At 31.4% G+C, this 72,089-nt stretch overlaps 2 protein-coding genes across 2 annotated transcripts in view; one reads left to right on the top strand and one right to left on the bottom strand.

Moving 5' to 3' along the window:
* Positions 1–4,324, bottom strand: part of LOC119828341 (prolactin-releasing peptide receptor-like) — a 55,498-nt gene extending 51,174 nt beyond the window's left edge. Inside the window, exon 1 of the mRNA XM_038350467.1 lies at positions 4,052–4,324. The gene's annotated coding sequence lies outside the window, so the exon portion shown is untranslated. The remainder of the gene's footprint in view (positions 1–4,051) is intronic.
* A 13,414-nt stretch (positions 4,325–17,738) lies between these two features.
* On the top strand, positions 17,739–64,604 carry LOC119828331 (prolactin-releasing peptide receptor-like). The gene is made up of 3 exons (XM_038350452.1): positions 17,739–17,934; positions 58,022–59,565; positions 64,223–64,604. The coding sequence occupies exon 2, from the start codon at positions 58,252–58,254 to the stop codon at positions 59,557–59,559; it is 1,308 nt and encodes a 435-aa protein (XP_038206380.1). The 5' UTR covers positions 17,739–17,934; positions 58,022–58,251; the 3' UTR covers positions 59,560–59,565; positions 64,223–64,604.
* The last annotated feature ends 7,485 nt before the right edge of the window (positions 64,605–72,089 follow it).

The following is a 72,089-nucleotide window of genomic DNA, read 5'->3' as shown; positions in this document are numbered from 1 at the left end:
ATTACAGTAACAATTAAATTAGCTTATATAATTTGTCCACGTTTCGTGTTTGCGAATAAATTGCGAAACTTCGTGATAAATGCACGAATATATTACGCAATTGTGTAATTACTTTAAAATGTACTTGTATACAATTTCTGTGTTTAACTATACATTTGTAAATAACCGATATTGTTTTATCATCATCAGCTCATAAATGTTTCCTAAAGACACATGGCTCCTATGAAGTTTTAGACCAAAATTCACTCTCTGGCCAAATGCGAGTTGGTATATGTCACATGTAGTCGAACTTTTGATTCTTCGATATGCCGGTTTTTCACGATGAGTCCTCAGTTATTTGATCGTTTCGAGCAGCGATGATCGAGGTCGAGATGTGAATACTGTGTCTATACATGGTAAAATCAATGTATTTCTTACACGGCCGCCCGGTTCGATCTATCGACTTTATGCGTTGACTCTGGTCTTGAGTTCCGCCACTGAGCTGTGACTGCTTCAACTTAATATTGATTATTTTTGGTTAATTATGATTCACATTTTATATAGTATTAGATAAAGTAATGCACTACTATTTACGGCAATTTTTCGTACTGATTTCATTATCAATTATAAGAAGAAGCACTTCTTATAGAGATCCAGATTTCACGTAAAGATATAATAAGTAAAAACGAATTAATAACGGTCTAGTCATTTTGGATAGACAACCGTACAGCCTGCTTTTTCTTCTTAATATAAAACGTGTATTGTGTTTACTTTTGATGTAACAAAAGAAACATTTGGAAGTAAGAGTAAGAGTGATGTACAAAGAGACATGATTTATAGGAGTGTTTTGATTTTCTGTTTCACATTTTGTCGTCGTTATATCATGTTTATTATTATTGCTTTACATTTTGTTTAACTTGCTAATGTAATATAGCGCTCAGTTATAAGAATTTACAATTTTTTTTGTCATAGCGGGCAACTGAGCTGGTGGTTCGCCTGATGGTAAAGGATCACCAACGCCCATGAACATTGGCAAAGGTAGAGCCTCTGCGAATGTGCTGCCCGCTTTTACAGGGTAAGGGAAAAGGATATGGATTAAGAACTGGAAAGAATGAATGGACTGGTATGGGTGAGGAAAAGGAAACGGGCCTCCGGCTCTCCCACTCATAGTGGCATGCCACTATTTCACGCCGCTTTTTTGGGGGTGTGGTACTTCCCCAGTGCGAGCTGACCCAATTCGTGCCGAAGCGTGCTCGACTCCCACAATAAAATGTAAAAACCACACTATATTGTTCAATTTGCATTTTTTTTGTATATAAATTCAGTTACATCCCTTTCAGTAGTCATAATTCAAAGAGTTAATTCAACTGAAGCTGAAAGCATTTGTAATTATGTATTTGTTATATGTACCTATTCTATATATTTGTACCTACAGGTGTAAAAACACAAATCTTTAGGGAAGAGTTAAAATGTATATTTATTCAATTAAGTCGGCACATTATCCCATTATCAGAATTTCAATTAAACTGCTGATACGCAATTTTCGACCATAAGTACTAGCTATTTTATCGTATACTCATATTAAAGGTAAAAAAGTGGATACAAAGAGAGTTTTGCGTAAATGTTTCCTTTGTTTTCAATTATTACTGCTTTACACGCTTTAATTAGCTTGTAAATATTTCAAAGACATTTATATCACCCGCATATGTCAATAACAAAAGAAAACTGTATACAATTTCTTGTGTTGTTTAATTACTTAATGAAGAAAAAACCGGACTCCAGCAACCAAACAATTCACTTGGCCTTTCGATGGTTTTATTCTTAATATACTAAAGCTATCATTATTCTAAAAGGTATTGATAATACTGAATCATGTTTATTTTAATAATAATTGAGGAAGCCCTTAGGGCGCGATCTTATTTAGCCAAGTGTTGTTTGTTTATGTTATTTTGGTATTATTATAACCTTATTAACTTTGTTATTTGAGAAGCCTCAAGTACGAAATAATTAAAAAGTAGCTCAGTAGATACCATAGCCACTTTTATATTATTATTCTTATTTAGTTAACTTACCCAAAAAATATTTTAGCCTCTCTAGAAATGTGATAGTTGCATAAATTCTGTAAAAAATTCCAATTTCCCGCGCTATTTTCTTTTTACGTCTCAAACTGAAAAGCCGCGTAGTGAAATAATATTTACCGACGTTTCGCAAACTAATTTGTTGTTATGTGTTTATTGCATGTGTGTTCACAACACAATATCAACGTTATGCAGTGACCTATAGAATACATATAATATTTTATAGATAAGAGTCACATACAAAGTACATACATACATATGCGCCATAACATCTCATACAAGTTGTAAATTGTCGACAGCTTAACTCTGGTAGACTTTCTCAAGTCTTATGCTTATCTAGCTGTTAAAGTGACATTAAAATATTATCCCTGGATGGTTAGAAGATAATAAATTTCATGATGTCCAAGAAACGGTGTTATCACAAAATACGGTTGAGGAATTGCGCAGTATTAGAGAGGAATATCAAATAGGTAAGTGTAAGAAAATAAATAGCAGGATATCAAGAGAGATTCATAGTTTGTAAGTTTTAAAAAATATAGCACATAATTAATCGATCTCGGTATTTTCTTGGATTTGTATTTTGAACCTTAGAACAAAGTTCGTGTGAACTTAATTGGCTTAATAATTTAGAAATTAAGGACCTTTAAGCGGATTTTAAACGCGATTTATTCATTATATTATTAACCCGACATTTCGAACACTTTACAGTGAGCGTGGTCACGGGGAGACTTATAAATCACGTTTAAATCCGTTTAAAAGTCTTTCATTTCTAAATGTATAATACTCGCGTAAAATCAAACACAAGAAAATGCTATGGCTGAATAATTTTACGAAAAATTTTGATTGGGAATTTCAACATTTTCTATTGCGAATTTGCTTATTGTATACTAATATAATAGAGGGAAAAATCTCGTGTGCTTGTTTGCTATACAACTAAAAACTGCTGCATTTAGTTTATAAGTACTGTTAACCATTGGAAAGCTATGTCTTTACCGAATAACATAGTATATTATTTGTCCTCGATTAGCCTGGGAAATGTCAGATCAAGAAGGGGATTATATATTTTTTTCCGTAAATCTATTTCCTACTGTTCTAAGTTAGTGAGGATGGATGGATGGTACTTACACATTCAACTGAATGCAATGAAACAGCTCATCAGGATTTGTATAAAATTGAATACAGGGTACATTGTAATTTGGATTGCCCCATAGCCTACCTATTAACTTAGCCTATTATTAGCAAGTGAAGCTGAGGGCCACATCTAGTCGAAAATATCGTCTCATATTGTTTTCATTTTCATGTCAAGAAAATCCATGGTCGCAGTAGGCTCATAAATACAAATAGTAACAAAATTACCTTTGTTATTCAAATCTCATACATATGTATTGTGCTTGTATGTTTATGTAGATATTTACATATGTATGTATTTTTATTGCTGATAACTTTTATGGTTCGTCGCAAATTATTTCCAGATACTACTTAATGATAAATGTATATGTAAAGATTATTTACAATTAATTACCTTAAATTTGTAATAAGAAGAGGAAAGTTTTGTTTTTTTATGTAACAAATAAACTCACAAATCAGTCAAGCGTGCGTCCGACACGGGAAGCTAAGGGCATTACAAATAAACTAAAGCATAATATGCAAAAAAATGTTCTCTCATCCAATCTATGACCGTACCAACTGTCGCTTTACCTCGTTTTAATTAAGTGTTTCAGTGGCATCCGAAATACATCATAAGCATAAAGATTTTTTTTCTAAAGAACTGTAATAAAAGTGCTCATAAAATAATAAAAAATATAATTGAATTGTAATTAGTATAAGAAATCAAATCGATTAGTTAGTACGACAATGTTTCAAAGATTTCAAAACAAGAGAAATCCGACAATATACAATACAATATTACTTATATTTTAACTGCATGATATGTTACTTACATACAATATTCATAAATTTCGGACACGACTATAATTTTTTTCTGCTCTACTTACCTCTAATAAACCAAAATGTCAGCTGATCTTTCAAAGTTGGCTGCAGAAACTCTAACAATCTATTCAATTTTGTACTTCACTTCCACTTTACATTATATTAAAGTTCACTGAAGCAACTGAAAAAGTTAGTTTCAAATTTGTAAACTTAAAAAATTTCAATTCCCGCCAAAAGAATTGTCAGTTTTTTTTTTTGGAAAATCGTCGGTTGGCAGCCAGTATCAAACAGCCAAGTACGATCGCGGCATTCAAGTTTGGAGTGGCGGAGTGACGTGCTCTCCGTATGGTATCTGAAATCGAACTGAAGTGTTGTACTGTTAACTCTCTTCAGTATCCGACGCCATGATTGACGCCAGATTACTTACAATAATGAAGTCGTTTTAACTTTGAACTCATAATTGAGACACACACTCCCTATGGTTCTTGTGGACTTGGCGGTGACTTGGCGGTTTTAAAAACTCATAACAGAAGACTAGTGCCAAAGCAAATTCTAAAAACGTTTCTCCATGAGTTATTTATTATTCATGATTTATTAAAAAACTTTCGAAATGGAATACATTTTTATTACTTATTAATTTTATAGCAGTCCACGAACTCATACCTTAAAATTAATTTAAGTTGCCTGAGATCAAATAATGGAAGATAGTCTAAATCTGAAAATAAAAAGAAAATTTAAAGATATTAGGCAGGGCAATAAAATTGATTAATAACAGTATGCTTTGTCACAAGACTGATAAAGGTTACTTACCTAATAATAGCTACAATATACGATACTTTTTTTATAAGAACAGAACCTCCTTCAATATGATTCTAGTTCTGAAAATATAGAATAACCGCCTGGGTAGTTGTTAGATTGGTAACGTCAATTGCTTCGATAAAAAAAATCATATTAGTTTTTAAATGAAAAATATATTGTCTATTTAAGCTATACAACATCGAATAGTAGCTCCTTCGCTGGTTAGGCATATATATGTACATATACATATAAATGTGCGTGTTTTGTTTAGTTACAAAAACTTTATAATTATTGACAACCCGAAACTCTATCTAAATCAACAGTGAACGCTTTTATAGCAACAAAAAAGCCGCCCATAGTTCAAAAACATCCTTTGCATATAAAGAGTTGCTGTGACTTCAGAAATTACTTTCCATCGCCTTGAAGTTGCCTAAGTGCTGGCCTTTGTAAGTTCCGATTTGACATTTAGAGCGAGCACAGACTATACTCAATGTGTACAAAGTTGCTTGCAGAACTGTAAGTGCACTGAGGTATTTACGGATGATAGGGTAAATCCAATGATATAAAATTACCACGTTAATAATTTGTTCTAAAAATATGAATGCTATTACACGATACTCCCAATGAAATTATTCACAAATTTCCTAAAATCCACCAATTCGCTTTTTAAGAGAATCTAACCTATATAATGTTTTTTTTTTTAATTTCAATTCCCGTTGAATTCTCTGTTTTTTTTAAATCTTAAAGTGTCAATTGTTTTATAAATTTGCACATACATTTTATTTTTATTCATCATTATTTATTTGCCATCAGCATAATTTATAATTTTACAATAAACTGTTAATTAGTAAAATAATGTGTTTACTTTATTATAACATATTTGAGCACATTGTTCAGAAAGACATGAGAAAAACTTATTTAAGTTATCACCTATATTCACACCAATTTTGGTCGTTTAAAAATGGAAGCTTTAAAAAGTTGACCAATAAACTCAAATGATAAATTTAAAAATAGAGTGTATATACACGTAAATAGAATGAATGGTGTGATAGAATCGTACAAAAAAGAGCTTCCGTTAACATGTTGACGTCTACGCCGATTCATAGCATAAATATTTCAAACAAACTATCGATAAAAATGGCGTATACCTACAGCTTTGTGCTTTTTCTAGATTTTCTGATTTGTATATTTAGACTGCATTTTTATTGGCCATTAATAAGCGAAGAATGTGAATAATAAAGTTTTCAACTAATCAGCAATATATTTGAGTTTATTACGTAAATTTTATATTTTTACTATGATTTATGGTTAGCATTGGATTATTAAATCATTAGGTTATTTATTTTAGTTAACGAAAGTTCCCAATTTATCGAAATGCAATGTCTGTATTTTTCAATCTTATGCAGGATAATTGGAATTGTTGTGTCATGTTGGTAGCGTTTGGATGATAGTTATAGTCATGATTTGTTATGTTGGTTGCGGTGGCTTAATATTGTTTTGAAACAGCAAGTTAAACAAGGATTAAATAAGCACACGTAAGATTATTTATAGCATCATAAAACGGAATGGAAAAAACGGAAACTATTTATATATCATATATTAGACATATTGATTTTACTACGTTACATACGTTGCAAGAACAATCTATCAACCAAACCTTTAATCCTATTTTATATTATACTGTAACTTACTACTTTTTATGGGGTTTCCTTACTCTTAATTCATCTTTAGTATTATATTATATTCAATTTGTACGGGTATCGTCTGTGAAATCGTTTCCTTTATATTTATGTCACTTTCATAACAATTTTGTTTAATACAAAATAATTAACTTGTAAACATTCACTGCGTAATTTCTAAACAAAGAAATCCTCTTTTGTTGGGAAAACAATGGTGTACATAATGTGAAGGTATCTGTTATTAGGAGTTCAGTGACCTTACATAAACGGGTGGTTTCGATGGAAATTGTAAAGCCTCGCCCACAGATTTTGCTTAAAGCAGATTGCGGGAGTTGGCTTGAGGCAAATTTTCTGTAACAAGCTTGATTTTTTTATATAACGTTAAAAGGTTTTGATTAATTTCCTTGTTTATGCTAGAATTAGCGTTTTAATTTTATAAGAACGTGCAGGGTGTAATTTTTTATGATATATATGCTTTAAGCAGTTGATTTTAATTTTATGACGTTTCACACCCAAAATACATTACAAATATATAGATATATCTGCAAATATAATATATTATCTTGTGGATAAGACTTATATGAATCGAAGAGTTATCGGAAAATAGTGAAATAATTATAATTTTTCCTTTCTTATACTTATAAGCAATGATAAATATTTACAGTTTTAAATACTCGTAACTTAAAATTTATTGTAGTCCTACTAATATTATAAATGCGACAGTTTGTAGGGATGTGTGTGTGTTTGTTACTCTTTCACGCAAAAACCACTGAACTGATTGAAATAAAATTTGGTAAATAGATAGCTTGACAACTGGAATAATATATAGGCAACTATTTATCCCGATATTCCTACGGGATAAGGACTAACGCGGGTGAAACCTCAGGGCGCAGCTAGTAAGTAATTAAAGTAAGAAACACGACAAAATACGCTTATAAAATACAGAAATTCTTCAAATCGTTAAGGAGTTTATTAATAGTGCTAAGATGAAAAGCTATGTTAAAAATATTTTAGTAAGGAAATATTGTTGTATAAAAATAATCTAAGAAATATTGTTCTTATAATAGTTTCTTGTGTAATAATAGTAATTATAATAACGATGTTAATAAGTTTAATACCGTTGCTATAATTTTGCGTAATACTTATTTTTAACAAAAAACGAAATCATCTTCAAATGGTCAGAATTAAACCGAATTTAAGCGAGACAACATGGGAGGCAGCAGCTTTCAAACAAAAACAATTCAATCAAATCGGTTTACTTAGGAATAAGTTATGAGGTAACAAACACAAAAGCTACAGTCGAATGAATAACCTACTTTTCAATTGAAAAGCACCTAACAACACAATTTCAAAGTTTTTAAACAGTAATTGTGTTCCATAAAAATGATTTCCGAATTGATCGTGACTATCATAACGAAAAGTATTAAATATGTATTTTAAAATGAAAATAAAGTAAATTTATTTGTTTTATAACAGCGTTATTAATAAATATAGCTACTATACTACAATATACATTGGTAGAGTATCGAAATAGTATTTGAAATTAGGTTTTGTTTAAAGCCACGACTGTAATTTACATGCCTCAGGACAATTCCAACCACTCAGAGTGGTTATCCACAACACTGGTTCACTATATTAGTAGATACCAATGTCATTAATCACCCGTAAAAAGTAAGGATTTAGAATTCACTTTCCAATCAAGACTGATACGCGATATCAGTCTTTCCGCGTTCAAGTATTAGGATCATTTTCCTAATTCTCTGTATAATTTCTTTCAAGTTTTAGTTGAATGCTATCAAATATCGCTCAAAGATCGAACATAGTAATAGTAGAGAGTATACACAGAAGAAAAGCATAAGTAGACTATCAGGTTTATCCACATGTACTAAGTTTTACTGGTGTGGAAATGTTTAGAATGTAGCAAAAATCTAGTCTAGGAAAGGTTCCAAATGCTTAATTTCCTATTCCTTTTCTTCGCCAGAAACATTGAAAGTACAATAGGACAGATTATACTGTACTTATCTTGAAATAACGCAGGTCTATTAACATAGGAATGTTTAGACATCAGCATAATGAGCTGTTTGTATACTAATGGGATATAGTGACGTAAATCACTTCATCCTTGGACACTTCTTACCGTAAGAAAGCTTTTATTACATAGTACGTTAATATACGAACGTATATATATAATATTTCAAGTTAAGGTCCTGTTGTGTGGTTTACTCTTATTTATTCTCCGCTCTCGCTTTCCGTTCAGTTATAATAATCATATCCATAGAATGTTGTCGCTTAAGAACCACCTATGTAGAATTTAAATGGTAAATTGACATGATTATAAAAGATTCTCTGTAAAAATTGCTTTCCGTAACAACATACTATTGACGATGTTGACGATTCAGCTTCTACAAGAAGTCTAATTGAATGATAACATATTTAGTTCAAGGTTTATAATAATATATAGCTGAAGAGTTTGTTTCAACGCCTTAATCTCTGAAACTAGTAGACAAATATTTAATAATTATATCTCTCTTCGATATGTTCGTGATCCCTATACCGCTGGTGAAAGTAATATATTTTTCGTTTATTCAAGTTTATCTTTTTAACCTTTACCTATTTAAATCCAAATCGTGAATATTTTTCACTAGAATTTTTATGAGAATTTAAAGTTTGTATTTAAATATGTACCCTGTACTTTATACGGTACTTGGCTTTTTTAATTGATGGCAAAATAATTTCAACAATTAGAAATTAAAAAACGTTTAGTTTTAAACTGTAAAGTTTTCGAAACGACTGGTTAATAATATGTATAATGAATAAATCGCGTTTAAAATCCGTTAAAAGGTTTAAAAATTTCTAAATGTATAATACTCGCGTAAAATCAAAGGCATGAAAATATATCTATATAATCTACAACGTAGATATTTATGAAACGGGAAAAATGATAACAGAAAATCGTAAAAAAATCAGTAAGTCCTTTAGTATACCATTATAAAACCTCAATCGTAAGCATAATCTGTTATTACGCTCAAAATTTTGCCCCGGAAGCATTTTCTGAAACTCCAAATGGATTTAAGATCACGACCCCAACTCAAATGTTGAATTACAATCCCAACATCATACAACCGGAGTCACGTAACGGGTTTCAATTATAAAATTCGTGCCTCAAGCGTGATAAATGTATTAAAACAATTTTAAAGCACACTGACGTTTGGAACCAAATCGCACTTTGAGCATAGTCGATTTTAATAACCTAAATTTGAGCGCTAGATTTTACCCTATGCGTGTAATAAAATCAGTTTTTTATAATCCTCGACATTATTACGATTTTTTATATCATTAATAAAGAGAATGGCTATAATGCGAGATTAAGGTCTAAATTAGCGGATGAAGTTTATTTGTAATCACGTGTCTCATTAGGAGCGGTGGGCGGTCCGTGCCTAGTCTCATAACGTTAAGCCGAGCGTACTTTCGTGATATGAGACGTTAAAACAATATACAAGCTGTCTTTCATGGCTATGCCCGCTCTTTATAATGGAAATATTATCGAAAGAAAACGAAGCAGTTTTATGGAAACATGTGTTTTCTGTGGTAAGTTTTATTAAAATATTCGTTTAAGTGTATCGTAAGACTTTCTTTTTATTTAAATGCGAATAGTCAAAAATCCTAGTCAGCTGAATTATTGTATACACATTTATGAGAGCGTTGTTATGAAGATCTGAAAAATCGGCATTGACAAGTTATAAAATTCAAAAGGAGGTCACAAAAATGAGTATTACGCACTTGTTCGTCCTGAAATGATTTACAAAAATACCGTTTGCATTTTTCTATAATACTATATTCCTTATAGCGCGATAGGGAAATAGAAAATGCTTATAATGTTTTCGTGCGTTGCTACCTGAAAAGCAATAAAAAGTTGATCTGATAATTTGTATGTATATTAGTATATTACAAAAAGGTACAGTACGTGAAATTGTGAACTTGAGAGTTTGTGACGTTGTAGGATAGTCTCTGTATCTACTGGACTGATATTAATAATTCTTCTACCAATAGAAAGCTAGGTTATATGGCGTATATCTATATTTTTATATCAGGTTAGCCCGGACGAAGCTGGAAAGAGAGTCTGGTATATACATAAAAGTGGATAATGTTTTGTGGCCAGTGTAAAGATACAAAAATGTATGTCGATAAGACAAAGTGCTCCTAACATTTGGTATCATTAACTATGAGCAATTATACCATACGTATGTTAGGCTCGGAACACAGCAAACCGTCTAGACCTTGGTAAAGTACTTAGATACACGGCAATTAAGTACATAGAACTTAATGATTTCAGATTAGTGGTGTTTGAAATATGGGGCAGGCTAATTATTCTGTTTTACTGATGGATCATTTTTTTTATAAACAATATGGTGATCTACTATATCTTGCCAGATTGAGAATTTTTTTACTACCCTCAGTGGAGTTAGAATTTCGTAGTCTTAATACTCGTATAAGCTAGGTTACCAAATATTTACTATTTAATATATACTTGAAATTATAATTGAAATGCCATATACATTAATTTTTATAATATTAATATTCCCATGTTCAATAAACGTTCAGCCTTCTAGATGACAATGTTAATTAAATTAAACTATGATGTTATGATATCTGGGCGAACGGGAATTGTCATTTGCCGTTGTAAATAAATGCCCAGCGAGGTTCGTAAAACTTACACTTCGTTAGTTGTTGGAAATGCAGGGGGCATGAAATTACAAATACCCGGGAAGATAACACACATGTTGAAGAGCTCGTCATAGCAGTGTTTGTTACAGTGTGATTTGACAGTTTCTTAGAAATATTTCCTTGTAGCCCGTTATGGGTACCTATGTATATAGTATGTGAAATATAGTGCACCCCCACGCATTTCACTGAGTTCTAAGTTATGATGCCTGATGATATGTATATGTGCATCTATTATCGTGATTTTTACAGAAGATTATTTAGACAGACATGAATGTCTAGTTTTAATTACCGGTAATTAATTCTATCGTATATTGCGTTTTATGACAGATCCAATAAAAAGCTGTTTTTGCAATCATCTTCAGTATCATAGTAGCTAGGGTACTGTCAAGACAGACACATTAATTATAGTAAATATATTTATATTACCAACATGATGTGACAATTGTACTTTACAAATCATGAATTATTGCTACAAAAAAAATTAAACCGCTTTCAAAGTTCAAATTGTAAGAAGAAGACTAAATTTAATTGAGATTGCATGATATGTAACAGCATTATAAACGAATTATCACAACGGTTCAAAAGTTATGAGGTAACAAACACAAGAAATACAGAAGAATTAGAACCTCCACCTTTTTTTGAAGTTGGTCAAAACCGCGTACTTTGCATGCCAAATACTTTATTATTCTCAGTTCTTTTTAAGACCTGAAGTTCACAATTCAATGACACATAATTATATTACAGAAGCAGGCATTATCTAAAGTTTAATTTACGTAAATGCTGAAACGCTGTGTGGGTGTATCTGTTGTTGCAAATGGTATTTAGGAATCCATCAAGCACTATTATTGTATTCAGAAATAGCACGATTGTTCTTAAATTAATTGTATTGTCTATTATATGTTGTCTACATAAATTATAGAAAATAGACGGTGACGAAAACGATAGTGGCGTAAAGCGTATTTATTTATTTTAAATTTTTTTAAACAAATTACTACAATTACTTAAACAAATTACTTAGTACAGTTAGTTCATATCTTCTTCTCAGCCTTTGTATGTCCACTGCTGAACGTAGGCCTCTCCTATGGCACGCCATTTGGCCCGATTAAAAGTTTCTTGCTGCCTGTTAGTTCATATAACGTACATAAAAGATGGAAAAGTCTTTGCCCTGGAATAGCGGATTATCTACTGTTGCCGCAGTTCGCCCGCGTGGTCAAAATATTTATCTATGGTACAGAATGTCATCTCATATTTACTTCCCTTAGAGGGTGAATTAATCAAAAACCTTTCTTAGCGGATGGGTACATCATAGTGCTATCTGGATTCCAAGTTTCAATCCGATCAGTCGAGCAGTTTGGGCTATGCGTTGATTGAACAGTTAGTCAGTCACATTTGCGTTTTATATATTAAGATTTATAGACATAAGATTTAGCAAATGACTTACAATAACATTACATGCTTTAACAATTACAAGTAAGCGCAATTTTACACATATCGTAGACTATCTGCACCCCGCGGTTTCACCCGCGTAAGTCCGTATCCCGTAGGAATATCGGGATAAAAAGTTACCTATATGTTATTCCAGTTGTCCAGCTTTCTACGTACCAAATTTCATTGCAATCGGTGCAGTAGTTTTTTTCGTAAAAAAGCAACAAACACACACACATCCTTACTAACTTTCGCATTTATAATATTAGTAGGATAAGTAGGACTACCGAAAATGATCTCTGCCCGTCTAAGAGAAGACTTTCACTTACATATATTTGATACCTTATAATTTAACGATTAACGATTTTTTTTTATTCATCGTCCATACTTTCAAGAATATTCAAATAAAATTACAAACGTTATTGGTTTAGTGATATACTGTCTATGTTAATACATAGTAAATTTTTCTCGTAGCGATTTTTATAAGCGACATCTATCTGTGTGATGTGAAAACGACTAAAACTGAAGTAAACAAAAACCTCTACTGTAGTATTTCTGAATTAAGTCCGCGAGGTCGCTGTAAGCAGTGAATTTATGTTACACGAGAATATAATTAATTTACACAACTAATATTAGACTTCCTCGAAGGCGTAAAAGTAGAATTAATTAAAAACATTTTTCGAGTTTTGAGAAAAACTCAATTTAGTGTCTGTTTTGGTGTGTTTTTTTTTTTGTTACATTTCACTAATGTACGACAATATTAGTATCAGATTTTTTTCTGTTCATTGAGTAAGTTTGTACTTATAAAACTTTATGATTAACTGTAAAAAAATAGATTAAATATATAAGAACTTTTCATGTTATGCGCCTAGAGTGGTAAAATCATGGGGAACATAAAGCGTATTTCTTAAGAAACAAAATTATATGATATTTGAAAGATGATCCTGACGTTTCAATTATGAGAGACTTTATCGATTGCACGACTTCAAAAATCAACATTTCAAAATCAAACTTTAACCAAGATTTGGTGTTAAAGATGTTATTTATTTATAGCAGTTAGTCAGGTCAAAACCTTATATCACCTGGTGTCTGCAGACAGAAGCTAGATTATTCAATTCCATTTACCTCAGTTTGAGGTTTAGTAAGATGCACCTGTGATGTATACAGACAGAACAAACGCTATAAATAGTCAGTCTCCTTTGATACAGGTACATACGGCCTTATTTTTTTTTTCTTTTGTTTTAATAGCATTAAGTGCAATTTTATAAATATTTGACACGGTAGGGTTAGGTTGGTATCCCGTTTCATGATGGATTCTTACCAATCTTTATATTTTTCAGGTATTCGATTCCTCATTATTTAACATTTCAGAGTTCACCATTAGGAGAAAGTAATATCGTATTTCGGACGCGGTTCCAGAAGTTTTTACGAAACGTTGAGGTTAAGATATTGATGCTATCCAAACTTCAATCAAACGAAACAAAAACAAGTTAGCAAACTCCATAATCTGGAATTGGACACGCCAACCGATGGACTTCGAAAAGTATTCCATCAAGGTTGCGAAATCGGAGGAAAACGGGAACAAAGTTCGCATTTAACCTTTGTGAAGAAAGATACAGTAAAAAATTAATTTCATTACCTTTTCATGACATTGTAACATCCGACACATGGAGATGAGAAATCACTGCGGTGCCGGGATACACTAAATTGGTTCAACATAATGCAGTGATTGATAAAGGGTCCAGCAACTTTATTATTTCTTAGTACAACGCTATAGACCGCCTCTTTGGTACAGTGGTTAGCGCGTGAGCTTAGAACCGAGGGGTCCTGGGTTCGATTCCCGGTGGGGACGCAAAAAAAAAGTCTCGGTCTGGCAGGACACAGAAGGCTGATCACCTACTTGTCCATAAAGAAAATTGATCAGTGAAACAGATGTATATCATCTGCCCCATACCCCACTAGGGGACACGGGACTTCACTACTACAACGCAATAGACGTGGTATAGATATTGGCAATGGCACAGAAAAACACATATATTGTAATTTCTTTAATTTGGCTTATACAATAACCTTGGTGTATCTTTGTGGTTGCTCAATTCCTATGATCCCGCCAATTTAGCAGGTGGGCCGGAATACAGTGGAGTTTATTCGGTAGGTTACTGTTTCTAGGCGGTGTGAGTCCGACATAACCCAGTTCATTTTCGCGAGAACTTTGAATATGCATAAATATATTTTCTAAAGGTGCCTTGAATATCTGTGTGTTCTAAAAAGATGGTTTATTGAAAGAGTAGCTTCGTTCAGAAAATACATCAGCAAGATGTCTTTTAAAAATAAAGTTAAATCTTTTGGTATCCCATTTAACACATTGTGAAGTTTATTTTCACACACTATTTGGCAATTTAAAGTGACAAACAATTCAACAAAACCTATCCACAAGTGCAACTGGCCATTAATAGTTTTTCATGCTTAATATCATCGCGTCTCTTACAATAATCGCAACAAGATTGAAAAAATACGCTATAGTATTTGATAAATAACACAACTAATTTGATGGGAACTCTCTAAAAATTCTCACGAAAAACAATCAAATAAAAGTTCATTAGATCGTGGAAGTGGAATTGCTTCCACTTCAACAAATTGTTTTTTCATGGGTTTATTTAAATATGCACGAATATTGCTTTATATTGACTTAAAAAACGAGAAGCTTAGTCAATTCTACCGCGTATATTCGTTTATGATTTTTTTTGTTGTTTTTAGTTTTAAGTACACAGCATCCCTCAAACATTCTGTTCCTTTAAAGTGGATCATAATTGAGTCTAAAGAAGTCACTTAATACAAACATACAGGTGAAGCAAACAAATACGCGTGTGTGTGTAAAATTTGACAATTACACTATTCGTTTTTTATTTATGTCGTGTTAAATTAGTTGATAAAGAAGGTGATATTTTCGTTGTTTGATATAACATTTTTCATTTTTTTACAGACATTACGTTTCGTTTCGATTTGAATTTCAAAGTTTGCTCTAAGCTTTAAAGACCCTCATACATTGAAATGTTCCTAAAATCGCTGAATTAAAAGTGGATTAATCTAAACTGCAATGTAGCACAAACTGTAACAGGCAACCTAGTTTGTGTCAACTGTATTAACTGGAAGATAATTAGTGTAAAGTAGTTAACGTAATACATTTCCGAACATTTGCGTCGTAACTGGGATGAACCAGTAACATATATATCTATCACTAGCTGCACCCGGCAAACGCTGTTCTGCCTTACTCTTATCGTTTAGTGGTATGAAAAATAGATGTTAGCCGATTCTCAGACCAACCCAATATGCTTACCAAATTTCAGAGGAATCGGTCAATCCGTTTCGGAGGAGTATAGAGACTAACATTGTGACACGAGAATTTTATATATAAGATTTATTAGATTTCGTAAAGCATAGGTAAGTAATCTTAAAAAAAAGTATCATTACCACGTTGAATAAAATATACTAAATAATAATTATACAATTAATGCTCCGAATCGGTCTTATATGAATACAATAGAGTTATCAGTCTTCATAAAGTTGCCTTATGTTCCTACCTACTATCGCTTAAGCGTAGGTAGTGTAAAGCTCTAAAAAACAATTATTATTATTTAAGCTATTAATTGTACACCTAGCTAACAATGACATGAAAAGAGCTGGTTTGTTTGTCTGGTTTAATGTGCTAATCTCAGGAACTACTGCTTCCAATTGAATTTATTTTTGTGTTGAATAGTTCGTTCATTAAGCAATGCTATGGGCTACATAGTTATCATCTTGCTACGGCGAAAGAGAATCAAACAGCTTAATAAAATATAAAAATTCATCCAATACCAGTATTCGTCGTCAGTTATATAGATTGTTTTTTTATTACTTTTTAATTAATTTCCTATATTTTGCCTACAATTAAATATTTGTACTACGCGTTGCGTAGGTGGATAGTTTATGGTGTCTTAAATAGTTTTCTACGCATTTTGTTTGTTACTGATAATTAAGTGTTTAATTCGGCATTGACTTTGTTTAATGATATTCATTTCCTGTTATTGAGAACCGTTGAAGTAAAAATTAGCGATATTTTTTTCGTTTGGATTTTTTTTATTTTATAGCTGGTGGTTCGCCTCATGGCGAACGCCAATGCCTGTGGATGTGCAACTATGTGTTCAGACAGCACTTGCAAAATATAATAAGGTCTTTAAAAGTTTCGGGCGCTTTATAAAACATTAATTAAAATTGATACTTGGTCTTGAGATCCTTCTATTTACTGTCCTTCTACCTAATATAATAAGCACGAACCTTTGTAAAAATGTATGTTCGTCACTCTTTCACACGCACTGAACGGATTTTTCACATACAAGGCAATACCAAGAAGTGATGTTGATGTAATTTTGAGAAATTTCAGGATAGATATATGGTTTTGTTACACAGCACAGCAAGTATAACATAATTTTAACGGTTGTCACTGAAAACCAGCGTTTCAGAAACTATATCTGTTACTTATACTGATGTGGGGATGGTCGCCTCATAATTATATTTGTATCGAATTGGAATCATGATATTATTATGTTTGTATTTTACGTTACTGTTTAATTATTTCTTTATCGTATTTTTTTGGTTACAAATAAAGAACTTGTCTAAATATATTAATTTAAAAATATATATTTATATATTTGCTTTTCAACCGTCGCTTCGCCTGTGCAGTGCAGATATATAGATATATCCCATAGAAAATAGATGCGTCCCCGCGGTAAACAAATAACCTTACAAAATACTTTTGCCGTTATAATAAAAGTATGAATTGAGTATTAATCTATTAAATAAATAATTATTTTAGTTCTTGGAATAAAATATTTAGATAATTGAAGAAATTTCGTCACGTCTTTTATTAATGATACAGCCCTCGTTTCCGATGTATTCCAATCCCTTAACGATGAACTTGTGATGAACCTTAGAGTGGGTAGTTTTTAAGCAACTAACTCACTTGTTATCACCATTGGACATGCGTTTATATTACACGTTATAAACATTATATTGTATCGTTATATATACAGCATACATATAGTCATTATTATTATGGTCTCTATAAATTATCTCTGGTATCACACGGTATCAGAGCAATATCACCGTTGGACGCGCCGTCAGTCTGATTTAAGAAGTCTTTGCGACCGCATGTAGAGTGACGTACGGATTACGCGCCAAAACAGATTTCAAATTTCGAAGTCTAACAACGGAGTGAAATAAAAAAAAATCTGTTTATTTTTAACCTGTTTTGTAAAAGGACTTTATGTTAATTGTGTTATTGGGTAAGCATTTCAATTTTTTTTTTCTTTAGATGGACGCCATTTTTTTTTTTCAAATAATAGGATCAAAAATCGTATCGTAAATCGTAAAAATCGTTAGCCAGGTGTTTCCATTTTCCTTTATCTGAATAAAAAAATCAAAAAATATTTTTCATTATTTAATTTACTCAACGACTCGATTTATTATAATATAAATTCAGAATATACATAATAATATATAGCATAAATCCAGAAATCAAAATTCAACAATAACAACCTTAAATATGTTTTTTTCTACATGATACGTGATTTAAATTAATACACAGTAGTTGAAACTTTTAAAAGGGAAAAATTTTATATTATATTTATATATTCTGTGGCTATTTCAAGCAGATAAGTTTTTACGTGTATCCTGTAAGTACATATACTCTGAACTTTATTCCGAGTTGATGTATATAATTTATAATTTTAGGATTATATAATATCTAAAAATCTTTCCTATAATTATTTTCATTATTTTTTATAATATTACTAATAATACCATATTTAAAATTATTTAACACAGTCATACACGCAATTAAAGAAAAGGCAACAAGTAACTGAGTCCATATAAAATTTCACAGAGAAAGTTCTAGTTAGATATTTAAACTTTTATGATGAATTGGTTAAACATTTTTATGTTCCTGATTTTTTTTGAGTTTTTGTCTTTAAATTTCCCTATCGTTTTCATTATTTTTTATGTCATAAATTGTACCTCTTAAATAAGATAAGAGTAGTTTTCATTATATTATGTGGCGTTTAGTGTATCTAATATAAGAGTCAAGGTTAATTTAATAAAAAAAAATTAAAAGCCCGTAATCAAATTTACTCCATTACTTAATATTGCGCAATCGACATTAAAGCATTATTATATTGTACCATTAAAAAAATCTTGTCTATACTTTTTGCAAAAACTTGCCAGCTAATAAATTGCTGTCAATTATTTTCAATTTATTACGTGTCCACACTATTTGCGATATTGGTACAATGAGGCTAGAAATTAGAATTGTAAATAGATCGTGATTGCCCATATTTGCTCGGTTTAGAATCAGTATTTATCATCAATCATGATCTAGTATATAGGATGTACTTATATGGATATGAGGAAAAGCGTTCATATATAGTTTGTGTTTTTAAAACCTCAAATATATATGTATGTATGTTTTAAAATAACCGCGAATCGTTTACGTTAAAAACCTATTGATCTATTTGAAAATTGGCTACTGAGATACCCATGAAGAAATAACATAATTAATAAAAATATGTAAAACGGAATATGACATTTTCCAAATTTTACATAATATACGATTTGTTTTTTTTTTTTATTAATACAATGACGACCTAACTCTTGTATTAGATTTACCGTGAAAGTTACATTATTTGTGTCGGAGAGCCAAAACATTGATTGAACACAAAATTGATATTACAGTATTTTTTTGTATGTATGTTACTTGTATTTGTATTGTACTGTATCTATTGTAGATTATACGCTAGATATGACATTTAAAATTTAAAGAGTTTTTAAAGAAATAAATAACGCGATCTTTTCTATCCAGAGATTTCGATAACTTTACAGCTAGACTAATCACGGGCAGCCTCATCGAGTATATCGATATCATGATATGGGAAGGAAGTTTTGATTTACTGAGGATGAAATATCTGTATTTGGTACATTCATAATAATAAAATATACCTATAGTTATAAATATATTAAAAAACACAATTTATTCACAGACAGGCTTTTGCCAGAAGCTTCGCACGCGTTATTTCGAAGTTGTTAGATAGATATTATTATACAAATAAACTTTACTCTTGAATCACTCTATATATTAAATAAATCCCATCAAAATCTGTTCCGTAGTTTTAAAGATTTAAGCATACACAGGGACATAGGGACAGAGAAAGTGACTGTTTTATAATATGTAGTGATTTAACAAAATTATCTCAGCTGCTCTTATATACTGTAAACATAAGGAAATTGTACTGATAGTAAGATAAAATCACAAAATTATTTATAGTCAACGATCCTTAATAACCCTACAAGGTTCGAATTAGATATTAGGTCAAAATTGAGTCTAAAAGAGTCGGTTACATATAAAATTGCAAGTATTAGAAGTGAAGCTAATAAAAGCGTGTTGGAAGTCCAGGGGACACGGGTTTTCACTATAATATTACTTATGAAGCAGACGCTACATACATCTGTTTCACTGTTAAGTTTACCTAACATACAAATAGGTAATTAACCTTCTATGTTCTGCCAGACTAAGACATTTTATCTCAAAAACTATATCATAGAAAGTTCTAATCGATGATACTCTAGACACTATAATATAAGTCGAAACAACTTCATCAATATTCCCAATGTTTATTTATGTCCAAAGTCCATTCACCACTTTATATTTTAACACCTTAATGCTCCGTTGGGATTGAACGCCCACAACCTTTTGGATACGAATATCCATATTATTTATATATCGCCAATAGATTTTTGGACAGACGAAATTTATTTTTGTTATATTGAGATATATTCAAGCCCATTACGTTGTCTTAAAGATTTCTTAATATACTAGTACAAGGATTTATTGTACTTTGTACTCTTATTAAATATCTTTGGACTTCGATACGAATTAAATAATAAATTGAACCAAATTTTATGTATTTGTATTTCAAAGTATTTTCTTTTTGTTTAATTCAATACTTGTAACAAATAATGTCACTTAGTAGATCTTTTAACGACATCGTTATTTGTCATAAAAATGACTCTGCATTTACCATAGATACTCAGGGAAAACTAGCGTTTAATTTTTTTAAACTGTTTTAATATAATTGACCGGAATAATGCTATTCTCTGCTTTTATGTGTTTTTTCCGCACCCATTTTTATAACAAAGTTCGAGATCCGGAATCTTATCAAATAAACTAAGGAAAACACATTCTGTGGGCTGTGATAAACTACGCTAGTTTCTATATGGATTTTTATTTTATATTGTTATTAAAATCTTGTAAGCTTTGATATGATTTATAGTGTCTTAATTTTTTAAAGATAATTTTTTTAATGAAACGCTACTACGAAGTTTCTATTAATTAACGGCTTGTTTCAATATTCGATCTCTATCCAAGAACTTAACATTAGGACTGATACTTACTGTTCACTGTACATCGCTTGTTTGTTAAAGTGTATAAGAAAGGGAAAGCAATCAAAAGTTACCATGCATTCGAAAATCATTTTTAAAGTTTGGTATGATAACATACAATTTTATATGTAACTTGTCTAACTCAACTTATATGAATAATATGAGTAAACGTGACAGATGCACTTTTAGTCACAGATTAATTCTTGGATTTAAATTAAGTATGGTTTTGGAATCAAATTATTACAATTTATCTTTACTAATGTTATAAAGCTGAAGAGTTTGTGTGCTTGGTTGAACGCGCTAATCTCAGGTACTACTGATCCGATTTGAAAAATTATTTCAGTGTTAGATAATCCCATTTATTGAGGAAGGCTTTAGGCTATATAACATCAGTTACTACGTATATGAAACCGCGGGGCACAGCTAATTCTATCCTACAAATATTATAAATGCAAAAGTTTGTAAGGATGTGTGTGTGTTTGTTGCTCTTTCACGCAAAAACTACTGAACCGACTGCAATGAAATTTGGTACGTAGATAGATGGACAACTAGAATGAGATATAGGCTAATTTTTATCCCAATGTTCCTACGGGATACAGTCTTACGCGGGTGAAACCGCGGGGCGCAGCTAGTATTAAATAAAGGGAATCCAGATGTTGCAAACCATAATTATCCATTTTATGATGTTTTTGGTTGCGTCTCCTCAAACTTTAAAGTTGTGCGTGAATTAGAACAAAATACTTCGTAGCTATCAAAATGAAGTAGTTAAAAGCTAATTTACAAACGAAATGTGTGGCGCGAAATTAATTTTATGACATTAATTTCGTGAACAATTTCTTACGTATGACAAAAGGCAGAATAATTTTTTTTTTAATTAGAAAATATGTTCTTACCACACCCATACACCATTTTTTGTGTTGTATATGTTCCAATTTCAGTTAATATTGCGTATTAAAAACAAACCTCTACTCAAAAACTAACCAGTAAACTTGTCTGAACATAATTTCATATAAAAAAAAAAAAACAGAGAAACCTCCACCTTTTCGTTTTTTAAAAGTTGGTCGAAAAATATGATTTTATTTTGCGACTCCCTTTAACGAATTCTAAGTCAAACCGAACATGGGAACCTTATTCCAGTTATTAAATAGTACGTCATTTGAAGCTCAAGTGTAATTTGTAGAATACAAGTTCTTGCTATCGTTATACTTACTAATATTACATATTATAATACATTGTTGTATGTTTTTTGTTAATATATTTTTCTATGTGTTTATCTTGCTTTCTTCGAAACGAAGCAACTCTATGATATGATTCTATCTGACAATGTTAGATGTAGATTAAAAAGAGATAGAATATAACATCTCGTTCCCGTAAGAATTTCCTTTGAGCACGCATGTAAAACCGCGGGTAAATGTGAGTACGAAATAAGGCAATAATTCGACAAGCAGGTAACGCGCGAGGCATTTGAAATACGTAGCATTGACAACAGTGGCTCTGCGCTGAACCCAAATATTTGAGCAATTTATCACGATTACATATAATTGGGTCGGTGGGTAAACAATGACTCATAGATGCGACCTTCGGTGTACTGCCAAGATCTAATGCTATCTTTTAAAACCTTGAAGTGGATTTGAATCTTATGCAAAACTAGCTGCGCCTCTCAGTTTCACCCGCGTAAGTCCGTATCCCGTAAGAATATCGGGATAAAAAGTTGCTTATATGTTATTCCAGTTGTCCAGCTGCTTACGTACCAAATTTCGTTGCAATCGGTTCATTAGTTTTTGCGTAAAAGAGCAACAAACACACACACATCCTTACAAACTTTCGCGTTTATAATATTAAAGTAGAATATTAGACACCCTTGTTCATAATATGTTAGATGTATACGAGTGTTGTAACATGTGATACATGAAGTTCCGCTATTAAGTAAATAATAAATCTAAGAAGAACCGCTATTAGAAGCGATATTTTCCAGGCAACCAATATATATACAAAGGAAAAGTATAAAACAAAACAAACGATTGTAGCATGAGCAATCCAAAACATTGTAAAAGGTGTAAATAATTTTAAAAAACAATATTTGGACATAATTCGTTTTACGGAAAAAAAAAAATCTCTCAAAAGGTTTTCTTTAAGATATGGCAGACGTTTCACAGAGATTCTTGCCGTCTCTTCTGTAGAAACTTTCCGAACCGGTGGTAAATGTTAAAAGTATGTTGTGACGATACAAAAATGCTTCTATAAGATGACTCATTGAAAAAATAAATGTATAAGTTTGAGTTTGACACAAATTTATTTCCATTTGCATTTTTTTACAACAAATTTATTGGTGGGAGATCATAATATTTAATAGACATCATTTAATTACACGATCTGTAACAAAACAATCCCTTGAAAATTAAAACAGGCAATTGCTATTGCTCAGTGTGCTATTTGAATAAATGTTTATGTTGAAGTTTAACAGCTAATTCCAATTATCCTATAGTATATTAGAGATATATCTTTAAAAAAAAAATTAACATTGTATGTAACGCTTAAGCGATAGGTTACCTACAAAAAATTAACCGCAATTATCTCTATCGAATATCTCTAATGAATTATTGCATTATTCATTTGTTCATATTGAAAGCGTAACACCATTTTTGTTCATTCACACTTTTAGACAGATACAGTTCATTTACACAGTTCACTGTAGCACTTATCACACACTACACTAACACTTTTATTGTGTTTAATTATTATCAGCGCCTTTTTTTGTGGGGAAATCTTGCATAGATACCCACGGCCTCCGGTGAAAAAGTCGTGGGTTATGTCGGATTCCTACCGACCAAAACATCACTGTGTTCCGTCGAACCGCTTTAGTGAAGGGGTCACGGGAGCCGGTTATAATTCGTCCGCGTCAGGCTTACTCGTAAAAACTGAAAACAAAACAACAAGAATGATACGTGCACAATATGCTGATAGTTTTTAAGAATTCCTCCATTATACGAATGCCGTAATGAGTCAATCGAGTGTCTATAATCGTATGATGACAGTAGGAAATAGTTTAAAAAATAATAGATAATATAATTATTTTTACTCATTTAAATACAAAAATAATAATCATTCAAACACAAATTTAACCACACTAATTTTAAGTTATCTAACAATATAAATTGAAGCTATGTGTTCTTCTTTTTAAGAAATAAAACAAAAGTGGGAAAAAATATAGCTACCAGCTCTAAGTCATAGCTAAGCTAGTATAGTTATGAAAAAAAAAAAACATTTCACGTGTCAATAAAAAATATTTATTTATATTTAAGTGATTATGAAAAAATTAAAAAAAGGGATATGCAACTGTTCCAATGACGAAACCATCTTCATTAATTAAAAAAAAAACAATTGTTCCTTTAAAAGCACCAGATATTTAAACACTGCTTTCGTAATCCATACAAACTGAAGCTTAGAAACTAACAAACACCCAACATATTATATTTTATATTATTAGCCTCTGGCGCAACGATCAAGGTCAATAACCACTACGTCAAATGTTATAAGTGAATTTAAAATAATTCACTACAAGTTCAATATTTTAGTTATAGCGTTATCAAAGTAATAAAAGTGTCCGATTTTGATCGATACGAGTAATACTTGGATAAGTTTGTTGTGATAATAATGAGTTTTGTATCGCGTCTTATCTGTAATAATATATTTTGTTCCTTATGCGGTGTAAACCCAGTTTATTCACCCATAAATGAAATATTGTTTAATTATTTCTCTTTTGTTTTTATCAGGAGCTATGGCCTTTACAGCGTTTACGGATAGGGAAGAATTATATTATATATACATATAGCACTCAGGAATCATATTAAAATTCAAAGGTGAAAGATTTTATACTATATACCCTACCCCCTTAAGGCATTCGCTTAAATAATTAATAGCGTTCGTAATATAGAAAAGAAATCTAATTAAGAAATGATAATACAAGAAATAAGAAATTTGTAGAAGGGAAAATCTAAATTTTATTCTTTCATTCTGAAAAGTTATACGATATTATGCTATCTTTGTTATTTTTACGTATATTTTAATGGGCTATTTCATAATATCATAGTTTACTTCAGCGTTCTTCAAAATTTCAAAGTTCATACAAGCCTTCTGCCCACAACTTCGCCTGAGTAGCTTAAGACAGACATTCATTTTCAACATCCTAAATCGGTCTATTTATAATGTTAGTAGGAATGTAATAAATATCTTAAAGTTATTAGTATGGTTTTGTGAACTGTTTAAGATTTATTCACCCGCGCTTACGCATCATACAATATAATTAGATCATATTTTTAAACACAATGAACTATGATAAGTATACAAACAAACCGATGACCGTCTATCGGGCAAAGCACTTTTCTCACATCTTTAACTGATACATCATATTAATCGACCCGAGCTCATGATAATTATTAATGAACTCAGTACCTACAATAATAACATAAACAAAACATTACTCTTTGATATCTAGTAAACTATAAGCTATCAAATGAAATCAAATCAAATCCGGAAGTGAGGTTCTATCTATTTATTGATTTATTTAATTTCGAATCCTTCATTGCACTTACAGTTAAACCAAAGCGCACATTAAATGTAATAACAATTTGTAAAAAATGAACGAAGATACATAGAAATGAGTTGATTATTACTATATTGTGGTCCTTGCATCCAAATATCGACTGCAAAGGCCTTCGAAAATATTTGAACCACTAGCAAAGATGTCAATTGCGGCATCCGAAGCCAGCGGACGATTCAGAAAATGTAGATACTATATATACTTTTGACATTTAGGGGTATAAAAACCCTATTCTCAGACCCACCGAATACCTATACTATGCGATTCAACTAGTAGGGAAGTCTATGACCCGCGTGTGTCAATTTCGTCACAAAATGGCGCAGAATCAATCCCATTCTTGGTTGAAACCTACATAGTATAAAATTCGCTCCAGTCGTTTCCCAGGAGTATGGCAACTAACATTAATACAAGAATTTTATATGTAAGAAAATAATAAGAAGAATAAAACATACATTTACAAAAGGAACACTCAACACATATAATTTATACGACATACGATGTTTCAGCGGAATAAATCCTAGACGATTTCCATTTGAATAAATCTAGTTCAATGCCTACAAATACGGTGAAATTGATACGTTTTTTGAAGGTCAGAATACTTAATTCATATATTTTGATTCTTAATTTCAATTCATAAGCAAGCTATTTTTCTTGTCTGTTAAATTGCAACTATGGCACAGTGAAATAATTATAAATAGATCCAGTAGTTTTTGTGTGAAAACATTGACAAACATACTTAGATACAAATCTCTCTTTATAATATTCTTATAATATTAGTATAGATATGAAGCATTCTTCTCTATTACAGCAAAAGTTTACCTTTTCACACACAATATTTATAAAATCCGTGAGTAGTGAGCATTATTCTCCAAAGTCTAAAGTCTAGACATTGCTAAATCTACACTTATCGTGTTGGTTTTTTATGATCTCATTTCTTATCAAGCACTTCATCTCGTGTCCAAGATGATCAATGCATTGATTGAAATGACTCGGAGAATTCGGAAAATGATTGTAGGTAGATATCATGATTATCTAACATATAATTTTGCTGTCATTTTAAAGGCAGGGTGTGGGTAAATATAAATAATTAATTTTGGCTTTATTGTGTATCGGTTTTAATCAAACAGCGTCGATAGAAAAATGTGTATGGAACAAAGAATTGAGTAAAGAAATCTTATAGTTGCTTAGGAGTGTAAAACATTAAACAACTACCAGATTTAGGGCCCTTCTTTTTACCCACTCTTACCAGTCCATTTCTTTATTCCTGTCGTAAATCCTTTCCTTATCCTTTACTCCTTAGCAGCGGGTAACGCATTTGCAGCGGCCCAATCTCTGTTCATGGGCCTGCCTGTTCATGGGCGGTAATCGCTAACCGTTAGGTGAACTACCAGATGATTTGGTCGATGACTTAAAATAACACCTTGAGTACAAATTATGTATTAAACGATAAACCATCATTAAAAAATGTGTTCTCATTGGCCATCTTATTACATTTTGCAGGTGATGTTTTATTTAAAACATAATTTTATATTTTTAAATCATCATAATTCAAGGGGGACATGAAATTACATCTACTATTTTTTTTTTGTTTGATGAAATAAATAAATTCATAATCATTTAAATAACAAAAGCAGCGATAAAATACCAAAATGTCTAATTAATAGTGGTTAAACAGGCTTTTCATGAATATTTAAAGCGAAAGCATCTACTTAAACATTCAAAGCTTTTAAAGTAATCAGAAAATAGAAGGTCGCAGTTTCAATTGGTTCTACAATATTTTGTTTTCGAACAAACTTATAATTCTTCTAACAAAACTAAGAAGTAGAATGGGTAATTAAATTAAATTTCAAAACGAAGTAATATTTTACTTATTATTCTGTGGTTATGCTTCAGAAGCTTCTGTAACAAACAAAAATTTTTTTTCACTCGGATGTATACGTGATATCTGAATGCTGGGTAATTATACACAAGAGAAGACAAGAGAAGCCAGCCAGGACCACATAGTTTACCACGTAGTAGTTACAAATATTACTTTGAACTTACTCCTTTTTTTAAATTCTTGCATAAATAACAAATTTTCAACTTTATTTTGTGTTAAAAATTTTAGCATTACTTCCGATTCCATGAGACCATAGAGCAAATATAAATCGGTTTTAGCGATAAATATATCATTAGATACATTGAAAAAAGCAATGTTTGTCTTGACTGAAGTAATATGAAATCTAAAAGATAATATCGCTCGCTCAAAAGAAGATCATCGCTGTAAAAGTATGGTAATGCAATGGCTATATTCAAATAACAATGAGTATTTTGTCTTTGATATTGAAATACGTCAAACTGTTATTTTATATAAGTATTCAAGGAACTATGGTGCATTACGTTCTGCTAGTGGTCCGCCCCGGCATCGCCCGTAGTATATACATTGCCTATATCACAAAGATCATGTACAGAATCGTGAAATTTAAATAGGTAGTTTATCTAGCGAGATCAATCAAATAAACTATTCAAATAAATTATATTTTGAATTTATAATAATTGAACTTATTATATGTTGGGATACGTTGGGAATTCATTCGTTTTTCAATATGTATAATCAAATAAAATACCATATAATATCGAAATGATACTAAAAATAATTTTCAATAATTATTGTAATCTTCGCTTTCAATTCTCGTATAGTCAATATAAAACATGTAATAAAAACAAAGGATATTCGCGCCAAAATTTTCGCGCCACAGTTTTTAATCAATATACAAAACGAGCTTTCTGATAAATCAATAGATTTTAGTGCTATATCGCGGTTACGGTAAATGAGTTACCCTGAAACGATCCTGTACTAATAAAATGTGCTTTCCCATTCTGATGTATACCAATGGAGCGAGATGAAGTCTGTTAATTAGCTGGTGACTATAGTGACCGCCATTCTTCAGTAAATACTAGGTACGATGGCTATCCACGGCAACTGATCCCCCTCAATTGCTTATTGCGTTTCGCATCCATGATTGAAGTTTTATTGTCTGCAAGATAATGTGTCATTTGGAATTATTTTTATATCCTATTGTAATAAGTACGCTTCTTAAGAAGCTTTAAAGCTTCAAAAAATTAAATGGCATTCCTAAGGGATAGGGAAATACACATGCCATTTAGACGGTTTATTGTGGTTAGATGTATGTTCGCAACTCTATGAATGTCATTTCACTATGGAATTTCGATAAAATATAACGTGATGATTACTCTTTAACGCGAAAGCCAGCGGAGCGGTTGATACTGAGCAGGAATATACCTTATGTACCAGAATAACTCCTAAGCTATAGACATTACATTTGCTTTTGCTTTGGATTTTCTACATCTAATTAAAATGAAAGCATAACATTCATACAAAAATGACGAAAGTAATAATGCATTTTCATCTTAGGTCTCGGGATTTTCCTCGCATAGTTCCCGATCCTGTGGTATATCCGGGATAAAAACCAACCTATGTCCTCTCTGGGATTACAAATTATCTTTGTGCAAAATTTCATTCAGATCTTGGGTGAGGCACGTAGAAGAGACAGACAGAGTTACTTTCGCATTTATAATTTTAGTAGGTATGTAATATATACGTTTAAGTAAGTAATGTTAAAGTGTATCTACATACCAAAAAGTTTTATTCGTATAAAATAATTTTAACATTGTTATAACCCTTTATAAAATCACGAACCCTTTACCACCAATGTGTTTTAAATTAACTCATATAAAATTAAACAGAACTGAATAAAGTTAAATGTAGGATACATTAAAGCTCAATATTTAAAGAACCTCTCAAAACTTTACAATGAACCCCGCGCTTGGGTCAGCGAGGTCATTTAAAAGTATTAAAGACCATGGGATCTCACTCAAATGGATACTTTTCCTTCTCCTAAGTGTCTCTTAAAAATTTATTGTTTATACACTTTTCCCTTTCAAATAAGACTTTCGTCTGATTCGTGTGTATTCGAACTCCGACTTTGTTCGTACAAGGGGTTAGAAATATAAAACTAGCTGCGCCCCGCGGTTTCACCCGCGTAAGCCCGTATCCCGTAGGAATATCGGGATAAAAAGTTGCCTATATGTTATTCCAGTTGTCCAGCTATCTGCTTACCAAATTTCATTGCAATCGGTTCAGTAGTTTTTGCGTGAAAGAGTAACAAACATCCATACATCCATACTTACAAACTTTCGCCTTTATAATAGTAGTAGGATTATGCGAGTTCCATTAGTCGTGAATTATACGTGTATGTTGTGGGAGACCCATTACATATCCACATAGAAATGATATCCCCGTAACATATCTAAGACAAATTGTTTTTTCACATTTTATTGACTAGACTGTTTGTTAAACACTACGATATGACGGCTTTGACTTGTCTTAATGTTCAGTAAACATATTGAGTAAATAAAGAACCTTTCAAGTCAGATATTAATACCCGATGTTATTGGAGGGATATCGGTTTATATTTATTTACTTAAATAAATCAAACGAAGGTTCTATATATTTTGTTTCTATATATAAATCATGCAGAGTCTGACATAATCTTGTCAATCTTATGTATTCAACTACAACCAGAGTTGGGGAGGAGAGATGTGGAAATGGTTATAGAAACTACTTTTTTGTATATGTTGAGTATGGATGTTTAATTTGTTTTTGCAAGAAAATCGAAACGATTTTTTTTTTTATTTTGAGCAATGATTATTTTATTACTCTTTTACGTACAAAGATTATTGTTACTTAGCAAGCATAGTTCAAAATATTGTAGAATTTGTAGGAGGGCAACTCGTGACTTTTCTACAATATGGCTGACCCGTCAAATTTGGTTCACACTTTCGCCATGAGACTTTTTTCGTAGCGAATACTTCAATTACTAGGTATCTACGAAATAATATGTATGTGATGCGCCAAAAATGTTTCCACTTATATTATTTTTGATAACGTATCTAAGTTGTTTAATTTTAATTCAGTAACACTCAGATTATAGGTAAATATGATGTTCATATTTGTTACCGAACAAACATTTTTTTATACATTCGCAGCATAGTTTTCGGGACGTTAATGCTACCTTTTTCTCTCATATTACCTTGGTCTCTATCATTAACAAAGTCTTTGGAGTGTGACGTACGATAAGGAACACGCCCAGTGATATCTATTATACTACATAGCTATAGTTTACGGCCTAAACCTTCGCCTGGTTATGTAGAATATAGATATACAAATATATAGACTGGGCATTTTTCATGATACGTTATAACGTTACGGGAGGAACACTATAACCTATCATACCAATCATACGTTTACAACTATCTCATAATTTTTTATGCAACTTCACTTATCTCTATATCAAAATAAGGTTGATTTTTTCAAAGGATAATATTCAATAGAAAAAATACAACCTTATCACTTAATAATGATCACTTCCTGACATTTGCAAGGACTAAGAATAAATTATAACTGATTAGTATAAATAACATACTAAACATTAAATCATAATAAAACAACAGGCAAAAAACAAAGCAATTTTGACCCCGACGGTTGTTTTAACCTTCCAAAATATTTTAAAAGGTTAAAACTCGATGGAAAAGTTCTCTCAGAATACATATTTTCATTAAAAATTAAAGCCACTGCAAATACAATTAATTCCTATAATGATAACAATGACACGAGAGATAAAGATTCGTGAATAAACTGCGCTGGCTCTCATGCAATTCTTCGTATATTTCCTATTCTAATAATAAAATACTGCTCCCAGTACTCCTGTTTCAGTGCTGTAAAATTTCCTTTGTCGCATTCATTTTTATTTCAAGATATTTTATATCGAGCACAATCGCTAGACTAAAACTGTAATATAATTTAAAAATTTTATTCTTTTATTTTACTTTCATTTATTTTTTCGGTTATTCTTATTCCTAATTGCATTAACAAACTAGTTTAATATCTCGTGGGACTCGTGACACTAAGGGTACCGTTCAAATAAGAATATGATAGACAGCAAAAGAATTAAAAATAAATTACTCACCCATCCACTTTGTGACCGCGCCAACTTTTACTTAACCTCGATTTTTAATATTTTTAATTATAGCGGCTACAGAAATACATTACCTCTGAAATTTTCAACTAACTATGACTAATCATGAGATCCCCGGGTCCCATTTACACATTAGTTATATAAACCTTAAAAATATGTCGTAGAGAAATTTTGTCCTTTATATACTGGTAGGTAGCGGAAGGATATAAATTTCCACACAAACAAATAATTAACCACTCGACGGGGCCTTTCAATTCCACCGAATGCAGGATGTTCGGGTATCAACCACACGATAAGCGAAGGATTTACATAGTTTGTCACACTAAAATAACATCAATGTAATCAATTACCAATAAAGTACTCAGTAACGCGCTATTTTCTATGACTTTTCTGTGATGCAACGATTGATAAAATATTGTTTTGTTTTTCTTAATATCATTGGACTCAAAAACATTTGCAATTTTTGTAAAAAATAATAATCATTATACATATACATTGTTATTACTTTAAACTTCTACATAAATTGTACCTTTTGTAGTCTTTAATTATGGCATTGACAACAACAACTCATTCATTGTTATTACCTTACTAGCGGCTGCTAAGTCCGTATCCCGTAGGAATATCGGGATAAAAAGTTGCCTATATGTTATTCCAGATGTCCGGCTGTCTACGTACCAAATTTCATTGCAATCGGTTCAGTAGGTTTTGCGCGAAAGAGCAACAAACACACATACATCCTTACAAACTTTCACATTTATAATATAAGTAGGATTAGTAGAATAGGATTTTATAACAGGAAGGGTCTTGTGTAGGTCTGCAGATCATATCTTCTTAATTATTGTTTTTTCTATTCTTAAATATTTTACAGTGCTTTGTTATTAATTGATTAAGACAGTAAAATTTTCGTGGAAAATAAGAGATATTATATATTTAAAAAATACAGTCCAATTAAACCTAATATAAATAAAATAACAAGCATTTTCCACTCCATAATTTGAAGCGATTAAGCGAAATTAGTGCAAATGTTATTCCCTTAGAAAATGACTAGTTTAAAGACTAAAAAGGGACCCAGGTGTCTCTAATCTAGCTTTCTCTAATCTGTTTCAACAGCTGTATCTACATTTAATCATGTTTTGAGCTGTATTTATCTCAAAGGTCTATTTTTTGTAAAGTCTTTGAACTACGTAAATCGCTAGAGTCTGTCTTATTTACAACAAGAACAGAGTAATTTATATATATTTTTATGTTGGTTTCATAGGTTTAGCTATAAATTATTACATTTCTGTTAGTCTGTATGGTATATTATATTATATGAGTCCATGCAATTCATTGTAGGTTATCTGAAATAAATAAAATAACAATAAACATCACAGAACAAGCATCAGTACATTAAGAAAATTTTGTTTTTATTATGTACATATTGTGTTACATATATGATCATAATTCAATGTATATTGTCATATTTGTATTTAAGAGTTTCGTAAACATGAACATATTATGGACTCGTAAGATGCGCTTCAACTTCGCTCTTAGAAATTTCTTGTTGTTTGTATCAAAATATGCTTAAACTTGCGAGACATTAGCGAAACTAGAGTGTATAAAACATAACAGGTATTTAAATGAATTTTTATACAGGTATACACACTAAACTTTGCTAGGACATAAATCTTTTTCACGTTCACAAAAGTTCACCGACGTGTCGGGAATGGAGGTACCTACCACTGGATCTAGTACCAGTGCCACCAGTATCACCAAAAGTGATATTTTTATGTCCCTTTCGTAGGTTATAGTTTGAAAATTTACTTCTATTTATTAATAAACTATCTTTCTGCGCCGGCTTCGCTGGTGTTAAATAAAATAGGCTTAAGTGATGAGGAATCATGTATATATCCGACGGTGAAATTATCTTAAATCTGTCGGTTTCTAATAAACCTAGAAACTCTTCTTTTATTTATTATAAGTACAGATTATATATTTCTACAATACACGCGTTTGTTTACAACATTCAATCAAAGTCTATCGCCTTACAGAGCTCATCTATTCCTATTCAATTCTTGATGTTAATGAAACGTCAGAAATATAATGGAAAGTGTGTGGGGAAAGATGATTTCAAATTAATTTTCAACAGCATGTAGAATTGAAGTACCTACATTGCAATCAGCGCTAAATCTTGAGACGTTATTGATAGATTTTGATATAGGTTTCAGCGTATTTGTGTGGTGATCGAGGGATTAAAACATCATTCAGAATACAATACGTTTTATAATCTGTTCATGTTATGACTTCGTCATCTTCTGTGTTGTATTCATCTTTCTTTGCAACAGAGCGATTTTTGTGTCTTGAGATAGTCTGTATATAGATCTCATTCCAATGCGAATTTCAACTAAGACGAATTGAGGGCGGGAAGCTAGTTTCTTAAAAATATGTGTGTGAAATTATATTTCTCATTAAAACCTCAACAATCTCTCAATATCCGGAATGTCACATAAGTCAATTCTCAAAATAGCTACAAATAAATGTCATAATTTGAACATCAGAAATCACTCGAATGGTATGTCGGCTTGTCCTTTGCTGACTGTAGATACTTAAACTCGTAATCTTATATAGTTTTGGAATCCTTTGAAGTAGGAAGTCTCTTATCACTTATGTTTGAAATCACTTTGAGATGAAATAAGGCGCTGTCATTGTAACGATCCAGTATCCTGTATGTTTCGGTGGGTTGGCGATATCTTTGATAAGAATGTTATGATACTTTAAGCGTTTTGATATCTGTATCAGTGTTATGAAATGTTTTGAATTTTATGTCACAAATGATTGAATTATAAAATGTCTATACACCGTAAACTTATGTCGTAGACTTTTGTCCCAATACACAAACTTATTAGTTCATTTTGGTACTATATAAAACAATATAAATAAAAATGATCATCGTATATTATAGCGATACGTGATACGCCTCTTTATTTTATATAATATTATTGATATAACGTATATCTTTATAATATACAATATCTATTCAATCTGATAAAATTATGAAATTTTATACACAACAAGCTGCACCCGGCAAACGCTGTTCTGCCTTACTCTTATCATTTAGGGGTATGAAAAATAGATGTTGGCCGATTCTCATAGATACCGGATAAGCACAAAAAAATTCATCAAAATCGGTCAAGCCGTTTCGGAAGAGTATGGCAACGAAAACTGTGACACGAGAATTTTATATATTAGATTATTCTCATGTGATATGCATGTATATCTCAGGGTATGCATGTATAAATAAATCTAGCAAAGTAATTTAAAAAGTTTCCTATTTTACTAGGCAATGTTTAATTTAAAACCACTTATTTTTCTTTCACCTCGTTCATTTTTAATTATATATTGTAAACAACGATTTACCTCAAAGGAAAATTGAAAGAAACTCCAAACCATTAGGCAGCTGTTAGGAACAGCTGTTTGGTAAAGAAAATCGTTCAGAAAACATTAAAACTAAAACTAATATAGTTGCTCTTTTACTTTCGAATACAATACATCGCCCCGGGCTTCGGCACCTAATTCAACGTTGTGACGTCTTAAAATCAAAAGTTTTATTTCCATTATGAAGTGTGTGCACTTCCATCTGTCTACATTTACATTTTTATCTTAATTGCTACAGCGGTTATATCGTCATAATATAAAAAATATGATCCTGGTGATCTTAATCAGGATAAGAACATTAACTCTTGAAATTATTATATTGTCACCTATCCTCGATAAATGTACAAAGTTTTTAACAATGTTCTGTAAATGCACAATATTATTTACAATCTTTTGAACATTTACAAAGTCTTGTACAAACAATTTACAAATAAATCTGCCCATTCCAAGTGGGTTAAAATCGGGTCTAAAGGAGACAGTAACAAATAAAAAATTCAAGTGAGACTAATAAAAACATGTTAAGGACAAACATGAAACTAATTGTTGTTAATTACTAAATTTTTTAAAATTCTAGACGAAAGGAACAAACGTTGAAAACAAATCAAACATATAAGCATCACATGTGTGTATTTACAAAACTTACCTGAAGCAATAAATTTTGACAACCTAAACTAGTTGTTCAATATACACCAACAATAAATTCAACCTTATTCGCATCAATTGAGATCGACGAACGATCGAAGCATCTCATAATAAATATGCAAGTAAAGACTTAATATTCTAAAATGTCGTAAACCAGATAGAGAACTCTCAAGTATGTTCTACAAATTCCACAAATTCCACAAATTCCATTCCAATTGTAGACGGTTTCTGTCGCATTTCCTTCAAGCTTGTTTCTACATACGTTAGCTGAACAATTTGTCACTCAACAAAACGTTACACAAGCAATTGTTGAATAGATCTGTTAATTTATCCTTGTAATTACTGTTAAGAATAATTATTTTTGATAGCGTTTTGAAGTACATTTTGACGCAAACCGTCAAAGACAAAGGGAAAAATAACCCAATATATTTTACAAGCGGTCCATCCCAGATTCGCCCGTGGTGCATATATAGCCTTCCTCCATAAATGGGATATCTAACACTGAAAGAATTTTTCAAATCGGACCAGTAGCTCTTGAGATTAGTGCGTTGAAACAAGCAAACTCTTCGGCTTTATAATATTAGCATAATTTAAACAGTTCAAGAAATCTATGTCAAATACTTACATTATAGTAAACTTACTCCTTTAATATGTCTAATAAATATACACATAAACATAAACCTCTGACATAGCCGAAAAGGGTCAAATAACGCACGAATTTGACAACAAAATAACACGTGTATCAATACACAAGTTTTATTCATTTATCGAAATCTATTTCATTTCATATCTCAGTTTTCATGCTCTTATAATAACTACAGTCCTAAAAGAGAGAAACGCGACTCAAATACCAATATTATATTTCCTAGAAATGCTAGGTGAATAATTTTCATTTCAAATGTATAGCGTGTTGAAGTAATATTTAATATGATTTGGAGATCTATTTCAATTTGGAATCAATTCAATTTGAACCGAAATTTGATACGTTTCTCATTGAGTATGATGATTCCGTATTTCAATATAATTAATTTATAAAATATTTTACCCATCAAAAGTGTATCGATAGAATTTTGATGTACGGAATGTCTTGACACTACGAATCTATCGCCTCTTCAGCTAACATCCACCATCTGTACACTCCACCGAGCGCACTAAAAACACACAAATTTATGTTCATGTAATAAAAAACGGGCTGAAAATTATCCTGACGATGCACGCGGTTAAAAATGACAAACAATAAAGTTACACTGTGATATAAAATACTTCAGAATTTAATGAACGTCAACCTCATATTACAGTGGAAAAAAATAAAATCGCTCCCATAAGCCCTTTAATAAACTCATAAAAACTGGTTATAAAGACCGCGGGAAAGTAATAATCGTCACCTGTCGCTTTTACAGCATTGACGGCGGGTCCAGGTTCCTCTTTATTGTTTTTAGATTTTACATTCGAAGGGTGAAATAGCTGAATTCAATATGAACATCAATCATAACCACAATTCGAATGCGTTTGAAATTCATATATGGTTCAATGGAATAAAACCGATAAATTTTTATGAATTCCGACATTTCTATGGCCAGAAATTTTTTAATTTACGTTTACAAATGACTGTACTTATGGATACACAGATGTATTCGATGGGATTTTAAGTATCTGTACCTAGAACTAGCTGAAGCCTACAAATTACCCACTTGAAATAATGTTATATCCTTCCTCATTAAATGGACTATTCATCGCATAAATAATATTTCAATACAAACCAGCAGTTCCCGAGGTTAACGCATCTAAGCAAACAATCTCTTCAGCTTTGCTTTTATTGGAATAGATAATATCTTTTTGTATTTTATATTCAGCCGAAGTATGTCACTTTTACTTGCAATAGTACTTTTTTATTAAACTACAATTGATTCGACATTTTCAATACATATATCTACCTAAAAATTTTACCATTTTATTTTTCGTGTGGTGGCTCAGTGGTGAGAACCTCGGACTTCAAAATCGATAAGTCGGGGTTCGAGACCGGGCGAGCGTGCAGGAAATAAATTGATTTTTCAATTTATCTGCGCATGTGGATAACATCACCACTGCTTAAACGGTGAAGGAAAACATCGTGAGGAAACCGGCATGTCCAAGAATTAAAATTTCGACGACATGTGACATCTGCCAACGCGCACTTGGCCAGCGTGCTGGATTATGGCCTGAACCCTCAAAGGAGGCCTGTGTCCCAGCAGTGGGAACATATATGGGCTGATGATGATGATTTTTCGTGTACATTTATCATATTTTGTTACCATTAGTCAGAGATCCTACGATTAGTATTTATATTCAATCCCTTACGTCTTGCAGATGTTCCCGACAGAAAGAATAACAAAAAACTAGAAAAGCTTTTCGAACGAAATTGGGTTTTATGAAATTCATACAATATATTTATATAATATCCTCTAATCACTATCTTATTTTTTGTTGTTATTATTTAACGTATATATTTCCAGTAATTATGCAAAATTAAATAACAGTATAATCCAATAACAAAATTAAAAAATGATAGGTTTCTTATGAAGTTTTTGCGCTATTTATTTTTCAACAAAGTGGGAGTTTAATGGGAAAGATATTTATGGTTTCGGTCAGTTTGGGCGGGAAATAGGCGGCATATTTGAAGGTTAGAGGGTCTGCTATTTTTATGAAATAAATTTGGCGTATCAATTTCTTAATAGAACACTAATTAAGCATAAAATGCAAGTAAGTAATTTCTCGATTTTGTTTGAAATAAACTGTGCAAAATACATTAATAATGATAATTCTGTTCAATATAATTTCAATTCTCATATTGTATAATAAGATAGATCAATATGAGTGGCCTTTATGTATGAATCAGGGTCCCAACCACACTGTTTCGGTGTGGCAGTGATTCAAATATCTAATATATAGTTAATTTCAAATTCAATTAGAAATCTATAACATTGGTTATAGATTTCTTGGTTATAGGTTTACATTGGTTATAGGTTGGTTTGGCGAGAACTAGCGACATTTTCCTACATTGTGTATTCATTAATAGCAATTTCAAGGTAGCGTAAACATCTCTTCATCTTATATCTATACAGAAAACAAATCAGGTTCCCATCAAGCACAAAGGAACAGCAAAAAACCTTGAATCAAAGGAAAGTTGCGGATAATACGCTAGCGATCACTTCGGTTGTACACAAAGGCTTGAGTTTACAGAGATGAAATGAAACTCTGAACGATGCTCTTTTGAGATAAGTTGCTACGATGAGTTAAAGGGCAGTTAGATTGTTTATTGCTTGAGGTGCCAACTGTAGTACAACACAAGCTCGGAGATATCGGGTGGTGTAGTAATCTATATATATAATGAATCTATATAATAAGTGAATCCCTCTTTCCCTTGGTCACGTCATCACGCGTGAACGATTGGACCGATTTCAAATGGTGAAATAATCCATTAGAAAGCTGCAATTACTCTAAGATACATAGGCTTTATACATATATTATAGTGGTACATACCATGAGAAAAACTAGTAGTACTATTATAAAAAAGTTCTGTCAAAACACAGAAGGCTGATCGGTTTGATGTTAATTTTAAAGTCATTTAATTTCTCCTTACACACAATACACACAGGAAGATGTCATAATCCAATAATCCTATTCTATCTAATGTTATAGAACTCGAAGAAACTGTCGTAACATGATAATTTGAATCCATTCAATTTTAAATATATTTTTATTCTGTAATGCACTAACAAGTAAATTTGTTAAACCATAGATACGCTAAGAAATAATAAAATAACCAAAACAAAACGCAAAGGTTAAATGTATTATATATATAATTGCAAAGGGAAAAATAAAATGTTTTACATTTACACGAAACTATTACAAAAAGTTCAAACGCTACAACGGCTCTTTTATTTGTCAATTCTCAAAACCGATTATTAACCGTTGTATTCAACATTCATACATATGTATTAAAACTATAAATACAATATCAGTGTTTCGAATTTACCAAACTTTTCATATACTAGTCATTTTCTGTGTTTGAAATTTAATTCTCTAAGTTCTATTTTCTTTGGAAGACTACATACTATATACATATATTTACTACGAGTATATTACGTTGGACAGATTTAATGTGTGTAATTCAAGACGAATGTGTGCTCTCTCACATTTGTTTGACTTATCTCCTCTTAATATTATATTACTACAACAACATGTAGAGAATACATTTATTTTCATAGTCACTTAGAGAAGCGATGTTGCAACTTGTCATATTGCAATTTACACATTCTTTAGTATAATTCAACTACCAAGTATTTCGTTAAAAGTCTCAAGTCTCTCACTAATAATATAAAAGTAAAATTTTGTGTTTGTTTCACGTGTCTCAAGAACTACGGCACCAATTTTGATAAAATTTGTTATAGTTTTGTGAGTATAGACCACACATCATTTACCATAAATTGCTGTCCATTGACAAGATATTTCATTTTAAATTTGTTAATTAAATAGTATTATTAATTAGTAGTACTTTTTTATAATTTCTATGTATTCAGGCACAAAAGAATCGCAATTTGTAATGTAAGTAATAATAATAATAATAATACACTTTATTTAGCACCAATTTAAAATAAAAATAATGTATAAAAAGGAAAAACAAATGAATAAAGAAACATAAAATAGAGCCAAAAAGGCGGCCTTATCGCTACTAAGCGATTTCTACCAGGCAACCTATGGGTAGGATTTTTCAATATACAAAAGGATAGATATTGGTGGTGGATGGCAGCAATTATAATTTATTTATATTATATTTAAAACTTAATTTTGGTCATATTATAAATACATACATAATAAGCATATTTCACAAATATTTATATATTATATATACATAGTCATACAATTATATACGAAAATACATATACAATACAATTTACAATATGTAAGTATCTTAAAATGAAACTTAAAAAAATTTGATTCGAAAATTTTTGATATAACATACTATTTAAATTACATATATCATAATAAAGCGAATGGCTGAATGGTCCAGAACTCGAGAATATTAGATATAGTTGATTTTCAGACGCCCCCTACAATTATAATTATTTTTTAAAGGTAATAGTCGCTAACCTCTTAAACTTGCCTCAATTCTAAAAAATCACGTCCGACTACATTTAATTTATTATGAACGTTATTTGATAAAGTCGTCCATGCTTTTAAATATAACAATTAAATATAACATAAAACATTATTACTACTTTTAAGACTATAGCACACCAAGGGGCAGTTTCATACCGACTATATGTCTATACTGATATAATTTACTTATGTTCTTTCTGAAACGACTTCAAAAAAGGAGGAGGCAATTAATTCGACTGATCCTTTTGTTGTTTGTTACCTAAAAACTTTTAACTAGGTGGACCGGTTTTTATGATTTTTTTTTTATTCGAAACTTGGTGCCTGCCATGTGGTCCCATTTGAATTTGGTACTGACAATTTTGAGGCGGTTTATTTTTTTATTGAATATAATTACTATTTCACTTGCAGTTTCAAACTTATTTAATTTAAGCTGACAGATAAGCTAATCAGAAGTCGTGAAACGGTTTATAAATGTAAAAGCAGATATGAAACATCTTTCAACAGTGGTAACGTGATCTGGCGTCGTCCTAACTCAGAGCAGTACGTTAATAGCCAACACAAGAATATAACAATTTGCTCGAAATAAATACTGTGTGAACATCATTTGATAAATGCAAGCGTGCAACGTCTGTAGGTTGGTAGACAGTAAAACCACTATGCTTTTGTTAATAATCACACATTCCAAACAAATACACATACGATGGTCGTCAAACCAAATACTACAGACAAGCGCTGTAATTTCTTAATACAATACATTATTTCCACCGATTAATAGTATCTATCTATATAGACTACTATCTGCGCGCCCCGAACAAATATAAATTAACCTATATTTTAAGTTATATCATACTGCACATGGTGTACGAATTTGATTAAATCAATAAGTGTTGTGTAGTTTAGAAGTCCATCGCGGACAAACAACGAGACATGAAATTTATATATATTAAGATTTTTAGTATTTAAACCTAAAACTTTAAACGGACTATTTAACTTAATTTGTAGAGCGTACAACGTATTAATGCCATTATTAAGGTTTAGAGAGCTTCCTTTGTATAAGCAGGCTGAACTTGTGGAAGGAATTGTTTTTAAGTTCAATTAATATCTCAATTACTATGGATATAGACCAACCTAAAACATAACACGTTACATCTAACATTTCATTGTAAATAAGAGCAGATAAAAAGATGTAGATATTTTTTTATCGTCATTTTTTGAAAACCAAAAGTTATAAAATGTAAAATGCTACAGTACATAACTTTCGGATTTCATAGCTTCTAATCTGTTAGAATACTTTTTGGACCGAAGTATGGCTCAAAAAGTTTGAAAAGAAGTGAATTTGAATAAATAAACGTTTGCATTTGATTAAACTTCCAAAATGTACTTTATTTTACGTACAAAAATTTAATATTCACCGCCGCCGATACGAGATCTATCAAAATGAGGGACCCGCGTCAGATATCGATGTCTATAATTCAATTTTAAATGTCCAACCACGTTACTTTCCTTCGAGGGTTAGGGATTAGGGAAGGGAAATTTTATTAAGTTCAATATCGTGTTTCATCGTATTGAAAAGTTTGCAAAATGTTGTGAGGATTATATCAGCTTTGTAAACGATTTTTATTTTTATTATGAAGTCTTATGGGTACGTTTTTATTGACACCCTTGGCCGACATACGCTTTAAACGAGTTTAAGTAAAAGTTGACTTTTATGCTATTTTCCACTCATTCTAAAAATAGGAAAAACCAATTCCACTTGATTATTTCAAAGTTCGGTTACCTCAATATTCAATGTATGCAGATTCATATTTGTTACACACACACAAATATACACATTCACATAGCATTAGAAGTTCAGTTTAAAGTCAAGTCACCGAACAAATGCGTGTTAAAATAAATAATGGTGTTGATAACATCTAGGCACTGACGAAGTAAACAATGACAGCACCCCATCGCGCTGAAATTGGACAAAGGAATATAAATTGTTGTGTAAACTCCAACACGCGGTTGACCAATCCGAGACGACCAGTATAGGCGGAAAGCGGGAAATCATATAAAAACCAATTAGTAGTAAGATAACCCAACTGATAGGCTGAAGGAAGACATTTGTGACGGGGGAAGTCAAAGAAGTGTCTGCGTGTGTGTGCCTCATACACACACACACACACACTGCCATGTGTGCATCTTATTTCTTGTAGATAGGAGACATAACTAGATAAATATATCAGGTATATAGTTCAAACGTCTATTAACACTTTATTTCCTCCTCTCCACTCTATCCCTCGCCTCAGGGATTTCCGGCTTGAGTGTATATTTTATATTATATATTTTACTTTAGCTTCACTTACGTGGTAGGTTTGAGTGAACCCAGTCTCGTAATTCTTAGAATGATGTTAACGCTGAGAAGTGCTACTCATGATATCTAATGATACCATTCTTGGGAATGGGTGCACGTGCGCCTTGCTTTGTTATAATTGGAATATATTAGGGAAAGTGTTATTTTACATATACATTTTGTAGATATACTGAACCATGTATAATTTATCTTAATACATATAAATAACATGTCACATTGTATGTCCGCCATTGTATGGACTTCTAAACTAGTCAAATCAGCACACCATGTGCAGTTTTATCCAACTTAAAAGGTAGGATAGTTTTATTATTTCATTTAAAGCAGGGTGGAGCCGGGGCGTGCAGCTAGTAAACTATATGAAATTTAAAAAGCATACGTTAAATTCAAAACTCTTTACCGGTCATAAATCAAAGTCACAAGTTCGCCAAAAAAATCTGTCATAAACGTTTTTGACTAAGGGTGTCAGTCAGTAAAGTTTTTTATTTATTTCTGCAGTCAAAGTGGTTTTGACCAGTTGATAAGTATTGACTGTAACATACACAAAATATTAAAGTGCATCAAGGATGCCACAAACAGGCAAACACACACACGCATGCACACAACTTATAATCCCGTGGTTTTTGCGACTGGGGTTCATAATATCATATCAGAAATGTTTTTCCATACCTTCTTATGTCAAATGCTTTTTAGTCGCTTTCTTTTACAACTTGGCGCCAATGGTTTTTATATGCCAATACAATCTGATATCGCTCTAGCCCGCGCCGCTAACGCGGGACTTATTGAATCACAATAGCTTCTCTAACATCATCAGGACTTCATAACGACCTCTTTTTTCATGAAAAATGTCTAATTTATAATCAATGTGATTTTGCTTTCTTTCATTACTTGGTGATCTTCATGAAATTTTACATAATATTTTGTGGATTTTGCAATTTTAGGAGTAGTGTTATCTATTTGACTATTTAGCAGAGACTAGTTTTAGAAAAAAGTTTGGCAAATCCAAAGGTGCACGACTCATGCTCATTTGTTCCATAAAAATAAATATGTATTAAACTAGCTGCACCCGGCAAACGCTGTTCTGCCTTACTCTTATCATTTAGGGGTATGAAAAATAGATGTTGGCCGATTCTCATAGATACCGGATAAGCACAAAAAATTTCATCAAAATCGGTCAAGCCGTTTCGGAGGAGTATGGCAACGAAAACTGTGACACGAGAATTTTATATATTTTTAGAAAAAAGTTTGGCAAATCCAAAGGTGCACGACTCATGATGCTCATTTGTTCCATAAAAATAAATATGTATTAAACTAGCTGCACCCGGCAAACGCTGTTCTGCCTTACTCTTATCATTTAGGGGTATGAAAAATAGATGTTGCCCGATTCTCATAAATACCGGATAAGCACAAAAAATTTCATCAAAATCGGTCAAGCCGTTTCGGAGGAGTATGGCAACGAAAACTGTGACACGAGAATTTTATATATTAGATAATCGAGTGTTCCAAAATAGATACACAAGCACTCCTGTGTATTTTTGTCAGATTTAGTTTTTTATTGATAATAATGAAATGGTACAATATATAATCACAATTTTCAATACCCATCACCGGATCGTGGATCTGAAGCTAATAAAAAAAATTATTCAATTGATGCATTTTTACGCAAGTTATCGTGTCCCAAAGAAAAAAAAAGTATTGATTGACGGGAATTTTATTTTGACTATTTCTGTATTTTTTTTTTAGGTTTTATTACATTAAATCCATCTTTTTTTCAGTGAGACAAATATTTTCCATTAAATTAAATTTCTAATGGTGCGCAGGTTGAAGTGATTGCGTGGATAACTGATCGTGTAATTAATGAAATAGTTGCGGAACCGAGGCAAAACGAATATTTCGATAATAGAGCACTCTCTGATGCTTCGCATCATGAGTCATGCGAGAAAAAAATATAGAAGTGCATTGTCAAAATTTATATACCGTGCTTGATTTTCAACAGTTGCATTAAAAAAAAGTCCCAATCATCATCATCAGCCCATATATGTTCCCACTACTGGGACACAGGCCTCCTATGAAGGTCCCAATACTGCGTTATTATTTGCTTTAATTAAATTTTTACAACAAATATTTCTAAAATCTTAAAATTTTCTCACGAAAACAGGTTTTAAATGTGAAAAATATAACATTTTCCACCAGTATAAAACGTGAAAAGGAAATACATTCGCAATCCTCTTTCGAAATAAAATGTCATGCTCGAATTCACCGATGCTTCTCGTAAGCTTCTGGAGAAATCAGATGATTTCAAAATGGGCTGGCTTTATATATCTGAAAAATTCTATTTTATTTGTACAATATAAAATTATGACTTTGATAAACTATAGTACTTACACTAAGTTTCCTAAAAATAATTAAGACATTGTTTTATATTATTATCTGGAACAATTATTAATAAATTATAAAAATAAATTACTGATATCGGTTGTATATGTGGCATTGTATATATTGGGGTAGCGTTTCGTACTGGATGGTATATGGATAGTAAAAAACCTTGATCGACTCCCATTTAATCCCAATAAAATCTTAATATAGTTATTTTCAATGAGACACAAACAATACAAAAAAATTATATTGATCAATAACTTTCTTGTTCTAAAAGTATTTGTATTTTTCAATTATTTCGATTTTTTCTTACTTCCAAGTCTAGGCATATTTTTAATTGATAATATACCTAATAAAAATTTATTCTAGTTTCAACATAAAATTAATGTCACACCAGCTATAAACAAAGATGACATTTTACGGTTTAGCCATTGTGGTCTTCTAATCCTACAAAACAAAGGGACAATATGAGATTCCCGCTGAAAACTATTGTCTTTGCGGTTCGTTAAATTTTGCTAGAATATGTTTTGAACGCATATTAATTTTAAATGTGTGAACGAATGAATAACGTAGTTTTGGTAGGTTATAATTAACTTACGTTATTATACTATTCATATGAAGCTGAATTGTATGTTTAAACACGATTATCTCGGAAATTATTAGAATTGAGAAATAAATTGTGTATTGAATGGGCCGTTTATTGTGGAAGGCAAGGAAGTCCACAGTAAAAGATCATGTGCCGCGTCGATAAAACTGATATGAACAGCTAGTTACTTAAAAAATAAAGAAAAAAATCATCATCATCAGCCCATATATGTTCCCACTGCTGGGACACAGGCCTCCTATGAGGCCATAATCCACCACGCTGGTCAAGTGCGGGTTAGCAGATGTCACATGTCGTCGAATTTTTGATTCTTGGACATGCCGGTTTCCTCATGATGTTTTCTTTCACCTTTTAAAGAAAAAATTAAAAGCGGTCATTTGTTTCTAATGTATAATGTCAAAACGTTCTCACTTATTGTGAAAATTCTATCACGTGAACATAATTTTAGATTTTACTCACAACATACCCGGGCGTAGCTCGTAAGTTCTGAATTAAAAACAAGGGACGCGTAGTTACTTCTTTAATAATAATGTTTTTCTCAAAATGAGAATTATTGTCTCAAAATATATCAATATTCATGGTTATACATTAGGTTTCATTACAACTTTACCAAGAGTATATCGACATTCGACAGGATAATGCTCCAAGGACAATTATTCTATGAATATTTTTCTCTGAAGCCGTTTGATCTTGGTGTCTTGTTACGACAAAATTTGTTTGATCTTAAACTCAATGTGATTCAATATGGGATTAGATATCATGTTATGTTTAGTTACATATTTAATTTGTTTATCTTTCCTTTTATTTATTTATCTAGATAGTCACCCCGGCTCGCCCATGAGGACTATTTTGTGACTTTTTCACATCTCAATGTGGAGATAATTCAACAAACCAAAAATCAATTAATTCCGTTCAGCCATTCTTCCTTACACCTGCATAAACCAAATAAAAGATACAAAAATCTTCCAACTTTTGTTAAATTTAACAGATTTTTCTATGAAATGGTTGCTTCAGCGAGCCAACAACAGAACTATTAAAGTATCAAGCAATACACATTTCTACTTCAAGCCATTAAGAACAATAGTATAAATCACGTACAGCCCATTCGTAGAATGAAACTAAGATTTATATAAGAATAATGTCCAGGCTTCGGCTCCGAATAACCAATTCGGTTTTCGGTTTTTTCATAATGGCGTGCGGCAGTACGAATGACGAATAAATAAATTCAACGTGACACGTAGTTCAATAAACTATTGGATTATTGAAAGTTCGAATAATAGATTTGTAAAAATTTACTGCAAATCAATTGACTCTTCAATTTGATTGAATTGAAACAAAAATTTCAAGTTAATTGTAAATTTTAATTTAACCTGAGGCATAATGTAAACAACCATTATAAAATGCGTTAGTTGACATTTATAAAAATTTTACGGGTGACAATTTTCTAATAATTTATTCGACAAATCCTTTAATCAACTTGACCTCACCTTCACATAAATATACATCGACTAAAAATTATGCAAAAGAGTAGTATAACATTCACTTACATATACGCACCCTAATTCTAATATACACACATAAACTGACACACGCACACGCACGCACACACATTTACACACACATACACACACATATACACACATTCGTACACTTCACAATTTACTATTAATATCTAGTTATAATCGGTTTATTCAAATTTTCACATAGCTAGTTATAATACTTAAGTTAAGGAAGAGCGGGTCCTCCTGACACAGGTTTTTTCTTAAACTTACTAGGAGGTCCCTACTACTCCATATTTTGTAAAGTTGGAAATGAAATAAACTATTTTTTTTTTTTTTTTAACATTGACAATTTTTTTTATCACAATCCATAACATACTATCATTTCGATTGATCAACCGAACTAACCAATGCTGTAACAATATATTGCTATTCCGGTGTTACTTTCATACAATCTGTCTATATTTATGATGGTCTAGTAGCAAGGCCACTACACGGCCTCAATCCATCAATACACAAAGCTTCTACACAACTCGGCCAGTGCTTTGACAGATCAAATCAGCTCAACGTTGCACCATGTTGTAAACGTTTATTAGAACACGCGTGTATTTCACATGGACTAGTGTAGCTTTTAAGAAAATAAAAAACGTATTTGGAAACATACAAAAACAGTCGAATTGATAACCATTTTTGAAGCCGGTTGATAAAACGATACAAAATTTAGTTTTTTAAATAAAACTTAATTGAATAGAATATAAATGTTTGCTCTGAGTTGGAAAGCGGTAGTTTAGCTACAAACTAAATTTGAACTTTTTTATACAATTTCGAATTCTCAGTTCTTTAAAATGTTTTATTTAATAGAGTTCGAATTAGATTCGCCACTTATGAATAAGTGAAGAATAAGCTATCCGGCGAATAAAATTATATTTCTAAATTTATTTTAAAACCAATTCATATAATTATTAAAACTGCATTTTCGTGCTTGATTTTACACGTACATTATAAAACGAAAAATAAGATCCTTCAACAAATTTAAATGAATTCTATTTATTTCAATTATCTTTCCATCTAAATGAATACTTTCGTAATTTAGTTATAAAAGCAAATAAATCTTATACGATACGTACATTGTTTGAGGCTTACATTTTGAAATAGCTATATATAGGACAAGGCAATTATTTATTATATTGACGCACAATAAATAACATTTCAAGTATTTAATAAAATATAATTAATACAAACACCTTCAACTGAAAAAAAGAATTAAAAAACTGATTAGTTTCTAGTATTTTCTTGTGTTTGATTTTACGCGAGTATTATACATATTCGATTAGTTTCTCCCATGTATGTGTTTTTCATTTAAATTTGATCAATTTGAAAGTGGTTTTGTGGGCAAGTAGTCACAAAATAGTAATAAATTGGTATTCTCGACACTCGTAATAAATACGTCACACGGAAGCCAATTCGTTATTTATCTAACTTAATAATATTAATACATAAATCAAACAATTACTACTTTAACACTACTATATTCGGTAATATTTGACATGCACACATTATTTGTTCAACATTTTATGGTTCTTATTGGATTTGATTCTTTGCCGTGTGTTACATTATGAGCACTTTATAAACCCGAATTTAGATATGTAGTGACGTCATAACATGACGTGCACTTGATATAAATTGGAGGGCAAATGATAAAGCATATTACCAGATTATAGGGGTGAAATAAAAGTATTGATTATGATATTGTTCTAACAAATAATCAGTCAATCACTTTGTTATGTAACGAAGAAAAAATAAGTGGACGGTACCAGTTTGCTTAATAATAAAACCAAGCACACATAATTTAATTATGAATTATAGATGTCTGAATAATAAATGTTATCTATGTGGAGTTTATACTGTTGATTAGAAAACACTAATTTGTAAAAATAACTAATGTTTTAGTTATTGACTATGATTCGTTTTTCTTTACACCTACCTGTTTGAACTAAATTGACTCTTCCAGAATTCCCATACAGAAAACATTGAATAATATGAGCAATAAATAACTCAAAACACAGAAGCAATGTCAACCAACATTACTGACATTGCTCTTTGTTAATCAGAAAAGTAATATAATGTTTCTTTCATATCTAAATTCGAGAGTACACACGGAAAGTCATAAAGATACGCGTTATTTATATTTCATTCGTCTGATTATTAGACGTGAACAGCTTTTTCCACATCAATTTTGTTTTCGGTAAATTTTTTTTGCATTTTTCTTATGAAAATTCTATAAACGAGTGTAGACTTTATTACATTGGACAGTAAGGTGCCTGCGGGAAAAGGTGATGATTTTCGATAATTAATTTGTTTTTTTTTCCTGCACAGGGTATTAATCTACATTATAAAATAACTACAGGCTCGGCCCGGCTGCGCCCGAATATCAAAATTCCTGTTTTATCCCAAGGGAGTATTTAATCGGGATATAAAACTATTCTATCACCCAAGTCAGCTCATAGCCTGTCTGAATACCAAATTTCATGAAAATCCATTCAGTAATTTCAGCGTGATTAACGGACAAACATACAAACTAACAAACTTTCTTTTATAGTATTATATAAATATTGTGATAGTAAACCTTTTGTAGTGTTTCTTGCTTTTTCGAGTTACTTTGTTTTTAATATATATTTTTATGATCTCAATTAGCAATTAAAACTAAACCATTAATTCCTATTATAAATAACAAATAATATTCATTTTATCTGTATTTTATGTTTTTAGAATTCGATGTTAAAGTTTCGATTTTATATTGACGCATGCATTGGAATTTTTCCTGTGAACAAAAATATTAAAAATTCCGCATGTTTTTTAATCAAATGCATTGGGTGGTATGAAGGTATAAGAGGTACACCTTTTAATATTTTTTGCTCTTTCACACAAAAACGACTGCACCGATTTTCCGAAAAATTGGTGTATGGATAGACTTTAGTCTGGATTCAATAATTTTGTACCACGAGAATAAAGCCGAAACTAATGCTAGTTAGATTAGACGATAACAAATCTTATTATTCCCTTGTCTTATTTCACTATATCACTATAAGATACAAAATATATACATAAAGAGAAATACAATAATACATTTTCCTAATAGAGTCATTCCCTAATATAATAAATTCAGCGTAAACACCGAAAATATATTTGAATATATTTTGTTATTACGTGCGTGTAATTTACTTAACAATGTCTTTCGTCGTACATTTTCGAATAAACCGTTGTTTCGTAATAGAAATAATTTTCTTGACAAAGTTTGACTGAGCAAATCTGATATTCATTTTCCTCGAAAATTTACATTTGAAAAGTTGTAATTTACGCCTTTTTATCGTAAAACCGTAACTGTTTGACAATACAACTTCTATCATCCCGAACATTTACGACACTGGAGCCTTCATGATATGAACCTTTATACAATTAAAAGGCCGGTAAAGCAGTTGTACCACTACCAGTGTGTGTACGGTTGGTGTAACTATTTAACATCAGGAGGCACTCTTGCCCCCTTGCTTGTTCCGCCATTATAAAAATCATTGATATTGGGAAAAACAGACGTTATATGAACATTCTATTAAAGATCCATATATTACACTAGGTGAAATACAAATATTATAAAGTTAAAGGTCATAACAATTGGAGGAATTTGTTAGGAGTTAGTAATTTTATATTAAATATTCGTTTAGAAGCTCTTATCTATATTGGAAGTATTCAAAAATGAGGCATTCATTTAGCATATAATTAATAATTTTATTATAATTGCAAGGCATATAAAACTTTTTCTGTACAATATAAAATATACATAATAATCGGACGTTTCAAATAATTTCAATCAAATAAAAGAAAATAGTGAAAAACAAAGTTTATATTCAATTTGACAAATTTGAGATGGTAGTAAAAAAGTAATAGAAATTCAATATAATAATAAATATAAAGATAAACAAGTATTCATATAAAGTATTGCAGTGTTGTCATTAAATGCTACCAGTCGTTATTATAAGTACATACAATAAAATATTATTTGGAAACTGTTTATCTTATCGCCGAAAACGTTTTTGTGTACCAACCTGTTAATACTTTTAAACCTTTTCGTATCGCGATCTACATAAATGCATTCGGAATGTTATTTCAACAATAGTGTAACATTGTTGAAATATTTGCAAGAAAGATCTTTAAACAAATGATGGAATTACATATTGTGAAATGTTTTTAACAAAAACCTTAACCGCCATAAAACTGTCAGATCTAGACCAAATTTTAATCGGAGCATACGGGATTCAATAAAAAAAAACCTCAAAATTGCCCAGTCGAAAGTTCTGAAGCAATGAAACCAGTCGTTGACCTCCTCCTTTTTTAAGTTGGTTGATAATTAATTGTAAATTGATTGAATGACAAACATTCTGTCAATAAAAATACTAAAATTTACTTAAATTTTATTATTTTGTTAAACCGAAATTATAGTGATACAATAAATAATGATATATTTTAAATTTAGCATTACTAAACTCTTCAATACTATGAAGAAATCTATTATAAAATCGTATATCTTGTCGCAAATTATTTATTTACTTTAGAAAGCCGGAAAACAGGCATTTTGCTTCTTTCCTCGTATCATAACAATGTCTATCACCTACTATTGTATGTAAGTCGGTGTTATTGTGTCCATGTAAAATGATATAAAGTATGTACTGTGAGGGTACAGTAAGGATACCAGTATTCTTAAAGAGATCTCCTAGTGAGTCCCGTGTACGTAAATATATATACTTAGATTATAGATTCAATTACTTAAAGAGCTTCCACACATGAAGAATATATTTTACGCATTAAGACATAACAAAACACGTAAAACCAGCCATACATTGAAATCTCACGTACTCTGTATAGTGACATTTGTACTGACATTTGTTGCCGTGGAAAGATTAATCGAAAAAGTTTAAAGCTGTATTGTATAAATGCTAAAAAAAATTAACCTTACTGCGAAACAAGACGTCATTAACACGTGAACTTAGCTCATAAAAAGCCCTCTATTTGTCTTTTCCTTTTGTTGTAGTAACTTTTGAAATCAGCACACCGCTGATTGAATAATTCGGAAAAGTTTATATTATTTTTAGTATATCGTAGTTTAAAGGAAATATAAGATCTAGGACTTAAATAGATTGTGTTAATACCGAGCGTTATTAGATCTTCTGTGAAAAATGAAAAATACAAGCAAAAGAATTATTTTAATACGATTTATAAGAAATGGCACGATTCGCAACGTTATCGTTCCATTAGCCGAGAAAATGCGAAAGAAATTGATAATCCTATGAAGAGATTAGACCCATTTGAAGATTTAAGCTCATTGTATTGCTGTGAAAACCATTTTGTCGTCAATATAATAATTTAAAATGCACATCATCACATTCGAGAAGAGTTGTCTATAAAAAATTTGACATCGTTACCATAGCAAGGTTATCTTTTCAGTAGTTACTTACCATTTACTTATTTCATTATTATTAGTATTTTTTGAAAAAGGATGATATCGTTTTTAATTATATTAGGAAATGCTAGAATTTAAAATAGATACCCTTTAAAAATATCTGTAGATACTCTTTTGTACATTTATATTTAACGCTTTGCAGTCTCGGCGAATTCGTGCCTAATCATGTGATACTTTGTTGAAGAAATATATAAAAACCTCCATAAAAATAAGGGTTGGATATATCAAGATTATAAAAATGCGTGAAAATTTTTTTATACGTAAATTTTGTATCTAAAATGTTAAAGTTTTTATCTTTGTCTATAGTTGGAAAATTATAACTGAATGGTTTTTTGAAGAATAAATCCACTCTCTTAATTCAGTCTACAGTAATTTTTATTCCTACATATAAATGTAAGTTTATTTGCCTGTGTCGTAAGTTTCAATTTTGAACTATTTTATTGGTCCTATATTGGAGAGTAACTAGTGATAAGTACCTACGTGTTTTTTGAAACTGCCAAAGGGAAGTATGCAAAAATATAAGACTTGAATGCTTCTTTTAATGTGGGGAGTCGACGTCACGCGCTTCGGTATGAATTACGCCAGCAGCAGGAAGTACGAAGAATTAGTAACTACTACTGGATTTCGTTCGGTAAATGGGGGGGAAAACACCATATTATGTATATTTAACATCAACAAAATCTACATGCTAATTACTTTATGACATTTTAACATTTATGATGTATGCAATGATAACAAAAGAAGTTACCTATATCCGTATTATATAAAAAGCTATTGAGTTAAAGACAAATGCTTCATGCAATATGGAAAAAAAAAGTAAACAAGGTTTTACAGAACTAAAAACTCATTCATTTCATCTGAATGTTGTTTTCATAGCTTTAGATTCAATTCAATTAACTAGTCGGTATTAGATTTCCTTACACAAACAATAACTGTAATAAGTCAAACATCGATTGTTAGCTGAATAGAAACTGTTCAGTATGTTTTTTGTATATGTTTATTTAATGAAAGAATTGTTTAGAAATTAAAAACTTTTCAACGGATTTTAAACGCGATTTATTGCGAAACGGGAGACAGCCTCCCCGTGACCACGCTCGCTGTAAAGTGTTCGAAACGTCGGGTTAATAACATAATGAATAAATCGCGTTTAAAATCCGTTGAAAAGTTTTTAATTTTCTAAATGTATAATACTCGCGTAAAACCAAACACAAGAAAGAATTGTTATCAACCGACTTCGAAAAAAGGAGTACTATTGTTAACTTTTATTGCCCTCGAACGTGTGAGCAACAGCTAGTCTCCACCCATTATAAATACACCTTTTAAAGCTGTACCCAAATGTATGACAGTCTCATGAATTTCATGCCTGAAAAGGAACCTTGTCAATAGTTTTTATGAAGTGTGGAGGGTGTAGCGATATGAAAAATATTAATTGAAAATAATTCCCGCGATGATGCGAACAACACACACAAAGTACATGCAATAAACATGCTGGTGAAAAGCGTGCAAATAAAACACACCATCATTTACTTACCTCAGCACGTACAGTGAAGAAAAGCTAGTAATTGAACATCCGTTGCTGTGAGATAGCGCTTCGTCTGGCAAATTTATCTTTCATTATATTCAAAAAGCATTTCACACATGGAGCTTTAAACAAATATCGCTCCAACTCGAAGCATAGAAATAATGCTTTTAAAAATCAATCAAGCATTGTAATACCGTTAAACTGAACAATTTGAAGAAAAGTAAAGATTGAAAATTTTACTTCAACTACAGAATAAATGTAAAAAGCTGCGAAATTCCTATAATGCGAATGAAAGAATATCTAATACTTATTAAAAAACCGTGCATACCTAATGAATTCAATAGGTTTGATGTATTGAATTACTTTAATTAAACCTATGTAACTTGAAGAATTTAGCGCCGTTTCGACAATACTGACTATATTTAACACTTATATAATCTTCTTAAATACGTTTTCCTTGTAGCCTCCAATTACGTTATAACCTGTGTGAAATAAATGTAGGAAATTGTACAGATTGGTGAGCTTATAAGCTCAGATTAGCTAATCACTTTACCCGAGGCATCGATAACTCTTTCCTTTGGACATCCTCTAGCTGTGTATTGACTAATGGACTAAGATCGATGAACATCTTGGAGTAATTTGTGGATCTAGCGGACTAATTGTATTACGGAAGTGCGCGGGTAATGAGTCGACATATAAATTAATAAATAAATTAAATTAATATAAGTATATGCAAAGGAAAATAAACTTTGCGGATGAGAATAGGTCCTGGTTTAGCTTGAAATTTCAGAAGAAGAATCACTCAAAAATTTACTCAAAAATTTGCGAAATATTGAATGATGATTTAGTTTTAGTATTGATTTTAGGAGACATATTCACAATTCAATATTATAAATTCAAAATTGTAAATAATACAATGGACACGATCATGGACAGATTGATGGAAAATTAAAAGGAATTTAATTTTCTATATTTATATTAAAACTCTCGTAACATCAAAGACATATTATTTGGTAGCTTTGAAGTGTATTTAATCTTGAATCAAATAACCTGTAGAATAATTGAAATGGTTTTAAATATAAATAAATGAACACTTCAGTGCTCTGTCTAAAACACAGATTTAAGTAATTATTTGTAATTTTAGAATGTTTGATAAGATTATTCCATTATCTAACTAAATACGACGAATACAAATCGCATAACAACGACCATTAAACACTGAGATTGATCGTCACACTATCGTAATTATTGACGAGCCAAGTAATGGACTATTCAGTAACCCATTAAAGATCTAATGGCGGTTTTGGTGACTTCATTATCGAATAATTCATCGTATATTTACTGTTTATTGTGATTGTATTTTTATATGCTGTAAGCACGGGAGCATTTATATTTAAAAATTTGCAATTAACCTGTTTATTGTCAGTTACAATTGAACTTTTTGGTGATTCGCTTTTTTTACTGTTTTTTTATTATTAAATTATTTAACTTGGTACTATGAAAATAGCAGTTTTGTTTATTATATTCTCATAAATCATAAGATATAATATACTTAGTTTTAAAATTACTAAATTATAGACGTTCAAACAGTTAGAGCTTTAAAAAAATGAATATTAATTCTTAACACAGGTTATACCTAGCAAGAGGGCCAGAGCCTCTCAATCAATTTGTACAAACATCAAGGTGAAAAAAAGATTTATTTATTATTATAATTAAATTGTTAGGTAAATCTTGTACTTTTATATGAAATATTTATTATAACGAAATCATATCTCATACCATCTCAATACTGTATCTTAGCATAAGAGAAAACAAATAAATATATATCAAACATTTAATGTAATTTCAGTCAGTTAAATCTCAGATTATTACTATGAGCCTGAGATACCTGCCCCAAGAATAAGATAAAGTGTTCAGACGTCCCACTAAACGCCCGTAATCTCTATAATGAGCACATCCTGTAACAAATTGAAAAGGAGATGCGAAGCACTTAATCATGGCAGCCATGATGAAGGGAGATAGCTGGGTTCAATGTATCGGTGATATCCTAAAACCGAAGCTATTTAACACTTGCCGGAAATCTTTCACTATAAACTTGTGAGGCATTTGTGCAATATCGCAATCTATATATATAAAATTCTCGTGTCACAGTTTTCGTTGCCATACTCCTCCGAAACGGCTTGACCGATTCCTCTGAAATTTGGTAAGCATATTGGGTAGGTCTGAGAATCGGCCAACATCTATTTTTTATCCCGATATTCCTACGGGATACGGACTTACGCGGGTGAAACCGCGGGGCGCAGCTAGTCTAATATATAAAATTCTCGTGTCACACTTTTCGTTGCCATACTCCTCCGAAACGGCTTGACCGATTTTGATGAAATTTTTTGTACTTATGCGGTATCTATGAAAATCGGCCAACATCTATTTTTCATCCCCCTAAATGATAAGAGCAAGGCAGAACAACGTTTGCCGGGTGCAGCTAGTATGTCTATATTATTACAAAGATGTCTGACAAGTCTTATAATTTAATCAATTTAGGTCAGTATTATTTGTTAGGATTTACACTTTTAGATAATAATTTTACTATTTTAAATAACAGGCATGCTTATATACTGTAACTACACATTGTTATAATAACTTTAAAATGGATCAATATCTTTGACAATTGATTAGAAGAAGCTCAATGATACAATGTGTAAATGTGTAATTAATGTTATTTTATACAAAGCAAAGAAAAACATATTTTGTAAGCTATTAATAATGTGAATTGACCAGCACAAAAAACCAAAAGTTGCCGTATAAATTAAAGAAATTAGCACGAAAATTTCAACGAAAATTACGTAATTATGAAAAAAGGACCAAAGTTTGATTTTAACGAAGTAACTGAGACGAAACCCGTTACAACTTTTAAAACCAAATCAATAAAAAAGTAATTAGTAAGCGATTAGCAAACCTAACCAAAGATGCTTTAAAAGCTAATTTACACCGTAAAATGAAAGGGCCCTACGCTATCTAGTATGATAAATTGCTTAATTTGAATATTGCAAAGTTATATTTATTCATATTTCCTTGTTTGTCTATGGCAGCAATTTTCCATATTATACGGAAACTCAATTAACACTCGAGTGTTTGTGGGGTTGAAATGTTTATTTAATAAGAATATCTCGAATTATCCTCAAACGTACTGTGGCAATTTGATATTTGTAAGTATAAATTAATATTCCTCTTCTTTTGTTTCAGATATGCAGATCACAGTCATCTTACCAACAACCCGATTTACATAGTATCGATTATGAAGCAATCACCGCCGCACTTAAGCAGTTGATAAACCAATCATAATACAGCATGAACATCGATCTTTTCGTCCATTTATGTTCAACGATCTATCAACCAAATCTGTCCCATAAACATGCAAATACAAACAACCGACCTAAACGGTTTATGATGCCAAGTTAAATAATCTATAAATTATGCAGACCGAATGGAGTGCTAATGAATCCTTGTACAATGAAAGTTACAGCAATTTCAGCGATAGCTACCAAAATGAGAACATTACTATACCGCCCGACCCTATCGAGGACAAAGCGATTCAAGCCGCTTTTTGCACAGCCTACACAATCATTTTCACAGTCGGCATCTTTGGTAATGCCCTTGTTTGCTACGCTGTAATTAGGAACCGGGCCATGCAAACTGTTACCAACCTATTCATTACGAACCTGGCCTTATCAGACATTCTGTTATGCGTGTTCGCCGTACCTTTTACTCCCTTATACACGTTTCTTGGTAGATGGGTCTTCGGTGGTCCACTATGCCACATCATGCCTTACGCTCAAGGTTGCAGCGTTTATATTTCCACTCTCACTCTAACATCTATAGCTATCGATAGATTCTTTGTAATCATTTACCCCTTTAAGCCCCGGATGAAAATCACGACGTGCATTGGACTCATTATTTTTATTTGGGTCTTCGCTCTAACCGTTACCTTTCCCTACGGATATTATATGACACTACAAGATATTTTCTGCGAAGAAAAATGGCCGTCGGACCAAATCCGTAAAGCTTTTGGGGCCGTTACGACTATCATGCAATTCGTGCTACCTTTTATAGTGATGGCTTTCTGCTATACTTGTGTTAGTATAAAGTTGAATGATAGATTAAAATCCAGACCGGGAAGTAAAAATAGTAAAAAGGAAGACGCTGAACGGGAAAGGAAGAGACGAACGAATCGAATGCTCATTGCAATGGTTGCAATTTTCGGCCTCTCATGGCTGCCATTGAATTTAATAAATATAAGTAGCGATTTTTATTCATTCGCAGAAGATTGGAGATACTACATGGTATTGTTCTTTATAGCGCATTTTATAGCCATGTCATCCACGTGTTACAACCCCTTCCTCTACGCGTGGCTGAATGAAAACTTCCGAAAGGAATTCAAACAGATTCTTCCATGTTTAGGAGCATTGGTGACGAAGAAATCCAAAAGGAACTTTAACCAGTCTGATAGAACAGGAATGTACCGGTCGGAAAAAACGTGTAACGGAAATGAGACCGTTCAGGAGTCGCTGCTGACTTCGACCATAAATAAGATGCCTTCAGTTAGATATAAGATAGAATTAAATGATACTGTGAAAGTGTACGAAGATGATGCGGACAATGTTAGCCCGGATGAGAAGCCGGAGGACAACCCGAGTCCGAATGAAGACTGCGTTAAGATGTATATGTTTGTAGATAAAACTGTAGTTACGTCAGATAAGGAGCCCATAGTGTCTGCACTGTAAATAATGGTGAGTGAGGTTATCAATATTTTACTTTTCAATTTTGATTTATTATAATATATATGAACACCGTTGTACCAAACAAATGAAACGATCTCAATAAAAATAATTCAGTTCAAATGCAGATATCTTCCAATTAAAAAATTATCCAAAAAAACTTAAGGAGGAGGTTCTCAATTCGACTGAATTTTTTTCTTACTCGAAGTCTTTGTATGTGTCACTTTTGAATTTTTAGTAGATTGACCCGTTTTTCCGACAATATCGTTTGATACCCCTGATAGTTAGTTTATGTACATTATTCATCTAGATAAGATGGCCTTACTATAATAGATACAATACAGCTTCATTCAGTAGTGTCCTTGTGAACGAGCAGTAAACATCTTAATATTTGACGATACTAAATAACCCAGTTAATATTACGATTACAAACCAATAAAGATATTTCTACGCAGTGACTCATGACATCCTCTTTCAACAGGTTTATTAATGTTGATCGAACGTAAAACCACGTAAATTTAAGTGCTACCAGAATTTGCAATAAAAACCCAGCCATAAATCAATCTGATATCGGTCGTTATTAGGCAAATCGGTAAATAACAGGCAAGGGACTCGTATCTTACAATAGCAATATTCACGGTTATAATTTTTTATAGTTTTATTTGAAACGCAATTTTGTTTATCAGTCTGTTTGCTCTTTAACTTTCATTTTACATAAAAAAATTATTTAGTAAGAAAATTTGACGCGATGAGACATTTTCATTATTATATTTTATTAAATAGAGATATATAAAACAAATTATGTTCTAAAGTGCGTTAATAAATCAAAATTAGGGCCGCCCCCTAACCAATAAATGCGAATTAATTAAGCGAAAAATTGAGTCATTAACATTTAATGAATTATATGAAAAGTGAAAAACCCATGCGCGTTATATTATGCCGCAGAAAAATGATCTTTTTCCCTTAATTATCATTGAAACCATTGAGTTCCCTTCACCCATTCTATATAAAACTACATAGTGGCCACTATGTATTCAATCTATATTCAGGGGCGCACGTGGAGGGATGTATGTGACAGCGGCCGATTGCCAATGAAATATTTATTTTACTTTTATGAAATCGAGCTTACACCGACGATATTTATTTCCTTATTATTTGCGAGTGGTTTGTTGTTCTTTATTACATTGGGAGGTTCAGATTGATACTGGTAGTGTAGCTTATAAGATTTAAGAACTTTATATTCGTTTAAAACTGAGCTACTAGACTGTTAGTAGACTTGACATAAGATACTGGTTATAGAAAACTACGTGTTTGATGAAAATATAAACAAGTCGTTACGTGCAGATATAATTGTAACAGATTTATAAAAAAGTCTAAAAAAACCTACAACCAGAGAAAATTACGTATTATTACTATGGCGCAATACAAATTTACATCTAAATTAACGCCACACACGAAATGCGATGGCAGATCAGCAAATAGCAGTAAATTACATAATAGTGTTTGCTAATAATGGAGGTTTAGTGATGAATAATCTGTTACTTGAATTCTCAATCATGATGACGTTTGTTGCTAAATGTATTGTGTGTATGTGTAATTACATGGCAATCCCTAGGTAACGAATTTAACTGAAAATTATCGCGTGATAAGAATGTTTATTTTCAAATCCATTTATTATGTCTCGTGCGTCAAATTAAGCGTTGTTTAAACAACATTTTGTGCCTTAAATTAGAAAATTATAATGTGAATAAAAAAATTAATTTAAAATAATCTAAATTAATATCATAGTAAAATATTTCTTATTAATTTAAAAGACAGCACACTTGATCACATTTTGAGTAAATTTTACATTAAAACACAACTTATGTCAGTTATTAAAAAAAAAAACTACTATCATTTACGTACGTCTTTTTGATTATTACCAGATTATTGCGACAAATTCATTTAATAACATCATCTTTATAAATTTACTATTTAATTCCTTATCTTTAAACAGGTAATTCAGTTATATATAAATAAGTATAGTATAATCTTAGCAAATCTAATAAACGGCAAAATTAGATATTCCATTACGCACGTGGATACCACAGATAAGATAAAAATTACACAGATTAATGGATCATACATATATCTCATAATCAGAATATCTTCATAAATAATCTGATTAGAGGTACTAAGACATCATCCATGCCACATAATTAGACATATTGTTTTATACAGGATGTCACGCCGTACTGTGATCACGAAACTTGTAGTTTTTAATACGCTGATTACGTAAAAATTACTCATAAAACCCCCGTTGCATTTTTCTTTCTATGTGATGTATTTTTAAACTCTCATGTGTATACCCCTAATAGACCACTAACTCACAACCACCGAAAAAACCTCGTGGCGCGTGTCTCTGCACTCTGAAGGTGGAATACAAATACATCTAAATAATCTGATGATAATGATAATAAAAAAACCGGTCAAGTGTGTGCGGGACGCGCGCATTGTAATAAAAATGAAAGAACATCGCGATACAACAAACGCCTAGCGCCATCTACTGACAATTCTATGGAGTTGATTAAATTATTCGAATTAAATGCAATGGATTGATGACGAAACACGAAGCCTGTTTAACTGTGATAGGTTTTCTTTTAACTTCATTATATACAAGTAATAGGGTAACATTTGAATTTTTAACGACCACCGTTTGGTTGGGACACATAAATAACTCTGAAAACACATAAAAATGGGCAAATTTTTTTTAATTTTACTCTTGCCAAATTACAAATTTGTAGTACAGTAGTTTTTTTTTGAGCCAAACCGGACGGACACGGACGGACAGACAAAAAGACAGACGCATATGGCGAAACTATAAGATTTTTTGACTACGGAACCCTAATAATTGACCCAAAAATAAACAAATAGATAAAGTTTGACTTATATTTCTTATTTTATGAAATATGAGTTCTCCAAAGCACTTGTGCAATATTTGTTTCGATCGTAATAAAACAGATGGAAATATATTTATTGCACAACTGATATTATCGATACGTGCATCTGCGTACTAAATAATATAAACGGAAAATGTGGTTGTAAAAAGCTTATAAACGAATTACGTATTGAAAGACCGTAAAGAATGTCAATATTTTGAGGTTATGCCAATTTGTTCCTTTCCTACATCGTATTTATGAACGGAGATACACTGGAAATTCTAAAAGTCACATTAAAATAGCGAATTGAAAAGTAACTGCTTGTAACCGACGTTACAAAAACAAAAGCGACTAAATTCGTTTTTTTTTTTTTTTGTTTTGACTGTCTTACCGATTGACGTTTTTATTTTTATGTTTGAAAGAAAATTTATGTCATATGAGTCTATTTTACAATTTTGGTTCCACCCCCAAAGGACGTTGGTGTAATTTTGAGTAGTAAATAATTATGACTTTTGTTTTTTTTTATGTACACATTTACACATTTAATAGCGGTAAATTTGAAAGACTATTTTTAGAATGCTAAATTTCCACGCAGAGAACTCAATATATCTTATTGTAAATAATTATTTTGTAATTATTTTGATACTAGAAAGATGACTTCATTAAGCAGTTAGTTTGTACGAACGTTACTATAACAGAATGAGAGATCAGACCTCCCTACATTCTTTCATTTCCTTTTGGGATCATATCGTTAAAAGCTTGCTTTTAAGTAATGAAAACTCGCCGTTCTTGCTCTGTGTAAGATAAAAACCCAACTTGTTACTTCTACAACTTTTGAAACAAATATTTGCTAATTAAGTTATTGTTCTTCAGATTTCATTAATTTTTTTAAAGAATATAAAATTGATTTGCACAGTAGATGTTAAACAAAGACCTGAATAAATAAATTACAGATATTTTTTGGTATGATAGCTGATTAAAGGCTGAAAAAAATATTAAAAAAAGTTTGTGATCTATTTTTTCTAAATTGCTTTAGCATTAGTTTCCTATATGTATATAGTCGATTATTTTTAGCACTTCGAGCTTATAAACTTTTCTTTGTGAAATCTATTTCCAAATTGATTTATTTTGTCGATTTATAGTATTTTTATTTGACCATTTCGTAGATTATCGGGTAAAGTAATTGTATATATATTGAATCATACTTATCTGTTAATTGGTATTAATTTTTTTCGTTCAAAGCTTATGTTACACGCGTCACCCAATGGCAATTAATCAAGTAGCGAATAGCCCAACTTATTTCGAAAATATAACATAACACAGACTATTCAAGATACTCAAAGTATTCAGTTATCTTGTTCATTGTTAAAGATAGAATATAATCTTATCCAGACAAAATATATTTCCAGATTTAAGACCTGGGAATAGATCGAATTTTTTATATTTTTTATTAGTTGATAGTTACCTGATAGGGGGGATTTAGCAGACCAACATACGCCGGGTTAGCAAGTTTTAAAACAAATATAAATATTATGTAATACTAGCTTTTTCCCGCAGCTTTGCACGCGTTATACACCTTAATACGCACGTAAACCTTCCTCTTGAATCACTCTATCTATTAAAAAAATCCCCATCAAATTCCGTTGCGTCGTTCTATATAAGCATACATAGGGACAGAGAAAGCAACTTTATTTCATACTATGTAGTGATGCTACTATTTATTGTACTAATATATTTTTGTGTTGTTTCAGGTACTTATTCTCCTGACGAAAGAGCGTCTGTAGATTATAGAAAATTCACGAATATAAATAAAACCAGCTTTAAGCTTATAGTATAATTAAATGTTGTAGACATGTGAATAATTATTGTACATTATATACGTAATAAATTATAATAGTGTTTGCATAAAATATATGTATATATGTACTTTAATTGTTAAAAGAAAAGAATCAACATCAATTATGTTCGTTAGAACTTGAGCCCATTGATGTAAATACTTTTCTAGTAATAATTATATAATAACGTTATGTGATTTTTTGTGTATTTTTGTAACAGTAACAGATTTATTAGGAAATATTGTCAATGAAAGGTAATATGTGCAATTTGATGTTCAAATAAAGTATAACTAAGTTATATGTTCTTTCATTTATACTATTATCTACTGATAATATTATGTTTTTAGACGACTTCTTGAATAAAACGTTAACATGGGATTTAAGAGTTTTCTACCTACTAAATGATCATAATCCTAACTATTAGTAATTCTTACTCATATTATATATACATTTGAAAGTGCGTTTGTTTGTCTTTCTTTCATATCGCAATGGATCACTCCATTCTGTGTGTTCTGTGATTTGATTTGATTTAAGTATAAAAATAGGAGACTATAGTGACATAGGCTACTTTTTACTGCAGTGGAATATCTCATTCCCATAGAAATTACCTATGACTACGCGAACGAAGCCGCGGAAATTTAGTTCAATAAATATTGTGTATTTATAGATAGGAGGATAGGATTAAATTAGTTAATTTAAATAGGATGACATGATTTAATAAGAGATGTGGCAGCATAAAACTAGTATAGAACTTAATTGTGTCTGTAAATCTCTTACCGTCCCTAGTGTAGGAGGTTATTGGAAGTAACGTATACAGATAAGTTATTGCACTTCGATTGCAGTTTCACGCTGTGCGTATCGTCTATATTATATCTCTGTACTTTTAAACTATTATATAGAGTAGTAACATCACTTTTATCACAAGTAAGGATTGAAGTTATTGCGTCTTACCAATAAACGGATAATTATTGCTATTAAATTAAGAAAAAAATTGGATTGCGACTCTCTTCCATTACAAGCAATTACAGTTAAAGACGGGTTTTTATATGTTATAGAGAGCAAACATTGTGGGTCAGATGTATTACAACAATCCATATCATAAAGGAATGAACTAAAAAGATTGATAAAAAACACCGATCTTCTATGGGGATGTGGTACGAGCTGGCCCATTTCGTGCGTGGCCAAAACGTGCTGAACTCCCATCCCTAATATTATGCCATTCGTTTTATATTTTGTATCCCTATAGTGACATTCAAGAAGAAGAAACTGCTATAGTAACACAATAATCTTCGCCTTCTTTCTGCGTTTATTCCTTTCTGAATTCTGCGTCTATCAGTCTGCATGAGTATTTAAGAAGGGTTTAGATTTACAATTCGAATGCGAGCGAAGCCCCGGGCAAAATTTTTTATTAAGTATATGTATATAAATATTTAAATTTTAACCATCAACCTCAGATGTTTAGCGGAGGAAGCTACAGGGTAGCATAATTAACATGCATTGCAAAGACAAATTAAACACATAACATGAACCATGAAATTGTAGTTTAGCCCATTAACTGCTCACTTAACCCGAGGTTAGCCACAAACTAGGGAATTTACGTAAGTGCATTTTGCAATATAAGTCAAGATGTCTGCTTGGACGAGTTCTCTTTAAGTGCAGTTTTATTAGAGTTACGCTGAAAACATAAATAACGAATAAAGTGCGCCTTGACCCGTATTTAAATAGGTATAAAGTTTTGCATTTCTAATGGGAGGGATACACGAGGAGGAATATCTGATCAGTGACTCCGTCTATGGCTATGCTGAGAATCTATGAATAAATCAAATCCAATCGAATAATACTACTAAAAGTGAAGACGTGTATATATACATTTTTAACAATATTGAAAATAAAGTATACATATTACGATAACGATATTTGGAGTTATTGATGGTCATAATTTCTTCTATTATGTCAATATATAAATAAAATATTAAAATTTAACAGCAAAGATACTAATACTAAGCGATAAAAGACTTAACTAGATAGTTAACTAAACACTTGATACTACTTTGATTTAATACAAAAGACAAACATAGTGATACGGTAATGGGCCAGCGAACCATCAGCTTCTAATTTGACGATGTATCGTTTGCTAAAACTTTTGCCGAGTTTACTTTCATGTGTCCCCTTGTCCCCACATGCGGTCAGTGGGAGCTATCGAGCGTGTATTGTATGGCTTATGACTTTCCAAGTGCCAACCATAGTACAAAGCCTGATTGGGTTGCTATAATTGCTCACTATTTAAGCGGTTATCCTTTGAAGAGAGCTAATGAATTTTACTTCTTTGATAATGTAGATGTCTTCATAATAATTTTTAAATATATGTTATCCTACCCATAGGTTGCCTGGTACTGGTTTCAACGATGATCGAGCTTCTACCTAAGGGATCGCCTTACTAATGTATTCCAAATATCCCATATATTCCAAATATAATTCCAAATATTCCCAATTAAAAACAATAAAAAAAAACAATACGAAATACATATGACATAATATGTATTACAATTTTTATATACACGTGTCAAGTCTTAGCGGTATTACTGTCTATTCCCAGTTAAAGCTTAATTGACTTGACAAGACAAACAACTTAAAATGACGAATTAAAATTAAACAGGTAGGTGTCTCCTCAAATTATCCAGATACGGTGAAATTTGGATAGCCCGTAATTAATTAAGACTGACATTTGGGCCGGAGCCATTAGTCTAATAATGTTGAATAATTACAACCGTGATTGCAACAATTAGTTCGCTGGGCCGATATGGCCCTTGTATTTTTACGAACCCTCAATTTTAAGACGAAGCGACTAGCTTATTTACAGGGGATTCGGAATGATTAATATTTATTGGTAAATACTACGGCATATTTTTTATCTTAATGTATTTTAAAGCACCTAAAACTCGAAAGAATTGCATTTCTAAGAAGTTTTAAATAAAAAAGAAATTTATGATGCCAAGTATCTAGTCTGTTTTCGGTTGAGAGAGTAATAAATATCTATCTATGCATACTTACAAACTTTAGCTATTATAATATTATAGGATTAAATGTGCGATGTTATAAAACGGACCCTAATTTTTATCATCAATATAGCCCAGGCGGACGGACGGAATCACGTCAAATTAAGGTATTTTTTTCTCGGCTACTTTATTACGTTTTTGACATAATTAATCCGTATAATATTATTTTTATATTTTTTAATCACAAAGACTAAACAATAAAGTTATTATGAAGTAGGCTTCTTGTTAATTAATTCCTTCAAAGAAACATATTTTTCAACAATCAATAGGTATTTAGTTTAAAAATGTGTAAAATATACCTTTTACCTTTTGTGTCATTGCAATTCGAAGACCTCTGTTTAATTAATAACAGGCTGATTTCATTCCACAATGAAACCTTAATCGGAAAAGTTTCATGATTAAAAACCACTTTCTCGGGCAATTCCGGGACTTTAATAGTAAAATAAAGCACGCGGCACCACAGATAAAAATATAGAACAAACACAAAAATACTTTCCCGCCTTTTTTGCTTTAAAATAATATCAAAGAACATGCCATGAATACGTAATCATGTGTGAAAACATTTGGTTAAGATAGCTCCGAAATTTTTGTCTGTTTAATTATTTTCTGTTTGCTCTTAATTTAAATACATGAAATAAGGATCTAGGTTATAGGAATAATTTAAACGAAAGTTATGTAAATAACATTTATGGAATGTTTTAATTTCTAACCAAATTGATGGATAGTATGATTTGAAATTTATCTTGAACACTTAGAAACAATTTGGCTATATAATAGTTATTTGGTTTAATTGTAGTAATAGAGCTAAATTTTGATATTTACTTCAGATCACCATTAAAAATGAGGTGTACACCTATTTCAAAACACTTTTGTAGTTTACATCAAATTAAATGTGCGAAGTTTTGATTATAAAAACAAATCACGAGTATCTTTGTAAGTTATCAACTAACCCAAGAAAAACTGCTGTAGTTATTGCCAGTGCCCCCATAATCCATATGCTATATTTATCAAATAAAATAAGTTATGAAACGAAAATTTTAATAAAAAATCATAAGACGTTAAAAGCTTGCTCTCAGTAGCTAAATGTACGCAGCAAATTCTAGAAAATTCTTAAACCAAATATATATTAACAAGACAAGAAGCACTACATACCTCTGAGGCTATTACTTTAACATACTAAACAAAGCATCGTTTTAATAGCACCTAAGTATATTTATAGAGTATACAATTTCCTTTTAATACACTCCTGAGACAAATTTTGGTCGTAAGTGGCTAATTAGCTGGCTTTGATTACACGGGCCTAGACACGAAACGACTGGCAATAATTTAGTTGAAGATATATTAAACAAAAACAAAAAATTAAATGTGATAACTTTATAATTCAATTTTGCTTGTTTCAGTTAAAAAACTAACAAATAACGAAGAAAAATCTATATTCAAACAATAGTTACAACGCTCTTGTTATCTCCATGCAATTGTTATCTTAAAAATCATTTGACGATCACAAAAGCTCCATAAAAGAAGATATTATATAACGAATGATTTTGCACCTGAGCTATATGTCAGTTATTCTCAGATTAAAAAAGAAATGAAAGTCTCTCAAGAGAAACTCGTTGAATCTAAAGTAAAATATGTTAGGATTTGTGTGACATTATGGGGTTTACAAACCATTTATATTTTTATACTTATTTCAAATCTTATTTCTGTAGATGTCGTTTCAAATATTGAATACTACGATATAACGTGACGTCAAAACCAGAAAGTGAATTTTTTGTTACTTACCGCAAAAAAACGAAAATACGTTTAAAAATAAAACTAAATATCCATGATTTCACTTTAGAAGCATATTACAACACTGCATCGGAAATATCTCTCATCGACTGTGTTTTTGTTGGCCCTTTGAAACGTGACCGACTTACGAGCTCCTGACTTTCCGTTACGAAAGAAATCTGAATTTCTACATACCATAAAAATGACAATACATCGAAGCTTTATAGATAAAGGACAATTTTTCCATGAGGATATTTATTTCAGTAAGTCACAATGTAGTTATATTATAAAACCTCGTTCAATGAACAATATATAAGTATATATTATTGTTCACTAAGTATAGAAGCAGCAGATCCTTCTAGAACATTTAAGCATGACTTACAAGGGCCACACAAACAAACAGCAGTTTTATATTTAAAATGTATCAATATACAGAAATCATACGCTTTAGTGCAAAACTGACGTTTATTTATTTCACTGATAGTCTTTGCCTTAGTAGGTGCTAATGATGGCCAGTAATTCTCTACGTCCATCTTATGAGATACCGTAACAACTTGCGATGATTAATGCTTATGCCATATTGTGTGTGATATAATAGCTTCTAACGTAATATTCAGCTATACTGGATTTAATTATGAATATATAAACCCTTAATACGCAAAGCTTAATGAGGATGTCATTTAATACTATCGACTTTGTGAAACGCTCGTAATATAATGTTGTATAATCATTGATTTATTCATGCTTTGGGTGTTCATCTTTTAAGGTTTACTTTATTAAGGTGATACGCTATTATTACGATACTTTATCCTAAATTATAATTTATTTTCGAGTTATAACAAATAATAATGAGTTTTATTGATAATCTTTTAGATTGTTAGTAGTGGCAAAAGAGCATATATGCATGTTTTACATTTAAACCCTTCATTTGTATCATCCTAACTATTATATCATAAACACACATCAAAAAGCTTTACACAGTTAGATCTACGCACACAGGTGTTGATAGCGGGATGCAACTTTGGTTCATTATAGTGATTGTATTTTATAAAAAATCATATGAAATAATTGTGGCGAACAGAATAGAGTTTTTAAAATAGTACCAAAACACTTCATAATATACAACACGATTTAGATTAATTAAATTATTATCCATTCACTATATTCACTAGAATATACTATACCAAGAGTATGGTGTTTCTGTGCTATTTTTGTAAACAGCTACATAGTTACTGTTACCGAGTTAGCTATATTTTTATAAATAGTATTTTTTATGTCACAGCGGGCAACTGAGGTGATGGTTCGCCCATGAACATTCGCAGAGGTAATGCCTCTATGGATACGCTGCCCTTTTTTAAGGGGTAAGGGAAAAGAAAAGGATTGACGACTGGAAAGGGGGAAAGAAGTGGGAAGGGTGAGGAAAAAGGAACAAGCTTCCGGCTCCCCCACTCATCGCACGAAACATAGTGGCATGCTACTATTTCACGCTGGTCTTCTGTGGGGCTGTGGTACTTCCCCGGTAGAGCTGGTCAATTTGTGCCGAAGCATGCTCGGCTCTCACATACAAGTATCTTTTTCACTTTTAGCAAATATTTCAAAAAGAAAATGGAAAATAATTGACTTTTCACTAAATAAAAACAATTATATGGTAATTATTCACTGATACCGAATAATAATTAAATTATAAAAGCTACGTATTATATATTCAGCTTAAGAAAATGAAGGTTTACGTAATACATTTTCCTTTCGTTTATATTTTAGATCAGTGGTGAGAACCTTGGAATTCAAAATTGATAGGTCGGGGTTCGAGACCGGGCGAGCGTGCAGGAAATAAATTGATTTTTCAATTTATCTGCTAATTTGGATAACATCACCACTGCTTAAAATGGTGAAGGAAAACATCGTGAGGAAACCGGCATGTCCAAGAATCAAAAGTTCGACGACATACGACATCTGCCAACCCGCACTTGGCCACCACGCGGGCCAAATTGAAAAATCAATTTATTTCCTGCACGCTCGCCCGGTCTCGAACCCCGACTTATCAATTTTGAATTCCAAGGTTCCCACAACTGAGCCACCACTGCTTATATATATATTTAATATATATAGTTAGTTTAATATAGAACCGTTGATCTCTCATTATTCTGAGCTGAAACTCAACTAAAACAGCACTTAACTGGAGCAATGTGAACGTGATACTCGTAAAATTGTGTAATTGATTGAGATATTTTATCGGTTTTATCGAACCGTTGAAATTTCATTCAAAATTTGAGTTACGTGAGTAAACATTCGATTTGCCTTTCGTATGAATTTAATCACTCTATTTTATTTATGAATACATACCGTATTGTACTTTTACATTCTTCATATATAAATCGTAAAGGTGACTGATTTATCGAGGCACAGCTACGTACAAACTGCTACAGATCGTGAAAAATACCATGAAAATTTAAATAGACATCGCAGGTGAAGCTGCTAGTGTCTATACAGATATCTTATTCCGTGTTCAGAACTGTTATCAATATTTATATAGTCAAAGGACGATATCGGTATATCTCAGTCGCCAATTACAACAAATTTCACAAAACACACATTAAAAGTTTCCATACATACCCAATAAGGGTCTACAGGTCTCGAAAAGGTACGCCTTAAGGCATGTTTATTCCGCCTTTATACGGAATTAATATGGCGTCCGCTGAGTTAATTTTTTACTTTTTCGCAATGATTTCTCATGGGTGCTACGAAAAATTTAAATTTTGTTCACCAAATTTTAGTCGAATTACGCTGAATGGAGCACGAATGTGGTAATCAATTTTTGTTTACAATTGTCTATAATCAGATAAGATTTTATTGCAAGCACTGAATATTTGAATAACTGTATTGTTATTATTAATACTTATTGCCTATCGACAAGAGCATTTAATTGTACAATTTAAATGAGATGTCCCAAAAATCTG

This window comes from Zerene cesonia, chromosome 7 (assembly GCF_012273895.1).
Source record: "Zerene cesonia ecotype Mississippi chromosome 7, Zerene_cesonia_1.1, whole genome shotgun sequence".
In the NCBI taxonomy this organism is placed as follows: Eukaryota; Metazoa; Arthropoda; class Insecta; order Lepidoptera; family Pieridae; genus Zerene; species Zerene cesonia.
Note: the sequence above shows the minus strand (reverse complement) of the source record. Positions and strands in the feature narration are given on the sequence as shown.

Excerpts from the sequence above, each read along its gene's own strand:
- LOC119828331 (XM_038350452.1), top strand. The coding sequence starts at position 58,252 with ATGCAGACCGAATGGAGTGCTAATGAATCCTTGTACAATGAAAGTTAC.